General features: G+C 35.6%; 3 protein-coding genes and 1 long non-coding RNA gene across 9 annotated transcripts; 2 read left to right on the plus strand and 2 right to left on the minus strand.

Moving 5' to 3' along the window:
* Nucleotides 1-2,121: 2,121 nt before the first annotated feature.
* On the minus strand, nt 2,122-3,347 carry LOC139512282 (uncharacterized). The gene is made up of 2 exons (XR_011662240.1): nt 3,173-3,347; nt 2,122-2,472 (listed from the first exon to the last, which is right to left on the minus strand). It is a non-coding gene; the product is annotated as an uncharacterized lncRNA (long non-coding RNA).
* Nucleotides 3,348-8,685: 5,338 nt separating this feature from the next.
* Nucleotides 8,686-17,693, plus strand: LOC139512284 (PR domain zinc finger protein 12-like). Its single transcript, XM_071299782.1, has 6 exons — nt 8,686-8,905; nt 10,794-10,975; nt 12,708-12,863; nt 13,476-13,578; nt 14,176-14,382; nt 16,430-17,693. The coding sequence occupies exons 1-6, from the start codon at nt 8,824-8,826 to the stop codon at nt 16,540-16,542; spliced, it is 843 nt and encodes a 280-aa protein (XP_071155883.1). The 5' UTR covers nt 8,686-8,823; the 3' UTR covers nt 16,543-17,693.
* Nucleotides 17,694-22,073: 4,380 nt separating this feature from the next.
* LOC139512285 (vitelline envelope sperm lysin receptor-like) lies at nt 22,074-38,326 on the plus strand. Of its 6 annotated transcripts, none has more exons than XM_071299783.1 (11): nt 22,074-22,179; nt 22,956-23,005; nt 24,165-24,225; nt 24,906-24,929; nt 26,158-26,348; nt 30,570-30,718; nt 31,812-31,978; nt 34,181-34,271; nt 35,011-35,164; nt 37,358-37,499; nt 37,748-38,326. In XM_071299783.1, exons 1-11 carry the CDS (start codon nt 22,161-22,163, stop codon nt 38,242-38,244), a joined length of 1,545 nt encoding a protein of 514 aa, XP_071155884.1. In that variant the 5' UTR covers nt 22,074-22,160; the 3' UTR covers nt 38,245-38,326. The 6 variants fall into 6 exon arrangements, with proteins under 6 accessions (XP_071155884.1, XP_071155887.1, XP_071155886.1 ...); XM_071299785.1 differs by having other exon boundaries at nt 22,179-22,230; XM_071299784.1 differs by lacking the exon at nt 22,074-22,179 and adding an exon at nt 22,205-22,303.
* Nucleotides 38,327-56,218: 17,892 nt separating this feature from the next.
* LOC139510876 (sporozoite surface protein 2-like) lies at nt 56,219-56,695 on the minus strand. Its single transcript, XM_071297418.1, has one exon. The coding sequence runs from the start codon at nt 56,693-56,695 to the stop codon at nt 56,219-56,221; it is 477 nt and encodes a 158-aa protein (XP_071153519.1).
* Nucleotides 56,696-68,144: the final 11,449 nt, after the last annotated feature.

A 68,144-nucleotide genomic window follows, 5' to 3' on the forward strand; every position in this document is an offset into this window, starting at 1 on the left:
TAAATCTTCAAATTCATGACGTCATCAACGACAAAATCTTAGTTTAAACCAATTTTTACTTTCAAATATTATATTGCTATACAATAAAAGGGTTATTGCATGAATATTGGGGAATATTGTCACTCGCAAGCTCGTGCAATATAAAATTCTACTCGGGACAATATACCCCAATATTCATGCAATAACCCTATAATATTATTAATTCGTTAATTTTAACAAATTTGATTCGTTTAGGGATAGTCACATGTTAAACTATATTTTCGAAGGTAGAGAGAAAACGGCGGATAGCAAAAAGTATATTGCACGGTTATTTTCAGAATATCTAAAAACCAATATACTTTGTGACGTCATGCAATGAATTGATATCTGTGATCGATTATTTGACGAAAAAAATCTTCAAATACATAAGATGACAAACAAACGAAAAAAAGCAATTGAAATAACAACTATTATCGCTATTTTGTGCATTTTTCCTTTGATCTTTTTTTGTGATAATTTTCATATCATGCTACTCGCTTGAGATGGAAAATTATCGCTAGAAACTAAGCATGCACGTGGCGTTGTTTACGAAATTGACATGAAATTGACAACGTCGTCTTAGATAAAATAGCGATAAAAAGATTATCATTGTTCATCTCAACTCGATTTCGCCGTCCCGGCTCAAGCGAGAAAATCAATCTCGTTGAGATGATCACCGATAATCTATAAATATTTTATTATTGTCAAGGAGACAATATGATATCTATAAAATTTCAACAAAATCAAATGACGATTTTAATACAAATATGGTCGGAAATTAATAATATAACAAATAAATAGCCTTTGTATGAGGTCAATACGGGATATATCGACCCAAAGAAGTATCATAACAGTGGGATTTCCAGTGACACTAGAACAATTATAGAAAAGTCACTCTTCTTATGAAAGAGATAGAAAAGGTCTAAAAACAGGAGAGACAATTTACGCATAAAACCCGATATGCATAGGGATGAATATCTCTTAAAACACAAAACCATTATATAACTTTTATACAACCACTATAAATAAAGTATATGTTAAAGCTAAATGTGTTAATATATGATTTTTTAATTGCCAAACATGCTGTTAATTGAACAACCTATTGTTCAACATAGGGGTGTGTAAAAAACTGCCACATTTGACTGCATTTTTTTCTTTTTTTTTGAAAAAAATATATATCAAACCTTAATAATGTAGCTTTCTGGGTATCCAATTTTTAACGTGTTCCGAAATGTAGTTTCGTCACAAGAATTTTTCAAAGTTGTGTCATTTTGTCTATATGAATGTCGGTAAATTCGTATGATCGAGCACACCGACAAGTATATCGTTGGGACAACTCGATATAATGTAATCAATATACGTGAAAGATTACCTAATGTGAAGTTTATCAAAATCATCATAACATAATTGATCAACACATTATGTTTGAACAACATGAGTCCTACAATATAAGATTTAAAGGTGCATATCATTTACATTCAACGTTTTTATTGGATTTTTTTTACTACAATGTAACCTCGAGGTTCAACGTTGATAGTTAAAAAAAAAATCCCAGAATTTTTTTGAATGATATTGTAAATGATATGAACCTTCGAATTCTTATAACATCGGAATAGAAAATATGTGATCCGAATTAACCATGCACGTGTGTTTCAGAAGATTATGAACTTTTATGATTTAAGGGTTTTTCTTAAACAATATTATAATGATCCCAAATTTGATGAATTTTGTTGGCAATACTTTAATATACACACTACATATAACAAAGTATATATTAAATCTCAATGTATTATTATTAGGAAAAATGTTTGACTCTGTAAAAAAAAATCTTCCCCCTCCCCCGTATTACATGTAATGGTTTAAACCTAAAGGATTCGCACTAACTGCCCAAAAGGGGTCCGCTCCAGTCTTGAATCAGTGATTTTGTTTATCATAAACAAAATATTGTCTCACACTGAAAGGGGCAGTCGGGCAACATGCACAGCCCGGATTGTCAAAACAACTAAGATTTACAAAAATGATTACAAACAAAAACCATCAGTTGGACAATCTTACTGGAATCTGATTATCTCTACTGATAAATAATGCAACACTAATGACACATTTAAGTTTTGGAATGATTTTATTCACAAAGAATGTTTCTCATTGGTATACATTTCTATGCTCTTGTCTTTTCAGAGTTTATATTGGAAATTAAAAATTGCTGCATGAAAGACACTAGCTCCATATGATTTTATATGTATGAGAATCATTCCATAAAATATCCGTTTGATTTCCTTTCAATGCATGACACTGTCTAGTGGTTTTTCTGCCACAATTACAAGGAAAACCTGGCTAAACTTGTGCTAAATCAAACACTTAAATCTTACATCGCTATTGATGTTAAGCAATTATTTAAAGGGCCATCCGGAACTGTTGGGTTTTATGACAGTCTTCCTTCCATACACACCATCGCTGCAAAATAATTTGAACATTCAATTAGATGATTATAATATTATTTGGCAATCCAAAGAGAACCTGAAAACATCAGACCACAATAAACAGAGACCCAAAAAAAGCCAATTTTACTTTACAATGAAATTGAAAAAGTAGTTAGTTACATGTCAAATCATCTTTTGGCTGTCGACAAAAAATAAATAAAATCTAAATTTCGTAGCATTTTACCCCCCCCCCCCTTTTTTTAACTGAATTTGTTCAAGGTATGGTGGTTTTACCCCTTTTCAGATTTCAGTATGTCATGTTGTATATCTTTTATAAATTAGATGAATTTCTAGCAAGTTTCTACGATATTCTTTATCATTTGACAAAATACTATGCATCTGAATTAAATTGTTTACTATTTGAAAAAGCGCGCCTTCTTTTACTTTAATTTACTTCCCTTTATTTCACATAGCAACAAATATTAAAAACTGCCACATTTGACTGCATATCAATTTTTTTTCCCCAAAAAAATATATGTCAAGCAGCATAATTAACTTTACAAATTGGGAGAAAATCAAGATGTTCCGACTATAGGTTAGTATTAAAAAAAAATAATGAAAGGTTGGCATGATTCCAGGTTTGAACCCTGACGACACTTAAAATCGAAAATTCACTTATTTACCTATCATATGGAGATACGATGATGTGATAAACTTAACAATTAATAATTTACCTGGTGCATTATCATATTCACATTACGTTGACACGTCTCAGTTCGTCTGTGTTAGCTCATTTCAAGCTCGTAAACAATGTACACCATTTTCCGCTATTCTTTACCGATTACCTCTAGTCAGAAGAGCCCACTGTTTACAGGGGCGATAATATTTTGTCACCAGTTCACGCACTGATAACAAAATCATTTTTGTCTTACAAAACTATGTGATACAGACTTGTTTTATGAGAACTTCAATTTTGGGATGACAAAATTCATTTTTGTAGACAAAATTCATTTTTGTGATGACAAAATTCATTTTTGTATTTGTCAAATAGGTATGCAACTATAAACTTATTTGCATTCAAAATTGACTTTTGTGACACAAAATTGACTTTTCTGACAAAAATGAATTTTGTAACACAAAATTGACTTTTGCGTTAAATTTTCACTTCTGTTTAACAAAACGCAATTTTGTCTACACAAAAATAAACACAAAATTGAATTTTGTGTGTCTACAAAATTGAATTTTGTCATTCCAAAATTCAATTTTGTGTCACAAAGGTCAATTTTGTCAACACAAAAATAAACAAAAATGAATTTTAAAATGAATTTTGTCTACAAAAATTACTTTTGTCATGACAAAAGTACTAACTTTTGTCCATTGAAAGATAATTTTGTATGACAAAATTTTAAATTTGTAGTATGCTACAAAGGAGTAGGTTCAGTAAGACCCCTTTTTGGCCCCAAAATATAGCAGTTTTACAAAATTGTTTAAATGTAAACTTTTAGTTATTTTTTGGAAAGTATAATGCCTCTGCTACATAAATATAGGTTGTTTTTGGCAATACGATGCACATATATCGGGTACCTACATCATTAAGTCAAGTTCAATTACTATTCTTTATTTGCAAAACAGTTACTGTTCTCCTTTCCTCAGTTCTAATGACTCTTTAATAAAAGAAACAACTGCTTTTACATCATTTGGTGTTGATGGGTTTAGTATAATCACGAGTTTATCAGTAAAATTAAGTGTGTTAAAATTTACATATTTTTGTATATAATATTTTAGAAAGATTTCTCTTTTATTTTTATTTATTTTACAGTTAAGGGAGCTACCATTTGATTTTTATGGCCTCTTTTAAGATAACTTATAAGATAGAAAATGTTAATAACACATATTAACTTTTTTTTGCAAGTGTCACATCCTGCCTTTTTTTTAACTCAAAACTCCTGTCCTGCCTATTTTATTCAAATTTCATCCTAGCCCCCCCCCCCCCCCCCCCCATAAAAATCAAATGGTAGCTCCCTAAAGAAAAAAAGAAAATGAATTCTTCACAATTTCAGCATTTTAGTTAAATTTTTGACGGTTTCCGTCTTAAACGGAAGTGGCCGCATTCGTGTTCATTTTTGATATTGAAATGTAAGTTGTGTTTAATGATAATACATAACATATATAAAGGTCGAGGATGAACACGGATGCCGCCCACTTTCATTTTTGACAACAACAAAAAAAACAATTGAAAAGTGACATTTTTTTTGGCATATTTGATAGATTTTTTATATTCAAGCTAGAATCGGAGCGTTTTTAATGAGTGAATCAGTTAAAATATTTCCCAAAAAATAATTGAATCAATTAAAATAGACATTCAAGTGTTTAAATTAAAAAGTGTCCAAAACCTGTCATAAGATGAACTTGAAATTTGAGGCCAAATACCGGACCTACTCCTTTTGTTAAACTGAACTCATTTTTGTTGAACAAAACTAACTTTTGTCCGTACAAAATTGAATTTCGAGTACAAAACCACAAGAGTCCCATTCGGCGCCCGTAGCAACCGTGTGATGAATTTTCTTGCTGTCTTAAAGATCCATTGGTGGCCCTCGACTGCTTTTTGCCTTGTTGTCGGGTTGTTGTCTCTTTGACACATTCCCCTTTTCCATTCTCAATGTTATGAGTTATTTTAAAAAGATGCAAATCTACAGTGTTAGCAAAAGATGTGTTTTGAGTCAAAATGTCAAAATAAAGAATATTTTAAGGGCAAAACCCCCACCAGCCTTTTTTTTATATATTGGCTGTGGATATTTTGCCGGCTCTGAATATATTTATTGAATAAATGTCATATCTAAAAATTTCTTTATACTATTTTAAAAAATTTACTATTGCTGTTGTTTATGTAATTCTTATTTCCACGTGTTCGTTACAGTTCTATTACGTTATTTTTCACACGTGGAAGTTACAATTAATTCGCTTGTGAAAATCAATTGGCCTACTGTTATTAAATGTGAAATATCATGATCTTCAAACGAATTGATTTACACTTGTAGATATATATACATCCGTATTTATCAGTTGTCTCGGTCTAGTTAAAATTTTGCCCTGAATATAATCATATTTTGTTAGATATGAAGAAATATACCTTTACATGACAATATTTTCTGATAAATTATTTTTTAGAATACATATATAACTTTAAGCATCGGGATTTCGATGTATTTTCTATATTAAATGAAATATTTGTAAATGCAAAATCATTTCATACATATTTTCCATTTAAATATATGTTTTTAATTTCATACACTTGACCTGAACAATGGTATTTTTATCCTTAAAAAAAGTTTCTTTTGAAATAATGTGTGTGCAAAAACATTCAACTCTTATTAAAATTGTTTCAATAGTTTCTCCTTAAGCTCACATCAATTCGTTATTTGATCATTACATCTGTTAAAACATCCTAAAAACCAAAATAAAACAAAAAGTTGTATTAATTGTGAATTAATTAAAGATAATTAAACCAAAGGCCTTCTGTTTTTCTTTTGTTATTTGCAGAATGAATATTAATTTAAATAAGAAAAAACAAAGTTTTAATCCTCGGAGACATATAGTATCGGATACAAATGCGGGCCGCTTTTTCCGGCTAAGAACGATGCGGGTACTTATCACAGTTAGATCAATGGTTCTTTTATAATCATAATAGTTATTGAGACAGTCATCACCAATTATTTGTTATTTGTAATAATTTTAACCAGATTTTCCTCGCCTTTGAATTATGTTTTCTTTTTATATAAGGATGTTTAAATTGTATTGGCTGGCCTTAGGCTACAACGGAGATGATACAATATCAGAATGCGGGTGTCACACTCGGCCATATGTCTCGACTATTGTTAAAACCCAATGAATAAAAAATAACAGTGCTCTGTTTTGAACCATGATAAAGTGTTAAATTGGGAGAAAGCGATGAGACTTTGATTGAAAGGGTTGTCTCGTGCCGCGATCACTGATCTATGACGACTGGTCACATTACCTTTAATCTTATTTTTACATGAATTTGAATTTATACAATGAATATAAAATTCACCTTATCGGTTCATGTTGACAAAACTTTATAAAAAGTTAATGGGATGCAATTACACTAGTCAAGATAGCTATTTTTATCAAAAAACAGTTAATTGAATTTTAAAACTGGTCTTTTGATCATTAAAACTCTTAGGTTTTCTCTGTGAATGATATTCTTAACTGTGGTTAAAATCAATGTTGACAACCTTAGATAAAAAAGATTGTATAAAGAGATCTAGAATGGTTTCACTTTTTTCAAACTTATGGCCTCTTTTAAGATAACTTATAAGATAGAAAATGTTAAAAACAAATATTAACTTTTAAAGCAATATGAAAGAAAAAAAATTAACATGGAAGTTTGTTGGAAACTTTAAAATAAAAAAAATCTGAACAATTACAGCAGTTATATTTATTTTATGTTTAATTCTTTAATTATTTTCTTTTCTTTTATATTTATCGCAATTTGATGATCTTTGATATATTAACATAAAATACTGGGTCCTGGTTTTATATCGAAGGTGTCCTATCGGTACACCTGCCCTATATTAGTCCGAGATTACTCTGACGTCCAACGGCTGTTTTGCCAGACAAGCTGGGGCCGTGAAAGTCAAAATGCAGAAATCGATGGGTCTCTGTGAAAACTGTTAAAATATGGAAAAATAAAAGTTGGCAGGTAGGTGAAACTTACATAAATGAAAAGATAAATGAAAAATGAACAGATTGATGCCCGATTTATATAATTCCAAGGCCGTCAATCGGCACCAGAAGCGACAAAGCAGCGCATCTATATTGGGTGGGCAAACATCCACTTTTTGATATGGGACGAGCTCTGACGTCCCACGGCCCCAGCTTGTCTGGCAAAACAGCCGTTGGACGTCAGAGTAATCTCGGACTAGCCCTATATTAGCTTTGCATCTACCCTTCCCGTTCAACTTTAAAATAAGACAATGACGTCACAGACACTGCAGCAACGTCAATTTATCAATGATATGCACGATACATCACACAACCGAACAAACACGGCAAAGTAACAAACGCGTAATTAACTACTTCGTGTAATTTGATATTCTTTATTCAACAAAACGCATATTGTAAAGTCGAATGGTGCATATAAAAAGAATTATGGAATTTTATATTTATTATACTGACTGTATTAGCTTGAAAAGCAATTTACCATATTGGGCTCACTTGATATTCTTGCTGATGAAGTCAGTATCAAAAATAAAAATGTCATTCATGTATTTTATAATACGTCAATGAGACAGCAACCTGACGACATACAAAACATACAATTTTCAACAATACAAAAGTTGCGTATTTAAACACCAAATTTAAAAGATCGGTTATCAACATTAATTTCCATCTTAAACCTAAGGTATCATTAATATTTTTTACAACAAAACAATGTTCAAACGCACTTGTTTTGAAGCGCTTCGAACGACGTTGCTTATAAAAAAATAAACCAAAATACACAGGAAATCAGGAAACCGTGTTCATAGAGGCAATAAGGCCCTTATTTGGCCCAAAAATTACTGCAAATTTAAAAGTTATCATACATATTCTTAAATAACTGAAAACTTGACTACGGTATAAGGTCATTTGTGTAATGTATTTTTAACTGGTTTTGATATTATTTTCTTTCTTATTTCAGTTGAATTTAATTTCGAAAAATGATTTTATATTCATCTTTTTTAATTATGAGTAATTCATAAATGTTTTGAATTACTTGGTTTCTTTGAAGTGACTTTGAAGTTTCATCACTCAAAATTCTGACTTTCTATTATGTGTTCTTTACTCCTTTGACCATTCTATCTGCAGGTGTCGCATTTAGGAGCATATTTTCTGGCTAACAAAAATGAAAAAAATTGTAAGAATACACGTTTCTTTTCTGCAGGTGCAATTATTTAAACATTTAAAAACCGATTTAAGCATGAAAAACTGCTCGCTGTAATCAGTCTCTTGATATTATTTTTTTAAATAAATGACTTCATTTCAAATGTTCGGAAGAAAATGTATTTTTAGAAAATAATGATACCTGTAAAAAAAAAAATGGTACCCGCATTATGCATCAAATATCCGTTATAACAAAGTACCGCCCACAAAGAGTCACGTGCCAATAATATCGTCCTACCACAGTGACACGTGCATAATGTGTTCAATAAATTGTTTATTTCTTCTAAAGAAAATGAAGCACGTGTTTTACAAGATTTACAGCTTGATGACAAGATATTATCAAAATTAACATAAATTATGTTTTTCGTTAAATGTAAAAAAACAACTTCAAATAAATAAATCTGGATTGAGAAAGTTTCACTTTGACAGGCGATCCTCAAGAAAGATGGACAAATTTGAAATAACTGATGAAATTCTTAAATTATGTTTATACGGAAATTTAATTAAGGATAAAGTTTCTATTGATGGTAAGATTATAGGACTTTATTTCAACAACTAACTAGTCAAATGTTTCGGAAATGTATAATTTATAAAAGTATTTTTTTCACAAATGTTTTTAAAAAGTTGAGACATAAAAATGCGTTTGTGTCTTATTTTTTTTTAAATTTACTTTTTTTAAGTTATTTATTCATATATATATAAACTCATAATATTTGTTGTATGCTTTAGAAGTTAGAATTTTACTTTGAAAGTTTTTTTGAAAATTTATATGTTCGGTGCTGTAGTTCCACATTTTATCCAATATATGTTATCTCACGAATAATGACCATGCAATGTAAATATGAATTATTTGACATTGATACTTGTTAAAACCACCTATATATTAATCTCAGATGAAATTACTTTGCATTTCAATATTTTGCTATACAAATAAGAAGATGTGTTATGAATGCCAATGACAAAACTATTCACCAAAGTCTAAATGGCGTGGATGTAAGCAATTATAGGTCACTGACTTCAATAATGAGAAAAAGCAATTTCGTATAGTCATAAGACAAAAGATTAAGACAAACGCACGGATACAAGAAAGCTAGTTCAAAGACAATTACAACTACTAAATAAATCATGTTCTCCCAAATTAAGTTATCAATTATAGTATAAACATCCAACGGATTTAGTATAAAGCGTCATAAATTGATAGTCTTTCCTACCGAAGGTGGCCTCCACAAATAAAAACTGACCGCCACGAAATAGCATTATAGTGATGAAAGTGATTTTTAAACACAAATCAATTAATCAATCATAAAAAAAATTAGAAAGCATGACCTTGTGCAAAGTCAAAATATAATCAAACAATATCGACTGGGTGCTCTTTTCTTTCATTTTCATATTTCCCAATTTATGTTTAATCATAAGGGAGCTACCATTTGATTTTTAGGGGGGGGGGGGGGGGGGGGGCTAGGATGAAATTTGAAAAAAATAGGCAGGACAGGAGTTTTGAGTAAAAAAAAAAGGCAGGAGGAGACACTTGCAAAAAAAAAGTCAGGATGACAATTTATGTAAAAATCAGTCAGGATAAACTAAAAATAAAGCAGGACCGAATAGGGTGAAAAATAAAAAGTCAGGACAGAGATAACAACTAAAAAAAAATGCAGGACAAAATTTTTCATCCTAGCCCCCCCCCCCCCCTAAAAATCAAATGGTAGCTCCCTAACTCAATATGTATGTAATGTATATGCTGCTTGTTCTTTTGATATTTATTAACCATTAAAGGATTAGTTTTGTTCATGGTATATAAAGCTAAAATGTTGATTTGTTTTAAAAAGTAAAATCACAAAAATACTGAACTCCGAGGAAAATTAAAAACGGAAAGTCCCTAGCAATGGCAAAATCAATGATAAAACACATCAAACGAATTGACAACTGTCATATTCCTGACTTGGTACAGGTATTTTCAAATGTAGCAAATGGTGAATTGAACCTGGTTTTTAAGCGCTAAACCTCTCACTTGTATGACAGTCGCATCAAATTTCGTTATTTTCACAACGATGCGTGAACAAAACCGACATAATCGGTAAAATAGTCAAAATATGGTTATAAAAGTCATCACTGTGTTACAATCTCAAAACAGACGAACATTTACAAAAATGCACTAAAAGCATCTATCAAATTAAAAAAACACATTCAATATTTCGCGTGTTTGGCGTCAGAAAATGCAAACGTCACATGGGAAGAAATTTTGTCGTTCAATGTCTCAATGTCTATTCAAAATAATTATAATTTCACATTGGGAATGGTGGTATGCAAGGTTAAAAAAAGTTTATATTTCTTCCTCTGCTGCATTGATAATAATAATAATAGTAAAAATGCGAATCTGTTGATTAATCTGCTCATGTCATTCCTTTATTGTTTTAGAATTTCCATCTTTGCCTCTTCCCCATCAAGTTAAAATAGGTTTATCTACGTTGCCCGGATGTAAATATGGTGTCTTTGCTAGGACCGTCATACGCACCGGAACAGAGATGGGACCATTCATTGGACACGTGAAAAGACCATGTGATGTACAGAATGTTAGTCATAATCCTAGTTTGTGGGAGGTAAATAAAGTAAAACTTTTATGTTTCAAAATAACTTTTTTTAAATAGTCCAGTGGCAAATATGCAAGCATATTCAAGGCAAGAACAAATCAGTAAATGATACGACTGGGGGAAAAAACATGAAAAGAAAATTAATACATCGAAAGTTTAGAAGTGCTTTCTAAGACTGACTGTCTTATAAGTACACATACATATAGTTTTTATCATTTCGTTTCTATATGTAACTAATGAATGCATTCAATGATAAAATAATTTTGATACAATTACTACCCTGCTTTGAGTCAAACATTAAGGCAACGGTAGGTTCAAGACCACAACATTAAATTACAGAGACAGATCAAAGTAACAAAGTTAACAATATCTTAGGGAAATTCTAATGAACACCAGTAGGAGCCAGACTACGTGAGTCGACAAATGAAACGTCGGCTCCTGCTATGCATGCATCATGCGCCATGTATGCATTTCCTTAAACGACTATACTGGTATCAAAAGATGAAGGTCCGAGAAAAAAATGTCGTTAGTAAATTGAGACATGTACAGAATACATATTTTTTTTACTGATAACAACTAAACAATTTTCAACCAAGTATATGCCTCACTAGAAGTTTTTGTAAGGGAACAGTACGGCTTGTTTCATGTACTTGGTGCGTTGTTCAGTATGTCAAACAAAAAAATTGCAAAAAAATTATTTAGAACATGTTCAGTTAGAAGCAGGGAGGTTAGTTACTGGGTTGCCCGTGTTTGCTAGTCGGGAAGCTATATATTTTGAAACTGGCTGGCAATTGCTTGTGGACAGAAGAAAATCCAGAAAGCTCAATATGTTCTATTCTTTACATAATGTGACTGCCCATGATTATCTCTGTGATTTAATGCCCCCGCTTATTGGTCAAGTATCTAACTACGATTTGCGAAACAGTAATAATTATGTAGTACCCGGTTATAGACTAGACATAACTAGAAAATCCTTTTTCCCATCCACTACTATTGAATGGAATAGACTTACCCCCGACATACGTACGTCCAAAAATATAAATATTTTTAAACGAAAGATGAAGTCCAAATTGATCAGCCACCTTCCTATTTTAGTTGTGGGGATAGAAAACTTAATATCATTCATACACGTTTGAGAAATATGTGCAGTTCTTTAAATTCAGATTTACATCGTGTTAATATTAAACCAAGTCCGGCATGCAGCTGTGGCCACCCTGCTGAGGATAGTGTACACTATTTTTTAGAGTGCGCTTTTCACAACGAAGCAAGAGAAATACTGTTTTCTAAATTAGAACGTTATGCTATATCCATTGCGCTTCTGTTAACTGGTGACGGTGACCTTTCTTTTCAACAAAACAAAGACATGTTTGAATCCGTACAATCTTATATCAGAATAACACAAAGATTTAAAACAATCAATTAACGTTCTAAATTTCTACTTTACAACCTTTCACTCCAGTCCAGTTGTTTCATTATTATTCCTTATTATATTGTTGTTTTTTTTTCTTTTTATTTCTAATTTTTGTTTGAAGTATGTATTACATGCATTACTACTATGTTTTTTGGGGTTTTTTTTTTCGCCATTATCTAATGTACTTTGTGTTTATATTTATATTGGGAAAGGACGTCTCTAATGTTGTTAAAACTTGTGTCCAATCCCTTTTGCTACTTATGCAAATAAAATATGTTTAAACTAAAAAATTGCAAGATGTATGGTAAAAAATATTGCGATGTCTTTCAGGTATTTGACACAACAGGCCATTTACTACACTTTATTGACGGCGGACATTATAATCCCGCTAGCTGGTTGTCACTGATACAATGTGCGAGATCTGAACGAGAACAAAACTTAGAAGTTACACAAATCGGAGCCAATTTGTACTTTAAAGCATCAAAGGTGATTATAAAAAAAAATTAGTATTCTTTATATTACAAAAGACTTTGTCGTTTTATTAATAATTGATAATTGAATTGTTATTAAATTTGTTTTGGTTGTAAAAAAAACTGATCCAAACACGTTTTCGTTTCATTCTGAAAAGAAATGTTTGTAAATTGTCGTAAACCATGCAGACAACATGTCTTTGAAGGAGACCACGTCGGAAATTTTGGACATACCGCTGTGTAACAACTCTAAGTTATTCTGAACGAGATTGGAATTGTCTTAACTTATACCCCAACAATTTAATAAAGGCCACTCAAATACATTGTAAAAATTGATACCCAGTGGCAGATCCAGCAAAAGGGGGGGTCCCGGGGGTTGGAACCCCCCTTTATTTGGACGATCAATGCAATTGCATGGGGACATAAGGTTGGAACCCTCCCTTTATACTTGGTTGGGACTCCCCACTTTTGAAAATGGCTGGACCCGCCCCTGAGGCCAACATACCTATATTTGCTGTGAAAACGTCATCTTTCATGATTCTGTAAAATTATATCTTTATACTAGATTTTTGTTAGTTTCGCGATATATGATATGCATTTATTTGACTACAATATATTTTGTTTTTAGGATATTTTATGTGGTCAGGAATTATTGGTTTGGTACGGAATGTCACATAGTTTGTTTATGGGTTTACCACTTCAAAACAAGACAGAACGTAAAGTCATACCAGGTACATAATAATTTAAAATTTAGCTTTCAAAAAAAGCTTTGTTAAAAGTATTTTGTTTGGTGTGTAAATTATTTCGTTCGTTCATTCATATTTATAATCAATTTTTGTTATCGAAAACTCTTTGAAAATTGTAAAAAAAAGATAATGAAGTATATATCAATGATGCATGCCAACATAAATGACACAAATAACGACAAGCTATTTGATAATAAAAGTCAACATGCCGAGTTTAACATTCAACTTATCTGTACAGTATGTCATACTCTACATTTTCCAAGTCTAAATAAGTTGTGCAACATACCGGCAATGGAAGTATAATTCGACATGCTGTTTAAAGTCGTGATCGGTGGCAACACGTGTTAAAAGTTTTTGATAAGATTATACATGAGATACATCTATGCTACTACATGTAATATATAATTTGCTAAAACGTCTTGTCTTACAATAGGCTTCCCACTAGGGGCATTTGAACGAAGATCCGTGTCTAACGTTTCTGTTGACTGGACGCCGGTAATTGCGTTTTAATTCATCTTAAAAGTAAGCAGCAGTTTATGTACAATAAATCAGATCTAAATATGCAAAATTTTCTACTTTCAGAAAACAGCCAAAAACCTATAATGACAAACACCAAAGAAGTTGTTAGTAAACTCAAATGTGTACTGTGTCGGCGGGGCTTTAACTCGAGGAGTAATTTAAGATCACACATGCGCATTCATACCTTAGAAAAACCATTTGCCTGTAAATATTGTACTAGAAAGTTTAGTCAATCATCAACGCTTAGAAATCACGTGAGATTACACACTGGTAAGTATCCGACAATAACTTAGGGTTGCCTTTAGATAATTATTGAAGAAATAGTTTACTGGGGCAGGACATTTGTAAAATGAACCTATTTCCATGATCTCATCAGAGATACCAGGAACAAAATTGTGTGCGCCAGACAAGGGTTTTGTCATCAAGAGATTCCTTACTGGCGCTCGAACTTAAAAATTTTAAAACTAAGACTAAGAGCATTTAGGACCCAACATTCCAAAAGGTTTACCAACTACAGTTAAGGTTATGTATCATGGGGGTAAAACATTTGTATTTCAAAGATTTCAGTTTAATCAAAAGCTTATTTCTAAGTATAACCATATGCCACGTGTCGTTGAATAGATTGCTTTTTTGTTGTCAGGACGTGAAAGAAGATGCGCAATATTTGTTAATGCAAAAGTTAAACTGAAAATAAATATCATTGCAGCCTATTTTCATTTGTCACTCTTTAATGAATGCAATATCGTGAGAGGTAGCAACATGGAAAGTAAAACGAATTATCAATGTTTCGTTGCCCTTGTATGGAGGACAGTTAGGGCCAACTCAAAACAATTGTTTGTTGCCGTGTAACATATTTGTATTTCGTTCATTATTTTATACATAAACTAGGCCGTTAGTTTTCTTGTCTCAAATGTTTAAGAAATAATTGATGCATTCCATACTTTATTGTAGTTTTAACATGGGTAGGACTTATATTCTGATTATTTTTGCCGAAGCGTAAGTGAGGGCTAAAATAACACGAATATAATGCCTACCCATGTTAAAACTACAATAAAGTGGTGTCTTCAACCTATGCCAACATTTGAAAAATATAAATTCAACCTATGCCTACAAACAAAATACAATAGATGTTATTGCATTAATTATTTCGATTCTGATTAGGACAATTAAGGTAATATCTATGTCCGATGTATATAAGTATACAGTGTTTGATGTAAGCTCTTCCATGAACCTCCATTTTTTGTTTGTTAAAAAGCAAACGACTGGCAATGTGATTTTTCAGAGGGAGGAGTTTGAACAGCCAACATGAACGGCTGTCGTATCTAGGTCAAATATGTCACTTTCCATTTGCAACAAATTACAGTCATAATAAATGAATTAGTAACAACATGTGCATCATTTAAGAGTTTGGAAGTGTTTTAAGTTAATGTAATAATTTAAATGCATGCCAATTTAATAAAATTCATTATTCTACAGAAGTCAATATACGTATGTGCAAACAAATTTTATTGGATATAGAGCATGGGTTTATTCCCAAAGCGAAAGAAGCACGTCATATTATAATTTACATTTTATCATTTCGATGCCTTTTATAGTTGACTTTGTGGAATGGTCTTTTCTCATTATTGAAAGGCCGAACAGTGACCGAAAGTTTTTAGATTTCTGTGTCATTTGATCTGTTGTGGAGAGTCGTGTCATTGGCAATCATACCACATCTTCTTATTTCTCAAAAAAAATGTTTGTTGCCGTGTAACATATTTGTATTTCGTTCATTATTTTGTACATAAACAGAGTTCGCAAAATCTTTTTCCCCTGGTGGTCCTTGAAGAAAATCCGCTGGTCCTCACTATTAATTCTATTGAAAAATACTAAAATTGTGTCAGTCCCACGCAAAATTTTTGTGGTAAAATCCTGAGGACTGACACTTTTCGCGAACTCTGCATAAACTAGGCCGTTAGTTTTCTTGTCTCAAATTTTTTACATTTTATCATTTCGATGCCTTTTATAGTTTACTTTGTGGAATGGGCTTTTCTCATTGTTGAAAGGCTGCACGGTGACCGAAAGTTTTTAAATTTCTGTGTCATTTGATCTGTTGTGGAGAGCCGTCTCATTGGCAATCATACCACATCTTCTTATTTCTATATATCTTATAATGACATAACTGTCTTGTTATAACTACATCCTATTTGCAATACATATTTGTTTAATAATTTTCCACATTACAATTGCTATGTGAAATTATCTCCCTTTTAGGTTTTACTACAAATAAATCACATTAAAGTTGTTTAAATATTAATTATGTTTCTCTGTTTTTTAGGAGAGAAACCATATAGTTGTTCATGCTGCAAAAGCTCCTACTCACAATTAGCTGGACTACGTGCTCATCAAAGAAGTGCCCGACATCGACCGACTGTAGGAGAATCAAAGTAAGGAAGAAAGAAGAACAAACGGACACTTACTAGATTAGTTTAAAGATAAACCCCAGAATAATGAAGAGTTGTCTGGTTAATAGACAAGGAAAAGAGAGGTGGAGAGTTGTCTAGTTAATAGACAAGGAAAAGAGTGATGGAGAGTTGAACTTGTCTAGTTTATAGATACAGACAAGAGTCAAAATGGAGAGTTGTCTAGTTTAAAGACAAACACAAGAAACAATGGAACGTTGTCTAGTTTATAGATAAAGACAAGAATGGTGGAGAATTGTCTAGTTTATAGATAAAGTCAAGCCTGATGAAGAGTTGAATCATTGACTGCAGTCAAAATACCAAAGTTTACATCGTGTATCGAAGTTAACTGTAAAGAGTCAAAGTTTACCTTAAATAGTCAAATTTTACTGTAAAGAGTCGAAGTGTACTTAGTTCATGACAAAACATTGCATACTAGTCTTATTCATGTTGTTAGAGATCATGTAATATGATAACGATATTTTTGTAAATTTTAGATTTTACGTTTCCGAGTTATGGGGTTTTATTCATTAAAAAAGAGGTGATTTTAAAGTTTTAGGACAAGGTTTTGATCAGTAATCATGGAACGTTGGTGACTAGTTCATTCTATTAAGATAACCTTTTTTAGTTTTTTGTAAATTTTTTATATAACCTTGAGAAGGTATTGAACCTCATTCTTCGAAAAAGCGACGGGCGTATCATGCGCTCATGACGCAGCTGTTTATTAGAGTCGATGTTATGGACAAGCAGGTACATTGTTTGTAATTATGAAATTAACATGAAATGCTGATTTGACCTAAATTGCGTTAAAATGATAAAATTGAGAATGGAAATAGTGAATGTGTAAAATAGACAATGTTACGTCATTTTTACTAGATAATGCGAAAATGTTCGGGTTATAATGTAATGATCGGTTTCATAGAACAATTTCATTGATGTAGTTAAGATGAAGAGGTGTTAATCGGTCTCAGTTTTAGTATATGTGAGTTTGTCATATTTTTTCTATTGCAATGTCTAGAAAATATTCATCAAAGTTCATTTTCAAGGTGAAAATCATCATGATAGAATACGTGCTAACAAAATCGTAATAACTTTGGTGCAAAAGTCCTAAATGTTTACTGTTTTTGTATAGGGATTAAAAAGTGTTCTGATTTCTCTTTTTTTTAATTTATTATTAATGTATTTACTGGGCGTAACAAGTTGAGAATGTATACTATTTTAAAGCAGGATTATGGCTACTGCAAACTGTTTATTACTTTTAGTGAAAGAAGTACTTTAGATTTGTAGTGGCTCCTATAAACATGGAAACTGGGAGGTACAGACATTTGCAGCAGGAAGAAAAATATTGTTTTTATTGTTTTAATACTGTTGAAGATGAATATCATGTCATTTAAATTGTCCTGTTTTTAATGATCTTAGACAAATGACATTAAAGTTGTAGTTGTTCATATGGGTACCAATTGCACCCATTTAATAGCTGACCTAGTTGTTCATGTACTGCATGCTGTGAATCACAGTTTATGGCCAAACTCAGAAAAGCGAATCAAAAATCCGTTTAATTGATAAATTCAACAGCACTAACTTATACTTATCGTTATCTTAGTGATATCTGTTTGCTAAGTAACAACAATTCCCCCTAAATAAACTGCCGAAATTCAACCAAAGGAACTTACTTTTAATATAAAGTGAAATGATAACTGTCCTTTCCTATACAAGACATTTTAGTTTTACACGGGAAACTCTATACAAATATTAGCGACCTAAGGGACGATTTTTTTTCCTTGTTATTTTTCCTTTCTTGAACAGCAATATCATTTTGTACCATCTCAAGATGTTTGTAGTTCCAAACTCTTAAACTATGCCCATGTTAGAAGTGATGTTGCTGATTTTAGTGAGCATAATCAATGAAAAACTGGTAAATTATCAAGTCATGGATTTCGTTAATAGTATTACAAATTACTAAAACATTAATTTTACTAAATTCTTTCTTTGATACTGAAAAGATTTAGTTTGGAAGTTTGAATGTTCTTATAGAAAACTTAATACAAACGGGACTACATATTATAATTTTTACGGCGATGTTGTTTACCGAGCCCGTACATTTAGATTAGTAAACTTGTTGATCCTTTAAATAAGACTATTCTAAAAGATTACCTATTCAATACTGAAATTAGATCTTTGAATACTGTTTTTGCAAGTATACATATTGATAATCAACAAATTACAATCCAACTCAATATTATTGCTATACACATATGTACAAAATGTACATTCACGGTTAAACAATCTGTCAAAATACTAAAAAAAAGTCTTTGGCATTGCACAGTGTCGTGTGACCGTTTATAGTTATTAGCTTTGAATTGACTTTCTCTAACTCTGAGTACTCTCAGATCTGTATTTTTGTGTTTTGTCGTTTGAATGGATCTGGTGATTTTGTAATGTTATAGCACTGAGTCTGTCCTAGGTTAGTGGAAGGATTTTGAAGCAAATTAAATGTATGCTAAACATGGTCGTCATATTCTGTATGTTCATTGTACCTAGTCAGGAGCCTGTAATTCATTAGTTGTCGGTTGAGGCAGTATATCATATTCGTTTTTCAACTTCGTAGTATATGTAGTATTGTTTACTACTACATATCACCGTACGCCTTTAATAATGACCAAAACCAATACCACAATTTGACCTATAAAAGGACACAAGTTTTCAATTGAAGTGGATGTAAGTAGGTCAGCGTACGAAATTCAACAATGAGATCTACCCATACTGTAAACTTGGTTTAATATGAAAGGCCCCGACACAAAAAAATGTGAAACATTTCAACTAAGAAAACTAATGGCATAATTTATAACAACAACAACATAACAACAAGATAACAAATACCATGGATTCATTTATTTCGTGGGTAACAATTTTTGTGGATTCAGGAATAAATGTATATTCGTGGATATTTAATTTCGTCTGCATACACTATTATAAATAATTATCATTTCGTTGAACATCTAAATTCGTGCTTTGTCTAAACAAACCTGCAAAACACACGAAAATGTGTATTTTACGGATATAAAAGTCAATTCGCAGTATGACATATGAACCAACGACAACCACTGAAATATCGTAAAAAGCAAATTACAACTGATGAATAAATCATAATGTTGTGGTTTTCATCAAAACTAATAATAATAAGTGCTCTTGTTGATGGACAAGTATATCTGTGTTTACCACTATTTTCAAAACAAATTAAATTCCTCTGAACCAAAAAGTTTCAACCAAAGCACTGGACGTCACTGCGCAATGTTACAAATTACAACCATGCATTTTAAAAAGTCCAAAGAAACATACGGAGAGATAGAAATGCACAATCAAAAGTAAAATCACAAAACTACCGAACTCCGATGTTCAAAACGGAAAGTCCCTAATCAAATGGCTAAATCAAAAGCTCAAACACACCAAACGAATGAAATTCAATAACAATTTGTCATATTCCTGACTTGGTATAGGCATTTCTTACACAGAAAATGGCGGATTAAACCTTGCGTTATAGCTAGCTAAACCTATCCCTTGTATGACAGTCGCAATCCATAAAATTGACAACGATGTGTGAACAAAACAAACCGACATAATAATAAGTAAAAAAATTTAAAAAAGGGGGTACAGTAGTCAACATTGTGTTATAATCTTAATCACTACAAAATCAAACAAATATGTAACAAAGAAACATAAACCATAAAAAGGTATATAAACAAACTTAAGCACATTAGTAACAAGAACTATCTTTAAAAAAGATATCCGACGTATTTAAATTTGAGTATATGTTTAAAACTATCATTCCGATAACCTTCAGAAGCACAAAGATTATTATTTTTTACATTACAAATTTGAAATAATTATTCAGATATTGTCATATTCCATTTTAAGAGAAAAAAAAATCTTCAGAAAATGTTTGATTAAACTTCTGTTATGGACTGGTAAATGGGTTCAATTTTCCCGGGAAGGAAGCGGTAATCCCAGGCGAGAACCACGTACGGTTCCAAGGAACCCTTTACGAATTTTCATAATGCACCTAAACATCTATGCAAATTAATCAATTCATATCCATTAACGACATTTGCACAAAAAGGGGTTTTGTTCGAGTTACTTCTTTGAACCACGGGTTCCTTATAAACATATTTTAAAGTAACTTGTTTGGATATTTTCTCTAACACAAATGACCGTTAGATTCCAAATCAAAACAATGTTTTAGTAGATGTTATAACCTGGATTGGGGCCCTCAAACCACTCGCCGAGGTTAGGGCGTACACTTAAAAATAGCCTAGCTACGCCACTGTAACTGGTGTTCTCAGAACTTAGTTCTTGTAGTATTATAACGATGAGCAGTTCTGCCAAAGAAAGAGTATCACTTATGCTCAAAGACAAAACAAGTTTCTGAAATCTCACTTGCTTCAAATTTGTCGAAGTAACCAACAGTGAAAGTGATATAATATGAGGCAGAAATGACGAGCCGATCACTGCCACACGCACAATCTGAAGCCCATCCATTTCATGTACTACTGCTAACTTCAATAGTTTAAAGTTGTCTTGCATATGTATATGAGATCCTCATCTGAATGCTGATTTGTCAATAAGTACTGTTAAAACATTATATTCTCTCTTAAATAGGTTCATCGTTCCAAAGTAATAAGTGTTGCTAACTATATGTTATGAAACAAAATAACCGATAATTACATTCATTTGAGAAATTGACACGTTTTCTTTTCGAACAAAATTTATCAACTTTAGGTAATTTAACAAAACTATGTTATTGATCATCAATTATATAAAATTTCTCATTATCTATCATTTGTATATATGGTAGTTTTCTCAATCTATGGAATAAACTTATTATAAATCCCTTTCCTAAATATAACATGTCAAACGCGAGATATCCCCTTTGTAATATAGAGGGATCGCCTTTGCAGCAATGTACTGGGTGACGAACAGAATGGTTCCGGCAACACTATACAAAGAGATATTTTATGGTATAAACTAAATAATCTTGGTGTCGTGCAGACTTTTGGTTCTGCTATTAAGTGAATTGTATACAAATGTTTTATATTCTGTAATTCCACAGACTGATTCGATGTAAACTACAAATATATATAATAGCTTGGAAAAAAAGATGTCCTTTATCGCCCATTTTTTTCAACTTGCACATTGATGATTTAGTGACTTTTCTTAAGTCCTATGACTGCGAATAGAAATAAGTGATGAAAAACTGTGGATGTAGTTTGCTTTTTTTTAGTTTTATTTGATTTTAATGTTTTTGGTAGGGGGAGGGTATCGTGTTGCTCAAGTAACTTTTCGTACAATTATTTCTATGGTATCTTCCGACTCTCTTTTATATGCTCAGAAGCAAGAGATTATCCGCATTACCAGTCCATTTTTATAAAGACTTACTTGTACTTTACAACAGAACACCTTCATAATAATCTTGTATTGCATTGCCTTACAATTTTACATGGTAGAACAAAAGCCCTTTCAAACAGAGGTAATAAATATAATTTAAAAATGCTGAATCGAGTATACCTATCCATCCGATCACGTGTTTGCACAGAAAGGTGAAGGCTACAAATGATCCGTCGGTTTACAGGTAATGTGAAAGTCCAGTAATTTGAGTAAACATATATAATGCATAATATTGGTCAGTGATGGAATTTAGAATTAAGGAGTAAGAGAAAAGACTAGTCGGCCCGGAGTCAGAATGATATGTCCGGGTAGGGTGATACGTCTTCCTTCAAACTGTTACCTGGTGAACTAGCACGTTACAAATCAAGCTCAATGATAGTCAATGTGTCGATCTAGTACAAAGTCCGGTTCAAAATTAGTATCATATGCACATGTTCTGGTTGTAAAAATACATTTAACTCCACACTGGACGTGAAGCAGCCATCCTTCATCATTATTATCACTTGCATTTTTCTGAAACTTATTTATAAAAAAATGTAAACACTTGTTTCAAGCAACCAATCCGAGAGAATATGATACAGCGAACACGAGTCAGAGTCGCTAAAAACATTGACGGATTTCGGGGTGTATGAAATATACACCCCTGAAGTATGCCAATAAATATAGGACCTCGTTTGCCATTATCAGAGTATATAAACCAGAAAAAGAATAATGTGTTCCTCTTTATCAAAATAAGTTGTCTACGTCAGCAATATCAGTATATTAGTTATGCTGTTATTGGAAAGTTCATAATGTATTTATTATTAACATAGGTTTTGATAGCTTTTAATCGTCCTAAACATGCATGAAATATTTGCCACTGATTCAATGATATATTTTAATATTTTGTTTGATCTTTTTGTTCATTAAATATGTTTATGATAATATAATATTTCCATGTAGATACTTTTTTTCTTTCAGACATGCAAGCGATTTGCACATATTTCTTCGTGGTAGTGTCGGTTGTATCGGTGAGATAATCTCTTATGTATATTTAAGGTTTTTCTCTGACCGAACGAGACAGTGTATTAAACAAACCGTACAGTCAAACGGAAACCCTTCTTCAGCACAGTGTTTCCTTTCAGATCCTTTCAGCTGGGAACTGGCCGCAGTATATCTAACAATATATATGTTCCTGCTTCAGAAGTATGCCGACCATGCGAGGGCTGTATAGCGAGTCACGGTCGTTCAATCATCCTCTGCTTCAGACAGAAGTATACTGTGTACCGGTATAACCGCCGTCAAACCATGCTGTTTATTAGGACAGTGATTCGAATCCTGAAAATTTTCAAAAATTTACAAAATTGATTTACCTCTATGATTGTGCGTTTGCTAATTGCAAAAGAGTTGACAAAGCGAGACGTAGGCGGTCTGTTTCCGGTGGTGGTGGGGTCAACAATATATTAGTTTGTGATTATGACAGTATATAGGAATCCACTGCTGGGTAGACAAACATGTTTGGTATACAGTACATTAATATTCGCACCCTCTACTCAGTCCTGTCTCGTGCTCGACAACAATATACATGTTATAAGCTCATAATAATAATCGAAAACCCAACTGCCATTATTGTTGATATCGATATCAGGATATACCCCCCCCCCCCAAAAAAAAGTTAATAAAATTTGTATAACTATGTGACACAGGATGCATTGAAAATGTATCAGTATCATACTAAACATCCATGCATTGGAAATGTTCCAGTATCATACAAAATATCCATGCATTGGAAATGTTCCAGTATCATACAAAATATCCATGCATTGGAAATGTACCAGTAGAAAAAATATTCATGCATTAATATGAAATGTTACAATTCATTTGAAATGTACTAGAATGAACTGTACTAGTATGAACTGTACTAGTATGAACTGTACTAGTATGAACTGTACTAGTATGAACTGTACTAGTATGAACTGTACTAGTATAAACTGTACTAGTATAAACTGTACTAGTATGAACTATACTAGTATAAACTGTACTAGTATAAACTGTACTAGTATGAACTGTACTAGTAGTATAAACTGTACTAGTATGAACTGTACTAGTATGAACTGTACTAGTATGAACTGTACTAGCATAAACTGTACTAGTATAAACTATCTATACTTTTGTTATTTTCATTTACAGGCAGACTACAGTAAAACGCTGACTGGCAACTTCCCTTCACTCGATGATAATATAGTTGCAGGTAGGTAATGATAATTTATACTGTCAATATTTACGCATATACATGGAGTATAAAATATAATGGATATCTAAACCAATTAAGAAAAGATTTCTTATATTTTTTAAGGTTTACAAATTCAGGGCGACAGTTTTGATTAGTCTTGGGAGAGATATGTTCTTGGTTGTTTGTTGACTGCTTACATTTGATAGGAGAGTTACGTAAGGGAAGCAGAATGTATATATAAAATACTGGTTCTAATCAACTTAAGATATGCCAACAAAGCAACAAAAAATAAATAAAAAAAAGAATGAGTAAATCACATATTTTAAAAATGAGTCATTTGAAAAAATAGCAAGTTTTGAATTTGCAAAATTGAATAAAAGTTTCTAAACCAACCTCTTGGTAAGCAAATCCAAATCGATATGTAAGGAATAACATATAAAAAGAAGCAGTCTTGATACTGTCATACAAGAATATATTGAAACATTTTTGATAGGTGATGCAATATTTTATCTCTCCTGTTACCATGTTCAAAAGTTTTTTTGGGTTATTTAGAAAAGGTTTCAATACAAATTTTCATTGCAAATATAAAGATGGTTTTCAAAAGTAAATCTCATATATATTTTCGTTCTGTGTAATAATAAATTATTTATCATTTTCCATGTTGTACTAAAATACACCTCTAAAATTGGTTTTCAAAGGTTATAAAAATAACCACAAACAACGTAAGTATTAGTATTTCATAATATTCATCATTTCTCTCTCTCTCTCTAATAAAACCCAACATCAAGTATTTCCCTCACATGTTGGTTGACTTTTGTCGTTTTGTTTTGGTAACACAGACGAACAAAATGTACGTTAACGATATATCACAATATTAGGTTCTATCCTGTTACCCTTTTTGGTACAAATGTATCCTGGCACCAATAGCAGTATTGTATTTTGTATATGATAAACTGCGAAGATTTAGACGTTGTATCCTTTAAAGGGGTGCAAAAAAGCAAATATTTCATAATTATTTTCTATATATACTGTTTAAAAACGTTTCATTCAAATATTGTCTGTCCTGATACTGTAACCATAGTAACAGGATAGACACTTTTTTCATTTTAATAACTAATCCATTTGATGCATAATGATTGATAATTTTTCTTTTACGGTGATTTTTAATCTCCAACACGTAATTGCACTTTTTACAAGATTATTGTATAAATGTTGTGAATAATTAAGTTGTTAGTAACAGCAGAGACATGTTAAAGTGTACCCCACCTTAATTTTGATCTCTAATTTGCATTTCTCTGCAGTGTTATGCAAGATACGTGCTGTGTTAATTTTTTTAGGATGATTTGTGTTTTTGAAATAATCACCGAAATTTAATTGCTGATCTAGTATCTTTTACAGGATAGACATCAGTTCATGTACGAAAATTAAAAAAAAATGTAACACACAATGATAGAGGAGAAAGTCATCATATAAACATTCAAAAAATGTCATTTTTGAAGATATCAAGGCAATCAGAAAATACGAGAAAAAAATCGTTTGAACGCGTTACCTTGACCCTGTGTGCACATATAAATTAAGAAAAAATCGAACTTTTCAAAATAGATCTAAATCGTGTTTATTATTGATGTTCCGCCTAATAAATCCTACAATTTTTCATTTGACAAAATAAGACAAGGTGTTCTGAAAATTCGACTTTTTTCTAAATGACCCAAGTTTTGAATATAAGAAAACTTATATATGCACTTTTGGGACAATACCATCTCGTCAGCTTAATCCAAAATTGTCATGTCAATCCCAACCAAATGTGTTGATGAATACATGTACATGTGTGAGCTATAGTAGTTTCATACGGATAGGGACTTCTAGAGAACCTGAAACAAATTAAATTATAAGAGACATATTGATATACTATAGAGATCTGACTAATTTTTAAATTATTTTATTAAATAGTCGACCCACATTGTTCTCATGACGCCAAACACCCGGCTAATGTGACTGTAACATCCGATATGGACGTCAATGTATTCGTACACTGCGAAAACGGAAGAACGTTTCATGTGGATCAGGATGAAGATCAGGTTCATTACATAGCTCATGTTCACTACTCCGGGAACGCATCTGGTGACAACTGCATATTTCATGTATGTATATTGGAAATAGCCCATATAGTTATGACATTTGAACGGCTTTTTAATATTAAAAAATCTGGATGACTTTTGCGTCACAGAAAAAAAATTAAAACATTTTTTCTAGACGTCATCAGCGTACTTTTCGCTTTAAGGTAACACGATACCGAATGACGTTACGCCATGCGTTATCGTTCCTGACGTTATCGAATAACGTTCACACATATAAGCCAATGCAGCGGGCCTTGTGTGACATTTTTAACGGTAACTTTCCCTAGATGCAGAGTGCCGAGAGTTTTGATGCAATACGTAGCGGTTATTTGACATAGATTGTTTTATCGTTTTCCGGCAATCATTCTGCTCGTTGTTAATCTTTAAAAAGTATTACTTTACTTTTAAATATTCTGTTTCTTTGATATTCAAGCATCTGCACGCTTTATCTATATATGTTCTTAGGCATAACAGACACAGTTTTATCACTTTATTTTTATTCTTGGTATAGATATAGGAAGATGTGGTGTGAGTGCCAATGAGACAACTCTCCATCTAAATAACAATTTATAAAAGTAAACCTTGGTTTATTTTTGCAATAAGTACTTATTCATGATTCACGCCGTATCCCCATGAAATTTTGTTTTGAAAGTAGAAATCTAATTTATAGAAGCTTATGATGATGTGTGAAAAAAACGCGGAATTTTACAACTATTAATTCGTTTTAAAATGGTCATCAAAAAAACCGCTCGGACAAAATTGAAATTTATTTGGATGAGAATACGGATATAATTAGGGGAAAAGCACAATACAAGCAGACGTTGAAAATCATACAGAAAATAGTTTGTTTGTATGGAATGTAAAAAAGTGGTTATTTAGCCGAATAACTTTTCCTGTGTTCCATGTGTAAACAGTCTCTGAAATTCATTGGTCTGTACAGAGTAAATTCGATATAGTTTTGGAAATATTTTAAAATTCAGTGCCAGCTTTGTAATCGTATAAACCAGGTCTACTCAGGACGGACAGCAACATCGGAATGAAGCATTAGAAAGTTAACGAAGGCTGAGAAATACATGGGCACTTGATTCGGCAGAAATAAAATAACAAAATTCAGGTTCCGTTACAGTCTGAATAAAGCCAGCCCCGAGTATCCACTTGCGTCTACAAATGCAAGTTGATAGTTGAGGCTGGCTGTAGTCAGACCGGTTCCGTGTTCCCCGATTCCATTATAATTTTTTTTCTTGAAATTTACATGCAAACGACTGACTTTTTATTATTCAAACGGCAAGAGACTGTAAAAAAGGCTAGATCTTGAAATCATTTAGATTTTATATTCGTGTTAATTTACGCTTGCATGGGTATTCGGTGTTTTTTTAGTTTTGAGTTGGAAATAATGTACATGTACAAGTTGGGAGATAAAACGACTGAAAGAAAATTAACAAAGTTACCTTTTAGGGCTCAGAGGGCCATATTGCTCGCATACTAGGCGTCGGAAAAGGCCCGGAAAGTATTTTATTTTATTTTAAGTATATATATACATATATAGCGTCAGTTAAAATTTTCCCGACCATCATCGCGGATGCCCTGCCTCTATTGCAAAACCTACATGTACCTATTGTATTTATTGTTAACTTGTTCTCGTCCTGAACATGCATGAAATATTTTCCACTGGACGTTAACCAACCAATAATCAAAGCAATCAATCCTACAATTTACACCCGTCACTTGGAACTTTAGTTGTTAAAATTTAAATCATTGCCTCTAATTTTTTCAAAAAATTCGACAAAGTTTAAACGCAGACCGCGAGGAAGACCAAAATTGAACAGTTACGCAAAACTAATTGAACATGCAGTTGTTTTACTTATATAAAGAATGCATATATGATCTCAAGATTTGTTATGTAAATAATTTTTCACAAATGACCGAATGTTGAAATTTGTGAAATTTTGCATAGTTTGCTAACCCGAATAATTCAGTCCCTCCCCGTAATCGATCTCTCCTACTTACTTAATGTAGTAAGCGGAATATAACGACTGAATTATTCGGGTTAACAGTTTGCAAGGTTTGTCCGACTTGCTGAGCAAACAAGTAACACATTTACACTACGCAGAGTACACTATACTACATGTATTGTATGTACCAAGTCAAGAATATGACAGCTGTTTATCATTCTTTTGATGTTTTTCAGCTTTTGATTTCGTCATTTGATAAGGGATTTTTTCGTTTTGAATTTTTCTTGGAGTTTTGTTATTTTATTTTTTGGAAGGTGTATTTTATCAGGATCATTATTTTTCCTCATAATTTTCACAAATAACAGAATGTTTAACCTTTTTTGACTGGTGCATCAAATGTGTCTTTTATAAACAACTGTTTTCAAAATTGTATTGTATCGTCCCGAACATGCATGAACTATTAGCCACTGAACGTTAAAAAACCATCAAACCGAGCAATTAAAAAACTGTTAAATGAATCAAATTTTTTAAAATACTATATTTCTGCATCACGGAATGCAGTACGTACCACCATTGTCTAATATGATGGAGTTAAAAATCAGTAATTCGGATGAATCTCACGTGAAATGTTTCATTTAATTTTCACGTAAACTTAACAAAAATCTGAAGGTATTTTTTATGGTTTCAATCAAATTTTAGAACAAAGATATTATTTGAATAATTTTATTGCAAATATTTACGTGAATTTAACGTGTACAAAATTCCGGTGATTTATGCATAAACTATTATCATAAGATTCACATGGAACCTGTTCACGCAAGTTTCAAGTATATGCTCGTTTGATGTGAAAATCAGACGATATAAATATTAATTCATATGAGTGAAATTCCATGTGCAGGACGAAATAAAATTATATCTGATTCAGTAGAATTGTATATTGCATTACTAGGAACTTTACGACAGTCGACAGGGGAAATGAAAATAAAATATACTCATTCAGATCCCGACACATATTTTTTTTCTCCATTTCTCTGAGAAGGAATAACGTTATATTCCGTACACCATAACGTCACACGTTTTTGGTCAAATTCTAGGCCTATCGATCAACTTTGAAACCATTTATTTCAAAAACAAGGATGGTGACATATGAGTTTCTATACGTGTATGGATTCACTATGCAATCCTGGATATTATGTTAGTTTTTTGTTTTTCTCCGTATATAAGAAAATAGCCATCCATTCGAAAATCTAAAAAGGTAAGCCGAAAAAAAGGCATTTCCCCTATATACCTAAGTAAATTTGTCGCCAAAATTGACGTTTTCCTATGAAAATTCCAAAAAGTTAAAAATGGTGACCCCCATTTTTTATTACATATTCCGATGTAACTCGATTCAAAGTACACGTATGCCAAAAAATTTGGAAATCGGGAGATATGCCATTCGGTATCGTGTTACCTTAAGAAAAAATCGAAACAAAAAACTGTATTGACCGTGTTCATGCTTGTTCATTGGGTTATGTTGGAACATGCTCATTTTTGACAAGTTGTTCATACGACTTTTTGACTGCTGTATGTTGTGGTAAAACAATAGTTATGGCATATTGTAATACACCTGTCCGTCCTTTCGCCCGTCCGTGCCATTATGGGTAAATAGTTATTCCGCATAACTACTCCTACAGTTTAGATCCAAGGATGTTTTCACTTTGAGATCTGTTTGTATATATATATTGAGGCTGTGCATTTGGTCAGGGTTTTGATTTTTATTATCTGCTCTTTTTGAGAGATAGTTGAATTTTTTTCATCTTTTGGGGTATCTACTTGCGTAAGAGGAGCGTTTCCAGATAAGTCCTCCTACAGTTTGAATACTAGGAATTTTTCTGGCCGTTTGAAAATATATTTAATATGTGCATGGGGTCAGGATTTGGATTTTTATTGATATTTGCTCTTTTGGAAAATAGTTGAACTTTATCATTTTGGGGGTATAAGCGGTTAAATGTTATGTAGTTATTTTAAAATAACAGATTGCATCTGTGGGGGCATCAATTGTGTCTACCAGACACAATAATATCTCAAAGTAAGTCCTACATTGTCTGGCAAAAAAAAGCCTTTAGACGTCAGAGCAAACTCGGACTTTGTTGTTGTATACAGCAGATTGGTACGTGGTCTGCTGTTCCTTATCAATGTCATGACTTAAATATTTCACTTGTATTGTTTATTTGTGCGTGTTTCTTTTTTCTAACTATTCCTTCAAACAAATGTTTAACTGCCAGTAAATTTTATATCTTTTCTTCTTCAGAGCAATAACAATTCACAATTCTATCAGGTGGCTTTAGAAATTTATTTCATACAAAATGGTGTGTTCCAGTATAAAGATGCCTACATTGTCACGTGTTCATATGCAGAGTATGGAACCAATGAAACTCAAGGAAATGAAGTTGATGTCCCGTATGTATTAGGGAGCAATCATTCAACTTCAAGGGGGTTATGTTTTTTTGTCTGAGCTGGATTTTTTCCAACGTTGTCACGTTTTCCAAATTTATCACTATCAGGTAAATTGGAAAATCTGGATTCAGAATTTTTTTTTTGTCATCTGTTTGATCATAATATTTTTTTTCATCAAATAAGGGATCAAAATATTTGTTTTATGGAAAATCCTATAACCATGACCTCTTTGAAGTTAAATGGTCGTTCCCTTATGTCGTAAACGTATAGTTCTTTTTAAGAGTCTTTTAAAATCTGCTTCAATGGTTTACACAAAGAACTAAAATCAATTAAGTGGTGTGTGTTTGGTTTGTTCTATCAACAGCAAGATTAAATAAATCATACTCTTCAAAATTGATTTTTTAGTCAATAAGTTTTTTCTCTGCTGAGCACAGCATATTAAGTAGTCATAGCAGAATTTAGTCAACGCTCGTCAAAATGCATACTAGACATCTAACCACTTGAAGGTCGGATAATTTTGTTTTGGTCATTGACTGATACTCTTAGGTATATAACTTGTTAGGTCTAATATAGAGCAGGATGCATTCATATGTACATTTTATCGTTTTTAATATTTATGGTATATCTTCAGCCGGATTGATTGTCAATTTACCAATCCGTTTAATCAAATGCATAGTAAAGTTAACCGCCCGGTCTCGTAGAAGAGTGCTCGCTTCAAATTGTTTCTATACCGAACGGGTTAAACTAAAGACTTTGTGTTTGTTGTATCGAAGCACGCAGCAGTTCGAAATAAGAGCAAATACTGGTTGGCTTGGCTTGGAGTCCGAATAATGTGTCCCGATAGGATGACATAACTTCCCCGGTTCAGTGAGTCGATCTAGTATAAAGCAGAGTTCATATTCATATATAAACATTTTTCTGTCCTTGTATGCATAGAATAATTGTCATTAGACGTTAAAAAAAAACCAATCGTCACCAATATTGGCAATCATACACTAATTATACAATCTATTACATGACATTTATACAAAACTTATCGATTTCGTACTCAGTTACGCTCATTGTTCAGCTGTGCACATTTAAACTTATTTTGCAGCATCGTTGCTCCATATGAGACGTATAAACATCTTCACCGTGTCCACAACCACACACATACCAATGATTCATCGACATTCAATGTAGATATTCTAGATAACAGAGAACAAATTGTTATTGGTCAAATACCACTGGGAAAGAAAATCAAAATCCGTGTAACAATGACAGGTAAGTAAATAGTGCGGTACCTTTTTCTACTGAATCTCACTGCATAGGGATATTTCGTTAAGAGTGTATATGTTACAGGGAATTTGTAAAGTCGGTGATTTTGTAAAATCACTGGACTAATCAGTGATTTTGTAAAATCACTAACAGTTTCGTGGTTTTGTAAAATCCCTGAAATTTTAGGGATTTTACAAAATCACTTAGAGCTAGGGATTTTGTAAAATCCCTGATTTCAATTAAGTATAACTTGCTATTAGAAATGTGTTTTTCTTATTAAGATAATAATAGACTAATGATCACTAATGATTTTGAAATATATTTGTTTATTAAACACTATGAGCTAGAACTAGTGTATAATGCTAATGATTAAAAGGCATGTAAACGGATATTTTGACCACTGTTAATTTACTTTTTTTTGCATGGCAAGTTTTGGTGATATCTAAAGTACTGTTACATAATTTGTCTGCTTTTTAATATGCATCAAATCAACCTGTACTAGGAAAATTGACCTCTTTGCTAATCATAGACTTAACAACAATACCTTTACTGTAGCAGCTCTAAGTTTATTTAGTTGGCATTCCTCTCAAAGTTTCTTGTAAAGTTCTAAAGCTTTGAAGGAAACATTTGCGTACATTTAATACCATTTTGTCCCTACCACCATGACCTATTGATTTGTGAATTTTCTGAACTATAATGCTGTACATGTCTTCAAGACATGCATAATATTTTTAATACATCTTCATCTGATGAATACCGCTTTTAACGATTTTTTCAAATCTCCAAATTGAAGAACTTCATACTTACATTAAATAAAATATTTACTTTATTTGGATTAAAAGAGTTGAGAAAGTTAAGAAACTTATTCAAAGTTAAATCACTTTGTGATAGAATACATTTATCTGATATTTGACCAAAGTAAGTAAAACTTTTTTATTTTTACTTGGTTAGAACTTTATAAACATGCAGCAGCAAGTACAAAACAAAGTATTCTTACCTATATTTTCTGTTGTCTTATTTCATCATTACTTTGTAGGTAAATTTATACATGTAACAATACAACACGTATTTGCTTTTTATCTATCAATTTTCATGCAGCAATAAGATGCTCTTGCTCTGATATGCATGTAATATTTGCCACTGGATCACATACCCTAACCCACTCAATCTCCTATACCTTACATATGTGTTTTTCTTCTCTAATGACAGCAATCAACTTATGTTCCGTTTTTATATTTGATTTTAAAAATTTGATATAATTGGTTTTATTTTATACAGTAATTACAGAAAAAAACTATAATAAATAGTAACTTTCTTACAAACAAAGTAGTGATAAGACAATGTAAGAGCTTGTTTTGTCTTGAACTCTTCTTTCTGTGGCTCGTTGACAACATGTTCCAAAACTTTATCATATTTACCCCGCTTCTATATGTTGCACTTTAATTTTCCCTCAATTATTTGAAGCAACTTTTGTGTTTGTGTTTGCTCTTGATTTAAAGACATCTGTGTCTGAGCCATCGTTCTACAGTATGTCAGTTGTATAGTGCATGAAAACTGCTCACTTGATATTAAAATAAAACCTCAAACATATTCAGCTACTGTAGTAGGCTTTTTTCATAGAAAGACTTAAAAAAAAATATTGAATTTATTTTACAAATTCCCTGAATTAAATCAGTGAATCTGTAAAAAAGATCTTAATTATTTCAGGGATTTTGTAAAATCACTAGTCAAAATCAGGGATTTTATAAAATCACTAATCAGTTCAGTGATTTTACAAATTCCCTGAAATTTCAGTGATTTTACAAAATCCCTCATTTCACAAATTCCCTGTAACATATACACGGGGGTCAAAATGAGGATAACAAAACCAAAAAAGATTGATGAGCCACAACATTAAGGAAAGAAAAAACGTGCAAAGTACGAAAATTGGCATAAACATTCAATTCTACAAAAGTGTAGGCAATTGAACGCCTGTAAAGACATATGATATATAGGAAATGCATGATATATCTACAGAACACATATTTCCTTTGAGGTGTAGTTTCTGAGCATACTTGCTCCCTTGTCTTTTTTAAGTGATGTTATCTTCAAACTACTGATCTCTTTTGTTAAAAAGAAAACGGACATCAATAATTCGCTTTCAAAAATGTGAGAGACAATTTTGTTTTACTTAAAAAAATCTTTTGATCTTATGATTTTTATTGACAGCTGGTTCAGCTGCCGAGGTAGGATTTCATGTGTTCATGTGTGAAGCTAAGGGTTCGGAAGGAACGCAACCATTTTCATTTATTAGAGAAGGGTATGTATACACCATTGGCAATCTATTTCTTAAATTATGACTCACTGTCATATATAAAACTTGTACAACTTGCCTCGCTATGATTGTGCTAAACAAATATAGGCGCAACATTTAAATTACATGTAGTTGAACTTATAAGTTGGCAGTGTTTGCTTAAAGGTAAGTATAATGAATATATGTTTCTAACTGTTACATGTCTGTAGTTCAAGATTGATTGTTGTGTTATTTATTTGTTTGCATTATACATACATAAACAAGCGCTTTTGTGGTTAGAATTGGGTCTGAGCATTATCTCGAGGGAGGAGAAACTTCAATACGTACACTTTTAATGTCATTCCGGTCGGTTGTATTTTTTGGAGTTAACCGGATAACACTGTTAGCTGATGAATAACAATTTCTTATACATATAAGTAGAGTGCACCTTAAATTTAATTTTGTAATTTTGGCAACTGACTGAAATGGTCGATGGCAATAATGATAATGATCTGCATACCACACACATGTTGCTTCACTCGCAAAGGCCAAAAAATTGCATGTAGGATGATTATATGATTCAGATATGAAATACTCTATATGAGATGTACAAAATAGAGAATATTGTATACAAAAATTACAACATAGAATAGAAAATAATGAGGGTGCTAAAATGCTAAGAACAGGTAATAAGAGGCAAAATATAAAAATAGAGAAATAAAAATCCATCCCGAATCTCTTATGTTGTCAACATACATTTTTACAGGTGTGGAGAGGGGTTCATTATTCCGAAAAATTTAGGATTCACCTCAAATGGTCTAACAGCGGAAAGTCCATTTTTCAAAGCATTTGGATTATATGGAAGCCCAACAGTGACACATGAGTGCCATTTCTATGTGTGTCATGAAAATTGTGATGGGGTATGTGTATTTATATCTTGCTGTTAAAAAAAAGTGTGTGTAACATTTCTTGATATGGCCTAACCAGCTTTATATAATTCTTATGTATGGCTTTGGCCTAACAAAGCTGTCCGTCTGTCCGGTTATTTTTTTTAAGATTGTTTGATGTAGAGTATTTGCAGATGTTTTCTTTTTACTTTGTTGTGTTGGTGGAATGTTTTCGAATTCCAACGTTGCAATCTAGTTCACATGGTTATTGCTTTGAAGCCCCCCCAAAAAAGAAATATTTTAAAGAATCGAAGTTTTCTGGAAGTTGTACAATACATGAGCATACACACAGGAATGTTTATCAACACATTGTATAGAATAAGCACTAGCAATAAAATTATTAAAGGGGGATTTGCTGCACTGATTTGACTCAACTTCTCGTATTTGATTTTGATAACACACTAAAATTATACCCAAATTACAAAAAGTCTCAAATAAATGATTTAAGCATATTATGGATTCGATAATATGTATTAACATTTCTTGAGTATTTGTTTGAGCGTCATCTAATTAACCATCGAGATGACTTCCGAAGACTGCCGATGGTCAAATAACCCGATATCAACATAAATATAAATAGGTAGCGGCCACTTAGATTTGATTTGTCTATGTCTGTTTAATTTCGTATTGTAGGTAAAAAGTATGTCTATCATCGTTTTTACCTGCCTTTGAATGATTTTTTTGTGGGTTGAATCAGTCAACTAAGTAGTTCATCCTTGTTTCACTTTCATTAATGTAGACGTTCTTTTCCTTTTAAATTAATAAATGTAAAATCAGTAACCCAACTCAGGCTAAGGGGTTAAAATTGTTTAGCTTATGTCGACAAAATTTAACGAAATCGGCCGCTGAAAGCAAATTATCATTTCACTGTACATGTATAACTTTCATTAATAATTGAATAAAAAAAAATCATATTTTAATGTTTTTTTGTATGTCTTTAAACATTTAAGTGTCTTAGTAGTATGTCCAAAGATTTTGGACCACAAACATATTTAAAAAGGAAATGAAAATATCAAATAGTCAAAAAAAAGGCGAAGTAGCAGAAACAAATACGCAAGGACCATTCTTTCTTGCGATTTCTGAGTCGAACTGAAAACAAAATTTCTTGAATTATTTAACGTTGATACAATATTTTTATGCCCCACCTACGATAGTAAAGGGGCATTATGTTTTCTGGTCTCTGCGTCCGTCCGTCTGTCCATTCGTTCATCCGTCTGTCCCGCTTCATGTTAAAGTTTTTGATCAAGGTAGTTTTTGGTGAAGTTGAAGTCCAATCAACTTGAAACTTAGTACACATGTTCCCTATGATATGATCTTTCTAATTTTAATGCCAAATTAGAGTTTTTACCCCAATTTCACGGTCCACTGAACATAGAAAATGATAGTGCGAGTGGGGCATCCGTGTACTGGGGAAACATTCTTGTTTTATATTAATTGAGGCTTGTTTTAATCAGCTTAAAAAAATTGCACTGGTGTCAATAATGAATATCCAAAGGAGATGCAATGTATACAGAATGAGTATGATGAGACAGCAACCCAATAATTCAGAAACTAACAGAATCCACAGGTCAACGCAACTTGCCAAGGCTTCTAACAATAGACGTTCATATAATATTTTACATCGAGTTTAAAAATAAAGTTTGATCTAATAAAATAAGATCTGTCACTTTGCTCCGTTAGATGTTTTTGTCGCGAGCGATTTTGGTCAGATTTTAATAAATGAAATAAATTTAAAATCGACTATAAAATGTTTAAACTTGCTGCATTTGTATGCAGTCCAAAGTCAACAGCCTGTTTAATGGTTGCCGTTTCTTGATGTGGTTCATGAGTGTTTCTCGGTAAAAAAAAAATCCGATTAGAGCGCTGGTTTTCCTTTTTCAATTGTTTTTCACTAATCATTTTGGTGTCCTTTATAGCTTGCAACTTCTTGTGAGCCAATGCTGTATGTTGAAGGCAGTATTTTGAGCTATAATTGTGACGTAGAAGCAGAGTCGTCTCAATGGCACTCGTACAACATCTTCTTATTTCTATAAAGACTCTTGCCGCTAAAACAAAATACTCATATGACAATATAAAGTAACTAAGATACAGAATGGAAAAACTGTCAGACGAGGAAACTGACTATTAATTCAAATAAAATAAAATTTGAGTTTTGTTTTATTTCAGAGTTCCTGTATCTATAGTCATTTTCCGACTGGTGGTGGACGTCGTCGTCGTGATACTTCTTTCGTATCTCATGACCGGGGGATGCAACATTCGGAAACAGGAAAACCACGGGTTAGACATTCTGTTAAACGGATAAGAGCAGGTATTATTTTTTTTAAAGTTTACTTGAACAAATTGTGTTCTGACAGAAGTGATGCTGACTAAGTAAATGATCAAAATTAAAACAATTAAAAAAAAGTCTTTTAAATTATTAATATTTGTTTTGTATATTTTCAGTGGTTTAAAAGGTTCGAGTTTTAATATTACAAAAAAATATATATATAATGTTCAAAGAACTGCAATTGTCTTTCATACATGTAACAATTTAACACTGTCTATCTTAATCATCAGGTATGACTTCTGTAAATGAAGACATTGATTTTGCCAACCATTTCAACAGTTTAAACGACGATACAAACCAGCAAAAGGTCAAGTTCAACAAAGATGATAAAATATATGACACTTTAGAAAAAAGTAAGAAAAACACCGTTGGAACACATGAAAGTCGGAATACAAATGCAGAAGTACCGTTTGCTTCTTCCAGAGAAAAAAAATCTTTAAAGCCTTATACTAGAAAAACAGAAGAATCAGGAAAATCCATGAATGATGGAATTAAACAAAGGAAACTGATGTCTTCTGAAGATATGCAACACAACTCCCTAAGAATGAAGATTTTGCCCCAAGAACAGGTGCAGTTTGACCGTCCCGAAATGGAACTGCATGTTAAGATTCTAACAATTATACTTATGTCAGCAGCGTCCATTGCTTTAATGGCGATGTTTGTAACTGTCACGTGCATCTTGTATAAAAATTCAAGCAGACATACCACACTTATCATACAGGACTGAGTCTTAAAAATACAATGAGACGGATATCAGGCATAACGATAAAGATGGTGTTTTCTGTTGATAAAATATATATAAACATGTCTATGTCGCTTTTGTTCATACAATTGTTTGCGGGTACAAGGTGGCCAGTGGCCATAATAAATATTTTAATCCTTTGCTCTAACACTATATTAGAATATAAATTAGGACTGTTAAAAAAAGAATATTGTACAAATTTAAGTCAAATGCACCTACCATGTGTGGGACTCGAGCTCCGAAAAACTCAGTGTTGACTGCTAGTGACACAGTAGTTCGATTACTTTTTCAGATTCTTCACTACATAGACCACTCGGCTAAAGAGGACCTTTTATTTTAAAGCCCATTTTCAGTATACGGATATGGAAAGTAAATTGCACATTTGATTGAAACACAGAAGTGTTGCTGCCAAAGTTGAAAACGTTACTAATTTAATACAAATTGACAACAAATACAAACCATAATTTGCAAAAACAATTCAAAACAGTGTCTCTGTGGTCAAAATAGGTCACTTAATATTAATTTTAAATCTTGCTTTGCAATCGGTTATGTTCCTTTGAAGTTGATAAATGTTGTTTCCACACTGTCAATTTTGGTCATGTTGATTTATTTTGAAAATACAGTTTATTCAGTTTTTTTTCATTTTCCAAATAATTCAAAAAAAAAAAAAATAGCCAAAGCATCAATAACCCGAACAAGTGCAAATAATCCCTATAAAGTGTCAAATGACAATGATTATAGTCAAACAGACAGCATTAGTGTTAGGGTTATAGACAGCACTAGGGTTAGGGTTATAGAAAGTATTAGGGTTAGGGTTATAGACAGCATTAGGGTTAGGGTTATAGACAGCATTAGGGTTATTGTTATAGACAGCATTAGGGTTAGGGTTATAGACAGCATAAGGGTTAGGGTTATAGACAGCATTAGGGTTAGGGTTATAGACAGCATTAGGGTTAGGGTTATAGACAGCATTAGGGTTAGGGTTATAGACAGCATTAGGTTATAGACAGCATAAGGGTTAGGGTTATAGACAGCATCAGGGTTAGGGTTATAAACAGCATAAGAGTTAGGGTTATAGTCATCATTAGGGTTAGGGTTATAGACAGCACTAGGGTAAGGGTTATAGACAGCATTAGGGTTAGGGTTATCGACAGCATTAGGGTTAGGGTTATAGACAGCATTAGGGTAAGGGTTATAGACAGCATTAGGGTTAAGGTTACAGACAGCACTAGGGTTAGGGTTATAGACAGTATTAGGGTTAGGGTTATAGACAGTATAAGGGTTAGGGTTATAGACAGCATTAGGGTTAGGGTTATAGACAGCATTAGGGTTAGGATTCTAGACAGCATTAGGGTTAGGGTTCTAGACAGCATTAGGCTTAGGGTTATCGACAGCATTAGGGTTAGGGTTATCGACAGCATAAGGGTTAGGGTTATAGACATCATTAGGGTAAGGGTTATAGACAGCATTAGCGTTAGGGTTATAGACAGCATTAGGGTTAGGGTTATAGACAGCATTAGGGCTAGGGTTATAGACATCATTAGGGTTAGGGTTATAGACAGCACTAGGGTTAGGGTTATAGTCATCATTAGGATTAGGGTTATAGACAGCATTAGGGTTAGGGTTATAGACAGCATCAGGGCTAGGGTTATAGACATCATTAGGGTTAGGGTTATAGACAGCACTAGGGTTAGGGTTATAGTCATCATTAGGGTTAGGGTTATAGACAGCATTAGGGTGAGGGTTCTAGACATCATTAGGGTTAGGGTTATCGACAGCATTAGGGTTAGGGTTATAGACAGCATTAGGGTTAGGGTTATAGACAGTATTGGGGTTAGGGTTCTAGACATCATAAGGGTTAGGGTTATCGACAGCATTAGGGTTAGGGTTATAGACAGCATTAGGTTTAGGGTTATAGACAGCACAAGGGTTAGGCTTATAGAAAGTATTAGGGTTAGGGTTATAGACAGCATTAGGGTTAGGGTTATAGTCATCATTAGGGTTAGGGTTATAGACAGCACTAGGGTTAGGGTTATGGACAGTATAAGGGTTAGACTTATAGACACCATTAGGGTTAAGGTTATAGACAGCATTAGGGTAAGGGTTCTAGACAGCATTAGGGTAACGGTTCTAGACAGCATTAGGCTTAGGGTTATCGACAGCATTAGGGTTAGGGTTATCGACAGCATTAGGGTTAGGGTTATACACAGCATTAGGGTTAGGGTTATAGACAGCATTAGGGTTAGGGTTATAGACACCATTTGGGTTAGGGTTATAGACACCATTAGGGTAAGGGTTATAGACAGCATTTTAGGATTAGGGTTATAGACAGTATAAGGGTTAGGGTTATAGACACCATTAGGGTTAGGGTTATAGACAGCATTAGGGTTATAGACAGCACTAGGGTTAGGGTTGTAGACTTCATTAGGGTTAGGGTTATAGACATCATTAGGGTTAGGGTTGTAGACAGTATTAGGGTAAGGGTTGTAGACTTCATTAGGGTTAGGGTTATAGACATCATTAGGGTTAGGGTTCTTGTCATCATTAGGGTAAGGGTTATCGACAGCATTATGGTTAGGGTTATTGACAGCATTAGGTTTAGGGTTATAGACAGTACTAGGTTTAGGGTTATAGACAGCACTAGGGTTAGGGTTATAGACAGTATTAGGGTTAGGGTTATAGACAGCATTAGGGTTAGGGTTGTAGACTTCATTAGGGTTAGGGTTATAGACATCATTAGGGTAAGGGTTCTTGTCATCATTAGGGTAAGGGTTATCGACAGCATTATGGTTAGGGTTATTGACAGCATTAGGTTTAGGGTTATAGACAGTACTAGGGTTAGGGTTATAGACAGAATTAGGGTTAGGGTTATAGACAGCATTTTAGGATTAGGGTTATAGACAGCATTAGGGTTAGGGTTATAGACGTCATTAGGGTTAGGGTTAATAGAAAGCATTAGGGTTAGGGTTATAGACATCATTAGGGTTAGGGTTATAGACAGCATTAGGGTTAGGGTTATAGACAGCACAAGGGTTAGGGTTAAAGACAGGATTAGGGTTAGGGTTGTAGTCATCATTAGGGTTAGGGTTATAGACAGCATTAGGGTTAGGGTTAAAGACAGCACTAGGGTAAGGGTTATAGACATCATTAGGGTTAGGGTTATAGACATCATTAGGGTAAGGGTTATAGACATCACTAAGGCAAGGGTTATAGACAATATTAGGGTTAGGTTTATAGACGGCATTACGGTTAGGGTTAAAGACAGTATTAGGGTTAGGGTTATAGTCATCATTAGGGTTAGGGTTATAGACAGTATTAGGGTTAGGGTTATAGACAACATTAGGGTAAGGGTTATAGACAGCATAAGGTTTGGGTTATAGACGTCATTAGGGTTAGGGTTATAGACAGCATTAGGGTTAGGGTTATAGACAGCATTAGGGTTAGGGTTATAGACAGAATTAGGGTTAGGGTTATAGACAGCATGAGGATTAGGGTTATAGACAGCATTAGGATTAGGGTTATAGACAGCATCAGGGTTAAGATTATCGACAGCATAAGGGTTAGGATTATAGTCATCATTAGGTTTAGGGTTATAGACAGCACTAGGGTTAGTGTTAATAGAGAGCATTATGGTTAGGGTTATAGACATCATTAGGCTTAGGGTTATCGACAGTATTAGGGTTAGGGTTATAGACACCACAAGGGTTGGGGTTCTAGACAGCACTAGGGTTAGGGTTATAGACGGTATTAGGGTTAGGGTTATAGACAGCATTAGGGTTAGGGTTATAGACCGCATTAGGGTTAGGTTTATAGACAGAATTAGGGTTAGGGTTATAGTCATCATTAGGATTAGGGTTATAGACAGCATTAGGTTAGAGTTATAGACAGCATTAGGGTTAGGGTTATCGACAGCATAAGGGTTAGGGTTATAAACATCAGTAGGGTTAGGTTTATAGACAGCATTAGGGTTAGGGTTATAGACAGCATTAGGGTTAGGATGCTAGACAGCATTAGGGTTAGGGTTCTAGACAGCATTAGGCTTAGGGTTATCGACAGCATTAGGGTTAGGGTTATCGACAGCATAAGGGTTAGGGTTATAGACATCATTAGGGTTATGGTTATAGACGTCATTAGGGTTAGGGTTATAGACATCATTAGGGTTAGGGTTATAGACAACATTAGGGTTAGGGTTATAGACAGCATTAGGGTTAGGGTTATAGTCATCATTCGGGTTAGGGTTATACACAGCATTGGGGTTAGGGTTATAGACAGCATTATGGTTAGGGTTGTAGACTTCATTAGGGTTAGGGTTATAGACATCATTAGGGTTAGGGTTATATACATCATTAGGGTTAGGGTTATAGACAGCACTAAGGTAAGGGTTATAGACAGTATTAGAGTTAGGGTTATAGACAGCATTAGGGTTAGGGTTATAGTCATAATTAGGGTTAGGGTTATAGACAGCACTAGGGTTAGGGTTATAGACAGCATTAGGGTTAGGGTTATAGACAGCATAAGGGTTAGGGTTATAGACGTCATTAGGATTAGGGTTATAGACAGCATTAGGGTTAGGGTTATAGACAGCATTAGGGTTAGGGTTATAGACAGCACTAGGGTTAGGGTTATAGACAGTATTAGGGTTAGGGTTACAGACAGCATTAGGGTTAGGGTTATAGAAACCATTAGGGTTAGGGTTATAGACCGCAGTAAGGTTAGGTTATAGACAGCATTTTAGGATTAGGGTTATAGACAGTATAAGGGTTAGGGTTATAGACAGAATTAGGGTTAGGGTTATAGACACCATTAGGGTTAGGGTTATAGACAGCATTAGGGTAAGGGTTATAGACAGCATTATGGTTAGGGTTATAGACAGCACTAGGGTTAGGGTTATAGAGAGTATTAGGGTTAGGGTTATAGACAGCATTAGGGTTAGGGTTATAGACAGCACTAGGGTTAGGGTTATAGACAGTATTAGGGTTAGGGTTATAGACGGCATTAGGGTTAGGGTTATAGACAGCATTAGGGTTAGGGTTATAGTCATCATTAGGGTTAGGGTTATAGACAGCATTATGGTTAGGGTTATAGACAGCATTAGGGTTTGGGTTGCAGACTTCATAAGGGTTAGGGTCATAGACATCATTAGGGTAAGGGTTCTAGACATCATTAGGGTTAGGGTTATCGACAGCATTATGGTTAGGGTTATAGACAGCATTAGGGTTAGGGTTATAGACAGCATTAGGGTTAGGGTTATAGACAGCATTAGAGTTAGGGTTATAGACAGTACTAGGGTTAGGGTTATAGACAGAATTAGGGTTAGGGTTATAGACAGCATTTTAGGATTAGGGTTATAGACAGCATTAGGGTTAGGGTTATAGACAGTACAAGGGTTAGGGTTAAAGACAGGATTAGGATTAAGGTTATAGTGATCATTAGGGTAAGTGTTATAGACAGCACTATGATTAGGGTTATAGACATCATTAGGGTTAGGGTTATAGACGTCATTAGGGTTAGGGTTATAGACAACATTAGGGTTAGGATTAAAGACAGCATTAGGGATAGGGTTCTAAATTTCATAAGGGTTAGGGTTATTGACAGCATTAGGGTTAGGGTTATAGACAGCATTAGGGTTAAGATTATAGACAGTACTAGGATTTGGGTTATAGACAGCATTAGGGTTAGGGTTATAGACAGCATTTTAGGATTAGGGTTATAGACAGCATTAGGGTTAGGGTTATAGACGTCATTAGGGTTAGGGTTATAGTCATCATTAGGGTTAGGGTTAATAGAAAGCATTAACGTTAGGGTTATAGACATCATTAGGGTTAGGGTTATAGACAGCATTAGGGTTAGGGTTATAAACAGCACAACGGTTAGGGTTAAAGACAGGATTAGGGTTAGGGTTATAGTCATCATTAGGGTTAGGGTTATAGACAGCATTAGGGTTAGGGTTAAAGACAGCACTAGGGTTAGGGTTGTAGACATCATTAGGGTTAGGGTTATAGACATCATTAGGGTTAGGGTTATAGACAGCACTAAGGTAAGGGTTATAGACACCACAAGGGTTTGACGTCATTATGGTTAGGGTTATAGACAGCATTAGGGTTAGGGTTATAGACAGCATTAGGGTTAGGGTTATAGACAGCACTAGGGTTAGGGTTATAGACAGTATTAAGGTTAGGGTTATAGACAGCACTAGGGTTAGGGTTATAGACCGCACTAGGATTAGGGTTATAGACAGTATTAGGGTTAGGGTTATAGGCAGCATGAGGGTTAGGGTTATAGACAGCATGAGGATTAGGGTTATAGACAGCATTTCGGGTTAGGGTTATAGTCATCATTAGGATAGGATTATAGACAGCATTAGGTTAGGGTTATAGACGGCATTAGGGTTAGGGTTATAGACAGCATTAGGGTTAGAGTTATGGTCATCATTAGGATTAGGGTTATAGACAGCATTAGGTTAGGGTTATAGACAGCATTAGGGCTAGGGTTATAGACATCATTAGGGTTTGGGTTATAAACAGCACTAGGGTTAGGGTTATAGACAGTATTAGGGTTAGGGTTATAGACAGCATTATGGATAGGGTTATAGACACCATTAGGGTTATGGTTATAGACCGCATTATGGTTAGGGTTATAGACCGCATTTTAGGATTAGGGTTATAGACAGTATAAGGTAAGGGTTATAGACACCACAAGGGTTTGGGTTATAGACAGCACTTGGGTTAGGGTTATAGACGGTATTAGGGTTAGGGTTATAGACAGCATTAGGGTTAGGGTTATAGACAGTATAAGGTAAGGGTTATAGACACCACAAGGGTTTGGGTTATAGACAGCACTTGGGTTAGGGTTATAGACGGTATTAGGGTTAGGGTTATAGACAGCATTAGGGTTAGGGTTATAGACAGCACTAAGGTAAGGGTTATAGACACCACAAGGGTTTGGGTTATAGACAGCACTAGGGTTAGGGTTATAGACGGTATTAGGGTTAGGGTTATATACAGCATTAGGGTTAGGGTTATAGACAGCATTAGGGTTAGGTTTATAGACAAAATTAGGGTTAGGGTTATAGTCATCATTAGGATTAGGGTTATAGACAGCATTAGGGTTAGGGTTATAGACAGCATTAGGGCTAGGGTTATAGACAGCATTAGGGTTAGGGTTATAGACAGCATTAGGGTCTGGGTTATAGACAGCATTACGGTTAGGGTTGTAGACTTCATTAGGGTTAGGGTTATACACATCATTAGGATTAGGGTTATATACATCATTAGGGTTAGGGGTATAGACAGCACTAAGGTAAGGGTTATAGACAGTATTAAAGTGAGGGTTATAGACAGCATTAGGGTTAGGGTTATAGACAGTATTAGGGTTAGGATTATAGTCATAATTAGGGTTAGGGTTATAGACAGCACTAGGGTTAAGGTTATAGACAGCATTAGGGTTAAGGTTATAGACAGAATAACGGTTAGGGTTATAGACGTCATTATGGTTAGGGTTATAGACAGCATTAGGTTTAGGGTTATAGACAGCATTAGGGTTAGGGTTATAGACAGCACTAGGGTTAGGGTTATAGACAGTATTAGGGTTAGGGTTATAGACAGCATTAGGGTTAGGGTTATAGACCGCATTAAGGTTAAGGTTATAGACAGCATTTTAGGATTAGGGTTATAGACAGTATAAGGGTTAGTGTTATAGACATCATTAGGATAGGATTATAGACAGCATTAGGTTAGGGTTATAGACGGCATTAGGGTTAGGGTTATAGACAGCATTAGGGTTAGGTTCATAGACAGCATTAGGGTTAGGGTTATAGTCATCATTAGGGTTAGGGTTATAGACAGCATTAGGGTTAGGGTTATAGACAGCATTAGGGTTATGGTTGTAGACTTCATTAGGGTTAGGGTCATAGACATCATTAGGGTTAGGGTTCTAGACATCATTAGGGTTAGGGTTATCGACAGCATTAGGGTCTGGGTTATAGACAGCATTACGGTTAGGGTTGTAGACTTCATTAGGGTTAGGGTTATACACATCATTAGGGTTAGGGTTATATACATCATTAGGGTTAGGGGTATAGACAGCACTAAGGTAAGGGTTATAGACAGTATTAAAGTTAGGGTTATAGACAGCATTAGGGTTAGGGTTATAGACAGTATTAGGGTTAGGATTATAGTCATAATTAGGGTTAGGGTTATAGACAGCACTAGGGTTAGGGTTATAGACAGCATTAGGGTTAAGGTTATAGACAGAATAAGGGTTAGGGTTATAGACGTCATTATGGTTAGGGTTATAGACAGCATTAGGGTTAGGGTTATAGACAGCATTAGGATTAGGGTTATAGACAGCACTAGGGTTAGGGTTATAGACAGTATTAGGGTTAGGGTTATAGACAGTATTAGGGTTAGGGTTATAGGCAGCATAAGAGTTAGGGTTATAGACAGCATGAGGATTAGGGTTATAGACAGCATTTCGGGTTAGGGTTATAGTCATCATTAGGATAGGATTATAGACAGCATTAGGTTAGGGTTATAGACGGCATTAGGGTTAGGGTTATAGACAGCATTAGGGTTAGGTTTATAGACAGCATTAGGGTTAGGGTTATAGTCATCATTAGGGTTATGGTTATAGACAGCATTAGGGTTAGGGTTATAGACAGCATTAGGGTTAGGGTTGTAGACTTCATTAGGGTCAGGGTCATAGACATCATTAGGGTTAGGGTTCTAGACATCATTAGGGTTAGGGTTATACACATCATTAGGGTTAGGGTTATATACATCATTAGGGTTAGGGGTATAGACAGCACTAAGGTAAGGGTTATAGACAGTATTAAAGTTAGGGTTATAGACAGCATTAGGGTTAGGGTTATAGACAGTATTAGGGTTAGGATTATAGTCATAATTAGGGTTAGGGTTATAGACAGCATTAGGGTTAGGGTTATAGACAGCACTAGGGTTAGGGTTATAGACAGTATTAGGGTTAGGGTTATAGACAGCATTAGGGTTAGGGTTATAGACCGCATTAAGGTTAAGGTTTTAGACAGCATTTTAGGATTAGGGTTATAGACAGTATAAGGGTTAGTGTTATAGACACCATTAGGGTTAGGGTTATAGGCAGCATTAGGGTAAGGGTTATAGACAGCATTAGGGTTACGGTTATAGACAGTACTAGGGTTAGGGTTATAGACAGTATTAGGGTTAGGGTTATAGGCAGCATAAGGGTTAGGGTTATAGACAGCATGAGGATTAGGGTTATAGACAGCATTTATGGTTAGGGTTATAGTCATCATTAGGATAGGATTATAGACAGCATTAGGTTAGGGTTATAGACGGCATTAGGGTTAGGGTTATAGACAGCATTAGGGTTAGGTTTATAGACAGCATTAGGGTTAGGGTTATAGTCATCATTAGGGTTAGGGTTATAGACAGCATTAGGGCTAGGGTTATAGACAGCATTAGGGTTAGGGTTGTAGACAGCATTAGGGTTAGGGTTATAGTCATCATTAGGGTTAGGGTTATAGACAGCATTAGGGTCTGGGTTATAGACAGCATTACGGTTAGGGTTGTAGACTTCATTAGGGTTAGGGTTATACACATCATTAGGGTTAGGGTTATATACATCATTAGGGTTAGGGGTATAGACAGCACTAAGGTAAGGGTTATAGACAGTATTAAAGTGAGGGTTATAGACAGCATTAGGGTTAGGGTTATAGACAGTATTAGGGTTAGGATTATAGTCATAATTAGGGTTAGGGTTATAGACAGCACTAGGGTTAGGGTTATAGACAGCATTAGGGTTAAGGTTATAGACAGAATAAGGGTTAGGGTTATAGACGTCATTATGGTTAGGGTTATAGACAGCATTAGGGTTAGGGTTATAGACAGCATTAGGGTTAGGGTTATAGACAGCACTAGGGTTAGGGTTATAGACAGTATTAGGGTTAGGGCTATAGACAGCATTAGGGTTAGGGTTATAGACCGCATTAAGGTTAAGGTTATAGACAGCATTTTAGGATTAGGGTTATAGACAGTATAAGGGTTAGTGTTATAGACACCATTAGGGTTAGGGTTATAGGCAGCATTAGGGTAAGGGTTATAGACAGCATTAGGGTTAGGGTTATAGACAGCACTAGGGTTAGGGTTATAGACAGTATTAGGGTTAGGGTTATAGGCAGCATAAGGGTTAGGGTTATAGACAGCATGAGGATTAGGGTTATAGACAGCATTTCGGGTTAGGGTTATAGTCATCATTAGGATAGGATTATAGACAGCATTAGGTTAGGGTTATAGACGGCATTAGGGTTAGGGTTATAGACAGCATTAGGGTTAGGTTTATAGACAGCATTAGGGTTAGGGTTATAGTCATCATTAGGGTTAGGGTTATAGACAGCATTAGGGTTAGGGTTATAGACAGCATTAGGGTTATGGTTGTAGACTTCATTAGGGTTAGGGTCATAGACATCATTAGGGTTAGGGTTCTAGACATCATTAGGGTTAGGGTTATCGACAGCATTAGGGTCTGGGTTATAGACAGCATTACGGTTAGGGTTGTAGACTTCATTAGGGTTAGGGTTATACACATCATTAGGGTTAGGGTTATATACATCATTAGGGTTAGGGGTATAGACAGCACTAAGGTAAGGGTTATAGACAGTATTAAAGTTAGGGTTATAGACAGCATTAGGGTTAGGGTTATAGACAGTATTAGGGTTAGGATTATAGTCATAATTAGGGTTAGGGTTATAGACAGCACTAGGGTTAGGGTTATAGACAGCATTAGGGTTAAGGTTATAGACAGAATAAGGGTTAGGGTTATAGACGTCATTATGGTTAGGGTTATAGACAGCATTAGGGTTAGGGTTATAGACAGCATTAGGGTTAGGGTTATAGACAGCACTAGGGTTAGGGTTATAGACAGTATTAGGGTTAGGGATATAGACAGTATTAGGGTTAGGGTTATAGGCAGCATAAGAGTTAGGGTTATAGACAGCATGAGGATTAGGGTTATAGACAGCATTTCGGGTTAGGGTTATAGTCATCATTAGGATAGGATTATAGACAGCATTAGGTTAGGGTTATAGACGGCATTAGGGTTAGGGTTATAGACAGCATTAGGGTTAGGTTTATAGACAGCATTAGGGTTAGGGTTATAGTCATCATTAGGGTTAGGGTTATAGACAGCATTAGGGTTAGGGTTATAGACAGCATTAGGGTTAGGGTTGTAGACTTCATTAGGGTTAGGGTCATAGACATCATTAGGGTTAGGGTTCTAGACATCATTAGGGTTAGGGTTATACACATCATAAGGGTTAGGGTTATATACATCATTAGGGTTAGGGGTATAGACAGCACTAAGGTAAGGGTTATAGACAGTATTAAAGTTAGGGTTATAGACAGCATTAGGGTTAGGGTTATAGACAGTATTAGGGTTAGGATTATAGTCATAATTAGGGTTAGGGTTATAGACAGCATTAGGGTTAGGGTTATAGACAGCACTAGGGTTAGGGTTATAGACAGTATTAGGGTTAGGGTTATAGACAGCATTAGGGTTAGGGTTATAGACCGCATTAAGGTTAAGGTTTTAGACAGCATTTTAGGATTAGGGTTATAGACAGTATACGGGTTAGTGTTATAGACACAATTAGGGTTAGGGTTATAGGCAGCATTAGGGTAAGGGTTATAGACAGCATTAGGGTTAGGGTTATAGACAGCACTAGGGTTAGGGTTATAGACAGTATTAGGGTTAGGGTTATAGGCAGCATAAGGGTTAGGGTTATAGACAGCATGAGGATTAGGGTTATAGACAGCATTTATGGTTAGGGTTATAGTCATCATTAGGATAGGATTATAGAGAGCATTAGGTTAGGGTTATAGACGGCATTAGGGTTAGGGTTATAGACAGCATTAGGGTTAGGTTTATAGACAGCATTAGGGTTAGGGTTATAGTCATCATTAGGGTTAGGGTTATAGACAGCATTAGGGCTAGGGTTATAGACAGCATTAGGGTTAGGGTTGTAGACAGCATTAGGGTTAGGGTTATAGTCATCATTAGGGTTAGGGTTATAGACAGCATTAGGGTCTGGGTTATAGACAGCATTACGGTTAGGGTTGTAGACTTCATTAGGGTTAGGGTTATACACATCATTAGGGTTAGGGTTATATACATCATTAGGGTTAGGGGTATAGACAGCACTAAGGTAAGGGTTATAGACAGTATTAAAGTGAGGGTTATAGACAGCATTAGGGTTAGGGTTATAGAAAGTATTAGGGTTAGGATTATAGTCATAATTAGGGTTAGGGTTATAGACAGCACTAGGGTTAGGGTTATAGACAGCATTAGGGTTAAGGTTATAGACAGAATAAGGGTTAGGGTTATAGACGTCATTATGGTTAGGGTTATAGACAGCATTAGGGATAGGGTTATAGACAGCATTAGGGTTAGGGTTATAGACAGCACTAGGGTTAGGGTTATAGACAGTATTAGGGTTAGGGCTATAGACAGCATTAGGGTTAGGGTTATAGACCGCATTAAGGTTAAGGTTATAGACAGCATTTTAGGATTAGGGTTATAGACAGTATAAGGGTTAGTGTTATAGACACCATTAGGGTTAGGGTTATAGGCAGCATTGGGGTAAGGGTTATAGACAGCATTAGGGTTAGGGTTATAGACAGCACTAGGGTTAGGGTTATAGACAGTATTAGGGTTAGGGTTATAGGCAGCATAAGGGTTAGGGTTATAGACAGCATGAGGATTAGGGTTATAGACAGCATTTCGGGTTAGGGTTATAGTCATCATTAGGATAGGATTATAGACAGCATTAGGTTAGGGTTATAGACGGCATTAGGGTTAGGGTTATAGACAGCATTAGGGTTAGGTTTATAGACAGCATTAGGGTTAGGGTTATAGTCATCATTAGGGTTAGGGTTATAGACAGCATTAGGGTTAGGGTTATAGACAGCATTAGGGTTAGGGTTGTAGACTTCATTAGGGTTAGGGTCATAGACATCATTAGGGTTAGGGTTCTAGACATCATTAGGGTTAGGGTTATCGACAGCATTAGGGTCTGGGTTATAGACAGCATTACGGTTAGGGTTGTAGACTTCATTAGGGTTAGGGTTATACACATCATTAGGGTTAGGGTTATATACATCATTAGGGTTAGGGGTATAGACAGCACTAAGGTAAGGGTTATAGACAGTTTTAAAGTTAGGGTTATAGACAGCATTAGGGTTAGGGTTATAGACAGTATTAGGGTTAGGATTATAGTCATAATTAGGGTTAGGGTTATAGACAGCACTAGGGTTAGGGTTATAGACAGCATTAGGGTTAAGGTTATACATGTAGTCAGAATAAGGGTTAGGGTTATAGACGTCATTATGGTTAGGGTTATAGACAGCATTAGGGTTAGGGTTATAGACAGCATTAGGGTTAGGGTTATAGACAGCACTAGGGTTAGGGTTATAGACAGTATTAGGGTTAGGGTTATAGACAGCATTAGGGTTAGGGTTATAGACCGCATTAAGGTTAAGGTTATAGACAGCATTTTAGGATTAGGGTTATAGACAGTATAAGGGTTAGTGTTATAGACACCATTAGGGTTAGGGTTATAGGCAGCATTAGGGTAAGGGTTATAGACAGCATTAGGGTTAGGGTTATAGACAGCACTAGGGTTAGGGTTATAGACAGTATTAGGGTTAGGGTTATAGGCAGCATAAGGGTTAGGGTTATAGACAGCATGAGGATTAGGGTTATAGACAGCATTTCGGGTTAGGGTTATAGTCATCATTAGGATAGGATTATAGACAGCATTAGGTTAGGGTTATAGACGGCATTAGGGTTAGGGTCATAGACAGCATTAGGGTTAGGTTTATAGACAGCATTAGGGTTAGGGTTATAGTCATCATTAGGGTTAGGGTTATAGACAGCATTAGGGTTAGGGTTATAGACAGCACTAGGGTTAGGGTTATAGACAGTATTAGGGTTAGGGTTATAGGCAGCATTAGGGTTAGGGTTATAGACATCATTAGGGTTAGGGTTCTAGACATCATTAGGGTTAGGGTTATCGACAGCATTAGGGTTAGGGTTATAGACAGCATTAGGTTAGGGTTATAGACAGCATTAGGGCTAGGGTTATAGACATCATTAGGGTTAGGGTTATAAACAGCATTAGGGTTAGGGTTATAGACAGCATTAGGGTTAGGGTTGTAGACTTCATTAGGGTTAGGGTCATAGACATCATTAGGGTTAGGGTTCTAGACATCATTAGGGTTAGGGTTATCGACAGCATTAGGGTTAGGGTTATAAACAGCATTAGGGTTAGGGTTATGGTCATCATTAGGATTAGGGTTATAGACAGCATTAGGTTAGGGTTATAGACAGCATTAGGGCTAGGGTTATAGACATCATTAGGGTTAGGGTTATAAACAGCACTAGGGTTAGGGTTATAGACAGTATTAGGGTTATGGTTATAGACAGCATTATGGTTAGGGTTATAGACACCATTAGGGTTATGGTTATAGACCGCATTATGGTTAGGGTTATAGACAGCATTTTAGGATTAGGGTTATAGACAGTATAAGGGTTAGGGTTATAGACACCATTAGGGTTAGGGTTATAGACGGCATTAAGGTTAGGGTTATTGTCATCATTAGGGGTAGTGTTATAGACAGCATTAGGGTTAGGGTTATAGACAGCATTAGGGTTAGGGTTATAGACAGCATTAGGGTTAGGGTTATCGTCATCATTAGGGTTAGGGTTATAGACGGCATTAGGGTTAGGGTTATCGTCATCAGTAGGGTTAGGGTTATAGACAGCATTAGGGTTAGGGTTATCGTCATCAGTAGGGTTAGGGTTATAGACAGCATTAGGGTTAGGGTTATAGGCAGCATTAGGGTTAGGGTTACAGACAGCATTAGGGTTAGTGTTATCGACAGCATAAGGGTTAGGGTTATAGACAGCATTAGGGTTAGGGTTATAGACAGCATGAGGGTTAGGGTTATAGACAGCATTTCGGGTTAGGGTTATAGTCATCATTAAGATAGGATTATAGACAGCATTAGGTTAGGGTTATAGACAGCATTAGGGTTAGGGTTATAGACGGCATTAGGGTTAGGGTTATAGACAGAATTAGGGTTAGGGTTATAGACAGCATTAGGGTTAGGGTTATCGTCATCATTAGGGGTAGTGTTATAGACAGCATTAGGGTTAGGGTTATAGACAGCATTAGGGTTAGGGTTATAGACAGCATTAGGGTTAGGGTTATCGTCATCATTAGGGTTAGGGTTATAGACGGCATTAGGGTTAGGGTTATCGTCATCAGTAGGGTTAGGGTTATAGACAGCATTAGGGTTAGGGTTATCGTCATCAGTAGGGTTAGGGTTATAGACAGCATTAGGGTTAGGGTTCTAGGCAGCATTAGGGTTAGGGTTATAGACAGCATTAGGGTTAGGGTTATCGTCATCAGTAGGGTTAGGGTTATAGACAGCATTAGGGTTAGGGTTATAGGCAGCATTAAGGTTAGGGTTATAGACAGCGTTATAGACAGCATTAGGGTTAGGGTTATAGACAGCGTTATAGACAGCATTAGGGTTAGGGTTATTGTCATCATTAGGGGTAGTGTTATAGACAGCATTAGGGTTAGGGTTATAGACAGTATTAGGGTTATGGTTATAGACAGCATTAGGTTTAGGGTTATAGACAGCATTAGGGTTAGGGTTATAGACAGCATTAGGGTTAGGGTTAATAGAAAGCATTAGGGTTAGGGTTATAGACATCATTAGGGTTAGGGTTATAGACAGCATTAGGGTTAGGGTTATAAACAGCACAAGGGTTTGGGTTAAAGACAGGATTAGGGTTAGGGTTATAGTCATCAGCAGGGTTAGGGTTATAGACAGCATTAGGGTTAGGGTTATAGTCATCAGTAGGGTTAGGGTTATAGACAGCATTAGGGTTAGGGTTATAGGCAGCATTAGGGTTCGGGTTATAGACAGCGTTATAGACAGCATTAGGGTTAGGGTTATCGTCATCATTAGGGGTAAGGTTATAGACAGCATTAAGGTTAGGGTTATACACGGCATTAGGGTTAGGGTTATAGACAGCATTAGGGTTAGGGTTATAGTCATCAGTAGGGTTAGGGTTATAGACAGCATTAGGGTTAGGGTTATAGGCAGCATTAGGGTTAGGGTTATAGACAGCGTTATAGACAGTATTAGGGTTATGGTTAAAGACAGGATTAGGGTTAGGGTTATCGACAGCATTAGGGTTAGGGTTATAGGCAGCATTAGGGTTAGGGTTATAGACAGCGTTATAGACAGTATTAGACTATGGTTATAGACAGCATTAGGTTTAGGGTTATAGACATCATTAGGGTTAGTGTTAATAGAACGCATTAGGGTTAGGGTTATAGACATCATTAGGGTTAGGGTTATAGACAGCATTAGGGTTAGAGTTATAAACAGCACAAGGGTTTGGGTTAAAGACAGGATTAGGGTTAGGGTTATAGTCATCAGTAGGGTTATGGTTATAGACAGCATTAGGGTTAGGGTTATAAACAGCATTAGGGTTAGGGTTGTAGACTTCAGTAGGGTTAGTGTCATAGACATCATTAGGGTAAGAGTTCTAGACATCATTAGGGTTAGAGTTATCGACAGCATTAGGGATAGGTTTATAGACAGCATTAGGGTTAGGGTTATAGACAGCATGTGGTTTAGGGTTATAGACAGCATTAGTGTTATGGTTATAGACAGTACTAGGGTTAGGGTTATAGACAGAATTAGGGTTAGGGTTATAGACAGCATTTTAGGAATAGGGTTAGGGTTATAGACGTCATTAGGGTTAGGGTAATAGTCATCATTAGGGTTAGGGTTATAGACAGCACTAAGGTTAGGGTTATAGACATCATTAGGGTTAGGGTTAATAGAAAGCATTAGGGTTAGGGTTATAGACATCATTAGAGTTAGGGTTATAGACAGCATTAGGTTTAGGGTTATAGACAGCACAAGGGTTAGGGTTAAAGACAGGATTAGGGTTAGCGTTATAGTCATCATTAGGGTTAGGGTTATAGACAGCATTAGGGTTAGGGTTATAGACATCATTAGGGTTAGGGTTATAGACATCATTAGGGTTAGGGTTATTGACAGCACTAAGGTAAGGGTTATAGACAATATTAGGGTTAGGGTTATAGACGGCATTAGGGTTAGGGTTATAGACAGTATTAGGGTTAAGGTTATAGTCATAATTAGGGTTAGGGTTGGAGACAGCACTAAGGTTACGGTTATAGACAGAATGAGGGTTAGGGTTATAGACAGCATAAGGGTTAGGGTTATAGACGTCATTAGGGTTAGGGTTATAGACAGCATTAGGGTTAGGGTTATAGACAGCATTAGGGTTAGGGTTATAAACAGAATTAGGGTTAGGGTTATAGACGTCATTAGGGTTAGGGTTATAGTCATCATTAGGGGTAGGGTTATAGACAGCATTAGGGTTAGGGTTTTCGACAGCATTAGGGTTAGTGTTATAGACAGCGTTATAGACAGTATTCGGGTTATGGTTATAGACAGCATTAGGGTTAGGGTTATAGACATCATTAGGGTTAGGGTTAATAGAAAGCATTAGGGTTAGGGTTATAGACATCATTAGGGTTAGGGTTATAGACAGCATTAGGGTTAGGGTTATAGACAGCACAAGGGTTAGGGTTAAAGACAGGATTAGGGTTAGGGTTATAGTCATCATTAGGGTTAGGGTTATAGACAGCATTAGGGTTAGGGTTAAAGACAGCACTAGGGTTAGGGTTATAGACAGCTTAAGGGTTAGGGTTATCGTCATCATTAGGGTTAGGGTTATAGACGGCATTAGGGTTAGGGTTATCGTCATCAGTAGGGTTAGGGTTATAGACAGCATTAGGGTTAGGGTTATCGTCATCAGTAGGGTTAGGGTTATAGACAGCATTAGGGTTAGGGTTCTAGGCAGCATTAGGGTTAGGGTTATAGACAGCATTAGGGTTAGGGTTATCGTCATCAGTAGGGTTAGGGTTATAGACAGCATTAGGGTTAGGGTTATAGGCAGCATTAAGGTTAGGGTTATAGACAGCGTTATAGACAGCATTAGGGTTAGGGTTATAGACAGCGTTATAGACAGCATTAGGGTTAGGGTTATTGTCATCATTAGGGGTAGTGTTATAGACAGCATTAGGGTTAGGGTTATCGTCATCAGTAGGGTTAGGGTTATAGACAGCATTAGGGTTAGGGTTATTGTCATCATTAGGGGTAGTGTTATAGACAGCATTAGGGTTAGGGTTATAGACAGCGTTATAGACAGTATTAGGGTTATGGTTATAGACAGCATTAGGTTTAGGGTTATAGACAGCATTAGGGTTAGGGTTATAGACAGCATTAGGGTTAGGGTTAATAGAAAGCATTAGGGTCAGGGTTATAGACATCATTAGGGTTAGGGTTATAGACAGCATTAGGGTTAGGGTTATAAACAGCACAAGGGTTTGGGTTAAAGACAGGATTAGGGTTAGGGTTATAGTCATCAGCAGGGTTAGGGTTATAGACAGCATTAGGGTTAGGGTTATAGTCATCAGTAGGGTTAGGGTTATAGACAGCATTAGGGTTAGGGTTATAGGCAGCATTAGGGTTCGGGTTATAGACAGCGTTATAGACAGCATTAGGGTTAGGGTTATCGTCATCATTAGGGGTAAGGTTATAGACAGCATTAAGGTTAGGGTTATACACGGCATTAGGGTTAGGGTTATAGACAGCATTAGGGTTAGGGTTATAGTCATCAGTAGGGTTAGGGTTATAGACAGCATTAGGGTTAGGGTTATAGGCAGCATTAGGGTTAGGGTTATAGACAGCGTTATAGACAGTATTAGGGTTATGGTTAAAGACAGGATTAGGGTTAGGGTTATCGACAGCATTAGGGTTAGGGTTATAGGCAGCATTAGGGTTAGGGTTATAGACAGCGTTATAGACAGTATTAGACTATGGTTATAGACAGCATTAGGTTTAGGGTTATAGACATCATTAGGGTTAGTGTTAATAGAACGCATTAGGGTTAGGGTTATAGACATCATTAGGGTTAGGGTTATAGACAGCATTAGGGTTAGAGTTAAAAACAGCACAAGGGTTTGGGTTAAAGACAGGATTAGGGTTAGGGTTATAGTCATCAGTAGGGTTATGGTTATAGACAGCATTAGGGTTAGGGTTATAAACAGCATTAGGGTTAGGGTTGTAGACTTCAGTAGGGTTAGTGTCATAGACATCATTAGGGTAAGAGTTCTAGACATCATTAGGGTTAGAGTTATCGACAGCATTAGGGATAGGTTTATAGACAGCATTAGGGTTAGGGTTATAGACAGCATGTGGTTTAGGGTTATAGACAGCATTAGTGTTATGGTTATAGACAGTACTAGGGTTAGGGTTATAGACAGAATTAGGGTTAGGGTTATAAACAGCATTTTAGGAATAGGGTTAGGGTTATAGACGTCATTAGGGTTAGGGTAATAGTCATCATTAGGGTTAGGGTTATAGACAGCACTAAGGTTAGGGTTATAGACATCATTAGGGTTAGGGTTAATAGAAAGCATTAGGGTTAGGGTTATAGACATCATTAGAGTTAGGGTTATAGACAGCATTAGGTTTAGGGTTATAGACAGCACAAGGGTTAGGGTTAAAGACAGGATTAGGGTTAGCGTTATAGTCATCATTAGGGTTAGGGTTATAGACAGCATTAGGGTTAGGGTTATAGACATCATTAGGGTTAGGGTTATAGACATCATTAGGGTTAGGGTTATTGACAGCACTAAGGTAAGGGTTATAGACAATATTAGGGTTAGGGTTATAGACGGCATTAGGGTTAGGGTTATAGACAGTATTAGGGTTAAGGTTATAGTCATAATTAGGGTTAGGGTTGGAGACAGCACTAAGGTTACGGTTATAGACAGAATGAGGGTTAGGGTTATAGACAGCATAAGGGTTAGGGTTATAGACGTCATTAGGGTTAGGGTTATAGACAGCATTAGGGTTAGGGTTATAGACAGCATTAGGGTTAGGGTTATAAACAGAATTAGGGTTAGGGTTATAGACGTCATTAGGGTTAGGGTTATAGTCATCATTAGGGGTAGGGTTATAGACAGCATTAGGGTTAGGGTTTTCGACAGCATTAGGGTTAGTGTTATAGACAGCGTTATAGACAGTATTCGGGTTATGGTTATAGACAGCATTAGGGTTAGGGTTATAGACATCATTAGGGTTAGGGTTAATAGAAAGCATTAGGGTTAGGGTTATAGACATCATTAGGGTTAGGGTTATAGACAGCATTAGGGTTAGGGTTATAGACAGCACAAGGGTTAGGGTTAAAGACAGGATTAGGGTTAGGGTTATAGTCATCATTAGGGTTAGGGTTATAGACAGCATTCGGGTTAGGGTTAAAGACAGCACTAGGGTTAGGGTTATAGACAGCTTAAGGGTTAGGGTTATAGACGTCATTAGGGTTAGGGTTATAGACAGCATTAGGGTTAGGGTTATAGACAGAATTAGGGTTAGGGTTATAGACGTCATTAGGGGTAGGGTAATAGTCATCATTAGGTTTATGGTTATAGACAGCATTAGGGTTAGGGTTATCGACAGCATTAGGGTTAGGGTTATAGACAGCGTTATAGACAGTATTAGGGTTAGGGTTATAGACAGCATTAGGGTTAGGGTTATAGACAGCATTAGGGTTAGGGTTATAGACAGCATTAGGGTTAGGGTTATATACAGCACTAGGGTTAGGGTTATAGACGGTAATAGGGTTAGGGTTATAGACAGCATTAGGGTTAGAGTTATAGACAGCATTAGGGTTAGGTTTATAGAGAGAATTAGGGTTAGGGTGATAGTCATCATTAGGATTAGGGTTATAGACAGCATTAGGTGAAAGTTATAGACAGCATTAGGGTTAGGGTTATCGACAGCATTAGGGTTAGGGTTATACACATCAGTAGGGTTAGGGTTATAGACATTATTAGGGTTAGGGTTAATAGAAAGCATTAGGGTCAGTGTTATAGACATCATTAGGGTTAGGGTTATACACAGCATAAGGGTCATGGTTATAGACAGCACAAGGGTTAGGGTTAAAGACAGGATTAGGGTTAGGGTTATAGTCATAATTAGGGTTAGGGTTATAGACAGCACTAGGGTTACGGTTATAGACAGAATGGGGGTTAGGGTTATAGACAGCATAAGGGTTAGGGTTATAGACGTCATTTAGGTTAGGGTTATAGACAGCATTAGGGTTAGGGTTATAGACAGCATTAGGGTTAGGGTTATAGACAGAATTAGGGATAGGGTTATAAACGTCATTAGGGTTAGGGTTATAGTCATCATTAGGGGTAGGGTTATAGAAGCATTAGGGTTAGGGTTATCGACAGCATTAGGGTTAGGGTTTTAGACAGCGTTATAGACAGTATTAGGGTTATGGTTATAGACAGCATTAGGGTTAGGGTTATAGACATCATTAGGGTTAGGGTTATAGACAGCGTTATAGACAGTATTAGGGTTGGAGACAGCACTAAGGTTACGGTTATGGACAGAATGAGGGTTAGGGTTATAGACAGCATAAGGGTTAGGGTTATAGACGTCATTAGGGTTAGGGTTATAGACAGCATTAGGGTTAGGGTTATAGACAGCATTAGGGTTAGGGTTATAAACAGAATTAGGGTTAGGGTTATAGACGTTATTAGGGTTAGGGTTATAGTCATCATTAGGGGTAGGGTTATAGACAGCATTAGGGTTAGGGTTTTCGACAGCATTAGGGTTAGTGTTATAGACAGCGTTATAGACAGTATTAGGGTTATGGTTATAGACAGCATTAGGGTTAGGGTTATAGACATCATTAGGGTTAGGGTTAATAGAAAACATTAGGGTTAGGGTTATAGACAGCATTAGGGTTAGGGTTATAGACATCATTAGGGTTAGGGTTAATAGAAAACATTAGGGTTAGGGTTAATAGAAAACATTAGGGTTAGGGTTATAGACAACATTAGGGTTAGGGTTATAGACAGCATTAGGGTTAGGGTTATAGACAGCACAAGGATTAGGGTTAAAGACAGGATTAGGGTTAGGGTTATAGTCATCATTAGGGTTAGGGTTATAGTCATCATTAGGATTAGGGTTATAGACAGCATTAGGTTAGAGTTATAGACAGCATTAGGGTTAGGGTTATCGACAGCATTAGGGTTAGGGTTATAGAAAGCACTAGGGTTACGGTTATAGACGGCATTAGGGTTAGGGTTATAGACAGCATTAGGGTTAGGGTTATAGACAGCATTAGGGTTAGGGTTATAGACAGCATTAGGGTTAGGGTTATAGACAGCATTAGGGTTAGGGTTATAGACAGCACTAGGGTTAGGGTTATAGACGGTATTAGGGTTAGGGTTATAAACAGCATTAGGGTTAGAGTTATAGACAGCATTAGGGTTAGGTTTATAGAGAGAATTAGGGTTAGGGTTATAGTCATCATTAGGATTAGGGTTATAGACAGCATTAGGTGAAAGTTATAGACAGCATTAGGGTTAGGGTTATCGACAGCATTAGGGTTAGGGTTATAGACATCAGTAGGGTTAGGGTTATAGACATCATTAGGGTTAGGGTTAATAGAAAGCATTAGGGTTAGTGTTATAGACATCATTAGGGTTAGGGTTATAGACAGCATTAGGGTCAGGGTTATAGACAGCACAAGGGTTAGGGTTAAAGACAGGATTAGGGTTAGGGTAATAGTCATAATTAGGGTTAGGGTTATAGACAGCACTAGGGTTACGGTTATAGACAGAATGGGGGTTAGGGTTATAGACAGCATAAGGGTTAGGGTTATAGACGTCATTAAGGTTAGGGTTATAGACAGCATTAGGGTTAGGGTTATAGACAGCATTAGGGTTAGGGTTATAGACAGAATTAGGGATAGGGTTATAAACGTCATTAGGGTTAGGGTTATAGTCATCATTAGGGGTAGGGTTATAGAAGCATTAGGGTTAGGGTTATCGACAGCATTAGGGTTAGGGTTTTAGACAGCGTTATAGACAGTATTAGGGTTATGGTTATAGACAGCATTAGGGTTAGGGTTATAGACATCATTAGGGTTAGGGTTAATAGAAAACATTAGGGTTAGGGTTATAGACATCATTAGGGTTAGGGTTATAGACAGCATAAGGGTTAGGGTTATAGACAGCACAAGGATTAGGGTTAAAGACAGGATTAGGGTTAGGGTTATAGTCATCATTAGGGTTAGGGTTATAGTCATCATTAGGATTAGGGTTATAGACAGCATTAGGTTAGAGTTATAGACAGCATTAGGGTTAGGGTTATCGACAGCATTAGGGTTAGGGTTATAGACATAATTAGGGTTAGGGTTAATAGAAAGCATTAGGGTTAGGGTTATAGACTTCATTAGGGTTAGGGTTAATAGAAAGCATTAGGGTTAGGGTTATAGACATCATTAGGGTTAAGGTTATAGACAGCATTATGGTTAGGGTTTTAGACTTCATTAGGGTTAGGGTTATAGACATCATTAGGGTTAGGGTTATATACATCATTAGGATTAGGGTTATAGACAGCACTAAGGTAAGGGTTATAGACAGTATTAGAGTTAGGGTTATAGACAGCATTAGGGTTAGGGTTATAGACAGTATTAGGGTTAGGGTTATAGTCATAATTAGGGTTAGGGTTATAGACGTCATTAGGGTTAGGGTTATAGACAGCATTAGGGTTAGGGTTATAGACAGCACTAAGGTAAGGGTTATAGACAGTATTAGAGTTAGGGTTATAGACAGCACTAGGGTTAGGGTTATAGACAGCATAAGGGTTAGGGTTATAGACAGCATAAGGGTTAGGGTTATAGACGTCATTAGGGTTAGGGTTATAGACAGCATTAGGGTTAGGGTTATAGACAGCATTAGGGTTAGGGTTATAGACAGCACTAGGGTTAGGGTTATAGACAGTATTAGGGTTAGGGTTATAGACAGCATTAGGGTTAGGGTTATAGACACCATTAGGGTTAGGGTTATAGACCGCATTAAGGTTAGGGTTATAGACAGCATTTTAGGATTAGGGTTATAGACAGTATAAGGTTTAGGGTTATAGACACCATTAGGGTTAGGGTTATAGACAGCATTAGGGTAAGGGTTATAGACAGCATTAGGATTAGGGTTATAGACAGCACTAGGTTTAGGGTTATAGACAGTATTAGGGTTAGGGTTATAGACAGCATTAGGGTTAGGGTTATAGACAGCATTTCGGGTTAGGGTTATAGACAGCATTTCGGGTTAGGGTTATAGTCATCATTAGGATAGGATTATAGACAGCATTCGGTTAGAGTTATAGACGGCATTAGGGTTAGAGTTATAGACAGCATTAGGGTTAGGGTTATAGACATCATTAGGGTTAGGGTTATCGACAGCATTATGGTTAGGGTTATAGACAGCATTAGGATTAGGGTTATAGACAGTACTAGGGTTAGGGTTATAGGCAGAATTAGGGTTAGGGTTATAGACAGCATTTTAGGAATAGGGTTATAGACAGCATTAGGGTTAGGGTTCTAGACGTCATTAGGGTTAGAGTTATAGTCATCATTAGGGTTAGGGTTATAGACAGCACTAGGGTTAGGGTTATAGACATCATTAGGGTTAGGGTTAATAGAAGGCATTAGGGTTAGGGTTATAGACCGCACTAAGGTTAGGGTTATAGACAGCATTTTAGGATTAGGGTTATAGACAGTATAAGGTTTAGGGTTATAGACACCATTAGGGTTAGGGTTATAGACAGCATTAGGGTAAGGGTTATAGACAGCATTAGGATTAGGGTTATAGACAGCACTAGGTTTAGGGTTATAGACAGTATTAGGGTTAGGGTTATAGACAGCATTAGGGTTAGGGTTATAGACAGCATTTCGGGTTAGGGTTATAGACAGCATTTCGGGTTAGGGTTATAGTCATCATTAGGATAGGATTATAGACAGCATTCGGTTAGAGTTATAGACGGCATTAGGGTTAGAGTTATAGACAGCATTAGGGTTAGGGTTATAGACATCATTAGGGTTAGGGTTATCGACAGCATTATGGTTAGGGTTATAGACAGCATTAGGATTAGGGTTATAGACAGTACTAGGGTTAGGGTTATAGGCAGAATTAGGGTTAGGGTTATAGACAGCATTTTAGGATTAGGGTTATAGACAGCATTAGGGTTAGGGTTCTAGACGTCATTAGGGTTAGAGTTATAGTCATCATTAGGGTTAGGGTTATAGACAGCACTAGGGTTAGGGTTATAGACATCATTAGGGTTAGGGTTAATAGAAGGCATTAGGGTTAGGGTTATAGACATCATTAGGGTTAGGGTTATAGACCGCATTAGGGTTAGGGTTATAGACAACACAAGGGTTAGGGTTAAAGAGAGGATTAAGGTTAGGGTTATAGTCATCATTAGGGTTAGGGTTATAGACAGCATTAGGGTTAGGGTTAAAGACAGCACTAGGGTTAGGGTTATAGACATCATTAGGGTTAGGGTTATAGACATCATTAGGGTTAGGGTTAATAGAAAGCATTAGGGTTAGTGTTATAGACATCATTAGGGTTAGGGTTATAGACAGCATTAGGGTCAGGGTTATAGACAGCACAAGGGTTAGGGTTAAAGACAGGATTAGGGTTAGGGTAATAGTCATAATTAGGGTTAGGGTTATAGACAGCACTAGGGTTACGGTTATAGACAGAATGGGGGTTAGGGTTATAGACAGCATAAGGGTTAGGGTTATAGACGTCATTAAGGTTAGGGTTATAGACAGCATTAGGGTTAGGGTTATAGACAGCATTAGGGTTAGGGTTATAGACAGAATTAGGGATAGGGTTATAAACGTCATTAGGGTTAGGGTTATAGTCATCATTAGGGGTAGGGTTATAGAAACATTAGGGTTAGGGTTATCGACAGCATTAGGGTTAGGGTTTTAGACAGCGTTATAGACAGTATTAGGGTTATGGTTATAGACAGCATTAGGGTTAGGGTTATAGACATCATTAGGGTTAGGGTTAATATAAACCATTAGGGTTAGGGTTATAGACATCATTAGGGTTAGGGTTATAGACAGCATAAGGGTTAGGGTTATAGACAGCACAAGGATTAGGGTTAAAGACAGGATTAGGGTTAGGGTTATAGTCATCATTAGGGTTAGGGTTATAGTCATCATTAGGATTAGGGTTATAGACAGCATTAGGTTAGAGTTATAGACAGCATTAGGGTTAGGGTTATCGACAGCATTAGGGTTAGGGTTATAGACATAATTAGGGTTAGGGTTAATAGAAAGCATTAGGGTTAGGGTTATAGACTTCATTAGGGTTAGGGTTATAGACAGCATTAGGGTTAGGGTTATAGACATCATTAGGGTTAAGGTTATAGACAGCATTAGGATTAGGGTTATAGACAGTACTAGGGTTAGGGTTATAGGCAGAATTAGGGTTAGGGTTATAGACAGCATTTTAGGATTAGGGTTATAGACAGCATTAGGGTTAGGGTTCTAGACGTCATTAGGGTTAGAGTTATAGTCATCATTAGGGTTAGGGTTATAGACAGCACTAGGGTTAGGGTTATAGACATCATTAGGGTTAGGGTTAATAGAAGGCATTAGGGTTAGGGTTATAGACATCATTAGGGTTAGGGTTATAGACCGCATTAGGGTTAGGGTTATAGACAACACAAGGGTTAGGGTTAAAGAGAGGATTAAGGTTAGGGTTATAGTCATCATTAGGGTTAGGGTTATAGACAGCATTAGGGTTAGGGTTATAGACAGTATTAGGGTTAGGGTTATAGACATCATTAGGGTTAGGGTTATAGACATCATTAGGGTTAGGGTTAATAGACAGCATTAGGGTTAAGGTTATAGACATCATTAGGATTAGGGTTATAGACAGCACTAAGGTAAGGGTTATAGACAGTATTAGAGTTAGGGTTATAGACAGCACTAGGGTTAGGGTTATAGACAGCATAAGGGTTAGGGTTATAGACAGCATAAGGGTTAGGGTTATAGACGTCATTAGGGTTAGGGTTATAGACAGCATTAGGGTTAGGGTTATAGACAGTACTAGGGTTAGGGTTATAGGCAGAATTAGGGTTAGGGTTATAGACAGCATTTTAGGATTAGGGTTATAGACAGCATTAGGGTTAGGGTTCTAGACGTCATTAGGGTTAGAGTTATAGTCATCATTAGGGTTAGGGTTATAGACAGCACTAGGGTTAGGGTTATAGACATCATTAGGGCTAGGGTTAATAGAAGGCATTAGGGTTAGGGTTATAGACATCATTAGGGTTAGGGTTATAGACCGCATTAGGGTTAGGGTTATAGACAACACAAGGGTTAGGGTTAAAGAGAGGATTAAGGTTAGGGTTATAGTCATCATTAGGGTTAGGGTTATAGACAGCATTAGGGTTAGGGTTAAAGACAGCACTAGGGTTAGGGTTATAGACATCATTAGGGTTAGGGTTATAGACATCATTAGGGTTAGGGTTATAGACAGCACTAAGGTAGGGGTTATAGACAGTATTAGTGTTAGGGTTATAGACGGCATTAGGGTTAGGGTTATAGACAGCATTAGGGTTAGGATTATAAACAGTATTAGGGTTAGGATTATAGTCATAATTAGGGTTAGGGTTATAGACAGCACTAGGGTTAGGGTTATAGACAGCATTAGGGTTAGGGTTATAGACAGCATAAGGGTTAGGGTTATAGACGTCATTAGGGTTAGGGTTATAGACAGCATTAGGGTTAGGGTTATAGACAGCATCAGGGTTAGGGTTATAGACAGAATTAGGGTTAGGGTTATAGACGTCATAAGGGTTAGGGTCATAGTCATCATTAGGGGTAGGGTTATAGACAGCATTAGGGTTAGGGTTATCGACAGCATTAGGGTTAGGGTTATAGACAGCGTTATAGACAGTATTAGGGTTAGGGTTATAGACAGCATTAGGGTTAGGGTTATAGACAGCATTAGGGTTAGGGTTATAGAAAGCACTAGGGTTAGGGTTATAGACGGCATTAGGGTTAGGGTTATAGACAGCATTAGGGTTAGGGTTATAGACAGCATTAGGGTTAGGGTTATAGTCATCATTAGGGTTAGGGTTATAGACAGCGTTAGGGTTAGGGTTATAGACAGCATTAGGGTTAGGGTTGTAGACTTCATTAGGGTTAGGGTCATAGACATCATTAGGGTTAGGGTTATAGACAGCACTAGGGTTAGGTTTATAGACAGCATTAGGGTTAGGGTTATAAACAGTATTAGGGTTAGGGTTATAGTCATAATTAGGGTTAGGGTTATAGACAGCACTAGGGTTAGGGTTATAGACAGCATTAGGGTTAGGGTTATAGACAGCATAAGGGTTAGGGTTATAGACATCATTAGGGTTAGGGTTATAGACAGCATTAGGGTTAGGGTTATAGACAGCATCAGGGTTAGGGTTATAGACAGAATTAGGGTTAGGGTTATAGACGTCATAAAGGTTAGGGTCATAGTCATCATTAGGGGTAGGGTTATAGACAGCATTAGGGTTAGGGTTATCGACAGCATTAGGGTTAGGGTTATCGACAGTATTAGGGTTAGGGTTATAGACAGCATTAGGGTTAGGGTTATAGACAGCATTAGGGTTAGGGTTATAGAAAGCACTAGGGTTAGGGTTATAGACGGCATTAGGGTTAGGGTTATAGACAGCATTAGGGTTAGGGTTATCGACAGCATTAGGGTTAGGGTTATAGTCATCATTAGGGTTAGGGTTATAGACAGCGTTAGGGTTAGGGTTATAGACAGCATTAGGGTTAGGGTTGTAGACTTCATTAGGGTTAGGGTCATAGACATCATTAGGGTTAGGGTTATAGACAGCATTAGGGTTAGGGTTATAGACAGCATTAGGGTTAGGGTTATAGACAGTACTAGGGTTAGGGTTATAGACAGCATTAGGGTTAGGGTTATAGACAGTACTAGGGTTAGGGTTATAGACAAAATTAGGGTTAGGGTTATAGACAGCATTTTAGGATTAGGGTTATAGACAGCATTAGGGTTAGGGTTATCTATATAGACGTCATTAGGGTTAGGGTTATAGACAGCATTAGGGTTAGGGTTATAGACAGCACTAGGGTTAGGGTTATAGACAGTATTAGGGTTAGGGTTATAGACAGCATTAGGGTTACAGTTATAGGCATCATTAGAGTTAAGGTTATAGACATCATTAGGGTTAGAGTTATAGACAGCATTGGGGTTATAGAAAGCTTGAGGGTTAGAGTTATACATCATTAGGGTTAGGGATAATTTAGGGAAAATTTGGTTAGTTGTATAGGGAATCACTTAAGCATGACTGGAGAGCCCCCAACCCCTCTTTTTTTGGTCAGTCAATGGGCCCCTAATGTATAGTTCTTGATCTGCCACAATGATCGTTTACAAGATTCAAGCACAGTTTCATATTGAAGGGGTCAGAATAACCCCCAGGGACTCACCTTATATTTTATTTGATTTGTTCTATTCTCCTGTTGCCATTTCTGAAGCCTGTGTGTGTCTATCACTTACTCGTTTCAAGTAATTGTCATTTGAAAATTGAAAAAAAATAAATCCCATAGGCTTCTACAGTAAACCCCTCCCTTATTTAGGCCCCTCAAAATACCCCTAAATAAACCCCAGTGCACAAACAAAAGATTGATCGCTCCACTAGACATGTCAGTCTAACATTCTACGAAATCCTAAGTAAATCTGACAAGCAGTCGAGTTGTCTTCTTAGATGGTTAGATTTGTCTCGAGGATGAGTTGTCCACATTTCTTAAAACATCCCATCAAAATCAACTTTATTTGGCAAGCAGTGATAAACGGATTATTACAATAAAAGAAA

This window comes from Mytilus edulis, chromosome 2 (genome assembly GCF_963676685.1).
Source record: "Mytilus edulis chromosome 2, xbMytEdul2.2, whole genome shotgun sequence".
NCBI classification, from domain to species: domain Eukaryota; kingdom Metazoa; phylum Mollusca; class Bivalvia; order Mytilida; family Mytilidae; genus Mytilus; species Mytilus edulis.

Excerpts from the sequence above, each read along its gene's own strand:
- LOC139510876 (XM_071297418.1), bottom strand. The coding sequence starts at position 56,695 with ATGTCTATAACCCTGACCCTAATGCTTTCTATTAACCCTAACCCTAAT.
- LOC139512285 (XM_071299783.1), top strand. Across the intron at positions 24,226-24,905 it reads CGATGATAATATAGTTGCAG|GTTATAAAAATAACCACAAA; the intron begins GTAGGTAATGAT and ends TGGTTTTCAAAG. Across the intron at positions 26,349-30,569 it reads GTGACAACTGCATATTTCAT|AGCAATAACAATTCACAATT; the intron begins GTATGTATATTG and ends TTTCTTCTTCAG.
- LOC139512284 (XM_071299782.1), top strand. The coding sequence starts at position 8,824 with ATGGACAAATTTGAAATAACTGATGAAATTCTTAAATTATGTTTATAC. Across the intron at positions 12,864-13,475 it reads TGTACTTTAAAGCATCAAAG|GATATTTTATGTGGTCAGGA; the intron begins GTGATTATAAAA and ends TTTTGTTTTTAG. Across the intron at positions 13,579-14,175 it reads AGAACGTAAAGTCATACCAG|AAAACAGCCAAAAACCTATA; the intron begins GTACATAATAAT and ends TTCTACTTTCAG.